Raw genomic sequence first — 71,818 nt, forward strand, 5'->3', positions numbered from 1 at the left:
TACGATTTTTCTGTGTTTCGATAGCAGAAACAACCGTATCAGAAGACCAGCTGACCTTGGCATTTGCTTAGATCCAGATCGTTTTGCATTCCGGGCCGAAGAAGTTGGCGATCAAGTTTGAAATCAAATAAATTTTGGAGACTCTGCCCAAAAATCAAATTTATGTTTTTTTGCAAGCGAAACCCCAAAAATACCCCTCCCGAGGCCGGTGCAGCAGATTTGAGGCAGGCAGATGGCGAATTTACGATGTCATCATCCGTATTAACGACGGTGTGACTGGAGGTGGACACTTTGAAGATCAGAGACCTCAAAAAATGACGTGCACGAGTGGATCGGTTTGATTTGGTGGGTAACCTTTCTTTGTGAATTCACTTCGAGTTGATTGGCACATTATTGATCTGTTATCTTTCATGGGTGCGTTTTAGCAGCATTGGAATCCAGTTGAGAGGATCGTTGGAAAATTTAAGTGCGGATTACAAATTGAGCAAACTCCTAAAAAAAATGAAGTTTTGGGTTCTTACCATTTTGCTACATCTTCTGAAATGAAAACTTCCTGTTCTTACGATATTTGAAATTGTAAATTTTGCAAAATGTCATGAACTTCAAAACCCGACTTGACACACATACAGGTAAGATAGAGCCTTCCTAAATTTTCCGAGGAATCCAACAAAAATAGTTGGTCTCGTATTTTTAGTATTTTTAGTTTTTATTTGAAAAATGTTAGGCAAAATTTTTGAAGCTTCACCCAAACGGCGGTCGCATGATTGTGATTGCATGGCGGCATGAAAGTGTATCAGAATCTGCATGAAATCTGTCCTCATACATTTTTTGCGATGTAGAGGTATGACAGTTCTGCCCGTTACCGACAATTATCGACATTACCGACGGCTGATTGATTTTATTGCAGAAAAAAATCGCAACAGAACGAGGATTGAACCATCAACTTCTTGGTTGTTGATCCGACACGCTACCACCGCGCCATGGACGTTTGATGAATTGTGAGGGACAGAGCACGAACATATTGTACTCCTTGGAGTGTTGCTCGGGGACGTGCCAGCATAGGGGGAAGGCGTCTCTATTTTTAGACCACGTTTTCCACTTTTTCTCCATCGAAACCGACTACTTTATCGACTTCATTTTGCTGGGCGAGATAGGACGCCGTCTATTTTTAGACGATGACTCAGCACTTTTCCACTCTTGCACTTAAAAAAAAACAGGTGGCAGCACGATGTAACGCCACGTCCCTATTATATGTGTTGGTGAGAACGGCAGATCACTGACATGTTTACACGCGGGCAAAATTGAGCTATGAGCTTGCTGCAAAACCTGTTACATTGTTACATGTTGTTACAAATGTTACATTTTCTGTAGCAAATCCACTGTTGCAGATTTAGAGCTATATATTTCCTTTGGGTGTTCAAACTATTGTTATTCAAAAGCCAAACTAATCACCTTTCATTTGTGGCTAAGAGATTCCAAATCAGTTAAAATTGCATGAAGTTATAATTTTTGAAAACAATTTTTTTTTTGCGAAAATCGACGAAAATGGCAATTTTTAGAGCACCCGACAAATAATCATATATTTTAATTTAAAAATGCTAAAGAGCAGTTCACTATTTTGAGAAAAAAAAACTACATCAGAAGTTAATGAAAAAAATACCTAAAAGTTAACAAGATTGTGACAAAATGTTGTTACGGCTCTCATCTCGTTATCTCGTTGTTCGCTCAACTTATTCCTAAATACAGCGTATTTAAAAATTGTCTAAAACATTTTTTTTTCTCGTAAATCCCATTTTGGACCAGCCTTGAGCACGCTGTATATTTTTTTAGAGCAAGTAATACGCACTCTCTTTGGCAAGGTCTTCCGAAATCATGTCTGGACTGACATCAGCTTTTAAACAATAAATGTATTTTTAAAATTTGTTGTGTATCGTTCTAATATCCTCCAATTTATTCAAACCCCAGAAATGCTCATGCCTGGTGGTGTGAACAAGTACGTCACCAAATCACGTCGCTATAAAAATATTTTACGACCATTTTATCATAGCAGCATCGTTCCTCACAAAAGTTCAAGATGACACCCCGGCTGGCGAAAATTCACACGCAAATTAGGTCATTATTCTTTGCAGGTATAACCCTCGTGCGCAGGTCGTGAATCATCTTTGGCACGTCCTATTGAACCGATGCCGCAGCTGTGGCTTGATTTACAGCCGGGGCAGGTTCTAATCCGGTGTGGATGGCGCATAATTAATGGTTGACAAATTTTGAATTTTGGAAAATTGAACGCACGTCCACAGTCGATGCTAACGAGCCAATCAATCTTTTCTGGGGTTTTGATATGGTGATTTCTTTAATGTTACTAAAGTTGCACAGTTTTGTGGTAATTTGAGGGATTTGCATTAAGATCCAATTTGTTGGATGCTACTGCAGTGTGATGAGAGTGTAGCTATTAAATGAAATGAGAAACAATTTCGTTGACAGTGCTAGCGCCAAAATTGCAAAGATGTTTCGCCACACTTCATAAAAACTTGATTAGCCAAACGATTATCCGATGACATCCACCCGGCTCGCGAAGCGTGCCAGCTAAACATAAATTTGACTTTGATAGCGCTTAATCCAATAAACTCGCGAAATATTTCGTGGGATTAGACGCGTGAAGGCCGTGCAGGATTTGGACGGGAAGTTTTCAGAACAATTTGGCCGCACCTAAAAGCGACCTTCGCAAGACCACCCACGGTGATTGAGCATTGAATGAAAATTTGCATCGGAGTGCCTCGATTTTTTACTTGCAGTGTTGAAAACTGTTAGATTTTGGTCACTTTATGGAAAATTTTCACCAATACATATTTCCAATCTTTCAAATTATTTATTTTTGCCTTAATCAGGGGACTTTTGTTTGACAAAAAACTTAACTTCGATAATATTTTGATTTTTTTTACGGCATCGAAACTGCAATGATGTACAGTCCAAACTCGATTATCCGAAGACTTTGGAAACACTTCACTTCGGATAATCGAATCACAAAAAAACATATTTTTCGTTGTTTCATTTATGTTTGTCGAGCCTAAGAAACCTCTGAACTACTTTAAAGTAATTCTGAATCAGTATTTTTGAATCGAAGAAGGCGGCCAAAATGGCGGTGATGAAATATTGAGAAAATGAATTTGGTTATTTAATAGCAAAGCAATCATTCAAATGTCACTAAAATGGGGCCGTAGAACTCGAATTTGATATTGAAAAAAATAAAAATTTCCTAAAAAATTAAGACTGAAATTTGAAAAAAAAAATTGTCCCATGCAAACCATCGGATAGTCAAAACATCGGAAAATCGAGTCTTAACTGTTATTTTTGACTGTGCATTTGTTTTTTTTTTTGCAAATTAGTCCAGAAATTAGTTTTTTTTTCTGAAAAGATAATGATAAGTTGCTCTTGGAAAATGCCACACATTTTTGGTATGGATCAAAATCGTTAAGATTATCGTTTCTCATGGCATCACCAATCGGAAAGCACAATATTATACTGGAATTTTTGAAGATTAATTCAGGTGTGTAGCAAGAATTTTTAGCAAATTTTAAAAATTTAATCAATGGAAACATTTTTGCCTAAAACTTTATCATACATCACCATGTGTGTTCTTAAGATTAGTGTCTTATCTTACTATGATAAAACATTTTTGATTGCACCGTTTTTATAAAGCAGTCATATCAATATCAAAACTTATGCTTTCAAACAATTCGCGTCAACGTGCAAACTTATTTAAATTTTGTTTCACAGTGCTGTCGGTGGCTTTTACACCGCTTCAAGTTAATGTAATAAAATGAACAACTCCAACAAATCGTCACATTTATTCATCTTTGATACCATACGATTTGACTAAAATAAATATTTGCATGCCATTTGTGGCAAACAACTCTACCCCTTACAACGCCTAAAAATGCTTGATTTGAAAATTTTGCATTAAATTCCTATCCTTTCGGCCACTAGGCGAGGCCACGGCTGCTGCTGCTACCAACAAACTCCTAATATCGACGCTCAGAAAAAAATAACACCAGAAACCTCGGCGATGTTACTGACGATCGGCAGCTTCGTAATGGCTTAACTTTTGCCTCAACGACTCCACTTCCAGCTGACATTGATGAAGTTGCTGCTCGATTGATGCGGCTTTCGTTGTTGATAACGAGATCGTCGATCTGGCCGTCGAAGCCGTCGTCGTTGACCGGGGTGTGGTCGATGGTTCCGTGGTTGGTCGCTGGGCCAGCGTGATTCTGGTTTGCTTTTCTGGAATTTTCGTTGCGATTTGCTCGCCACTTCCTGTCGTTACGGAGAACGTTCTGCTCTCGAGGGGAACCACCTTGATTTGTTTGGAGGATTCACTGAGTTGGTGTTTGGCGACTGGCGGCAGGTATTCCTTGGATGGCTTCGGCACCGGCAGGTATCCTAGTCCTGGGAAGTTGGAAGCCCGAGGATCCGTCCCCGTTGCGGATGAGGTTTTCTTGATCTGCTGCGACGACGCTCCGTAGTTTAGCTCCGGGTAGGGCGTTCCGTACTCGGTGTACACCGACGGCTTCCGGATGTCGAACTCGGTCGTCTTGAACGGACCCCTCACCGTGGTATCGCTGCAAGTTTTGGAATACTGTTCTAGCAAGCGCAGGCAAGACTCATTCAATGGTCTTTGCACGTACGCGTACAGTCCAGATGCGTCGGACGGGGGATTACGGAACGGCTCGTGGCCACCCTCGTAATTGCCGAAACCGCCGTCGTACGGGACGTGCACGTGGATGTACCGGCCGCGATCGCCATCGTCGTAGTGGACGTAGCGGTAGCGGTCCACATCATCTACATAATCACCTGCAAGAGGCAAAAACTGTTAAAGCGCATGTTGATCTGAACTTGAAGAGACAAGAAGCCAGTTCCACCCAAAAATATAAAGCACTGTGTTTTTCTCGTGATTAATGGTTTCCTGTTTGAGGTCAAATTTGTGGTTTAGATTCAAGCTAATGATGCGGCAACGGAAATGCTGGAATTTGAATTTTCTGTATTTTGACTCTGTAAGCATTATCACAGACAATATTTATCGTGTTTGATAACCTTCCTTGGGCGTCCTCCCAATCCGATAACGATAAAACAGTAGAGATATTACCAATTATACCTACGACGTGCCAATCAGAGTTGCCAATTTCATGTTTGTTGTGGTGTTGTGCATGTATGTGTGTGTGCGTTCTGCCAATTGAGGGAGTGTGCGCTGCTCCGGTGCGTTGGATTAGTACCGAGTGCGGTTCGTTACCTTACCTGAGGTTGTGTGCGTGTATTTTCCGTGGTTTCCGTATCCGTACTTCTTCTTGTCATATTTGCCATTTTCTGGGGCGGCGCTGGACTGTCGAATGGTGTTCAGAGCCAACATCATGTGGATAACCTAAAAAAAACAAGTTAGTTTTTTATTACTATTATTTTTTTTTTTTTTGAAGGAATTGCATTTATTGTTTGACTCTAAACAAGAAAAAAAAAGCTGAATATGAATTATAGTTAAAGTTGGTCACCTTTAACACGGTAAATTATATCATCATGAGACATTGCTACTGTTCCATGTCATTAATAGACGAAGCAATCAAATGTACTCAAGAATGATCGTATTAGTTCAAATGTCATGCTTGGGCAATTAATTCAATCAAATTACTGCGTGATTGAAACTAAAACGTAAAAATTAATCCGTGAAATTAATTTCTAATTTCAAAAAATAAACCTTGAAAATATTGTTGATTAATTAAATTAAAAGATTAAAGTTTTCAGTCCATGGTTTCAAATGCCAATATTATTTTGTATGTTATCAAAGTCCCTTGGTCGGTCAAATAATCTTCATGGATTTGGCGCAAATATCGACCATCAGCCTATTTTTGCTATTGAAACGACAACGTGTAATAAGATTTTGCAGAACCACAACAATTGAAACAATTAAGCAGGTAAACCAGTCTCACTATATTTCAACAAACTTTCTTCTTTCTACATTGTTGTAGTAATGCCAATTGATGTATGCTTAGGATACTAAAAAAAAGTCTAGTAATCGAGTTTACCGAGAACAATCTTTAACATTAGATGTATTTAGGGATCAACTTGAACAAAAAGGTCTAACTCTGAAGATTGTTACAGATTTTCTCAAAAGTCCAAAATGTCATTAAAAAACTTATGGCCAAATAAGAGCTTGCAGAGTAACTTTTTGTTTGCCCTGGCCATGATACAGACTCCTGTTCGATTTGGCGCTGGTAGCTAAAGAATTTGAACACGATTTTGAAAATTATATTAGTCCTACAAAACGACCAATTCAATAATATCAAATTCTCAATGACGAAACATGTTTGAACTATGTCTCTTCACAGCAATACTTGATTCTTCAAACATTTCCTAAGCATTCGTCATTTGCTCAGCATCCTAACATTTTATGTTCCAACAATCCACACAGATCTTCACAAACGACCAAGACAGCAAATTGCACTGATGCTCAACTGCGATAAGAACCAATATCATAACTAGTCGAAATCACCACATTTCTCACGTTGTCTCAGCTCAGTACTCCCACCTCCTTGACACGATCCACCTAAACAGTCCTAGAATCCAAGGATTCTAGTCGGCACTTGCCATTAGCAACACAACATTTTCACCCAAACTCCCGTTCTCGACACTCTGCTACATGTTGCCGGTACTAATCCTCAGATCGTCAGCAGAGACGCCCACCCCGCATTTGCATTCTAAGCTGTCCATATTTTCACTTGCCTCGTAAAATAAATCTCCTCGCGAGGAATCTTTCACCATTTTAAAGCAGTTTTTGCACTTTTCCTCTCCTTAGACCAGTGTGTGCTCAATCTGGCCACTACTAATCCGTCCGGAATGTCGAACCCCGGGCGTCAACCACTCCCCGGGGGACACCTCTGGCATTCCCGCGAGATCCTGCGGGAGTATAAATCAGCCAAAGTTATTAGGGTTGACTCACCAGCGGTGTCGCTGCCGTTGAGAATTTCATCGTTGCAAGTTCTGAGTACTCTCTGCTACCGGACGACCCTGCCGAGGACGTTTCCGTCTGAATTCTGTAGTAATTTCAATCAAACTAAACTGAGTTTGCTGCAAAAGTCTCATTAAATAGTACCTGCAAGGGGAGGCCCTGCTGCTGTCCCTGGCGCGTGACGTCACAGATTGATCCGACCGTTGGCAACTTGGCGGCGAGGAGTAAAAGTCTCGTCGGTAATTGTAGCTGAAAATATCGGAATGCATTAAATGCTCGTTTTACGATGGGAGATTCACGCATTGTTTGCTCGGGGCGCGGGCGGTTGCGGCAGGGGTTTCGGACACGGATTTCACGAAGTCGTTCACTGCCGTAAAGAACGTAAATTTGGTGCGGGGAACCGTGCGGGGTAGAGGGTTTGGATTTTTGGGAAGGATATTGCGTAACTTATTGAAATCATTTTTAAAGATCATTGTGTTTTCTTTCTATTAGGAGCTGTTTTGCATGTTCTTTTAAAACTTTTAACTGTACTTTTTTAAAACCCCACCGTTATTCTGTGCCTTGACTTATCTGAACTACATTGCTTTTACAGGTTAAGAGTACTTCTTTTTCACACAATTTCATAACACATATTTTTCAAAATATTTGCCCGTTAGCTTTGAGTGTAGTCGATTAGCATTTTAAATAAAAAAAAGAAAATTGAGACAATTTTTTTGCAATAGAATGCTCGAATTATTACAACAGATTATCCTTACCATTAAAACATAAAGCTTTCAGAACTTACAAATATTCAATCATGATTTTTTAATCATTATGCCGGCTCGAAAAAATAGAGGGTAAATTATTTTCAAGAAACTTCAAAATTTCAAAAGATATCAGCAATCATCAGAAATCAATTAAAAATGCATTCCTCTGCGTTTATAATAATTTTTAGCATGATCCGATCTTATTCAAAAATAATTTGTCATCTTTTAGAGGTCAACTTTGGCTGTGTTTTTTAGATAGGAAAAATGTCATGATGATAGAATAGGCCAAATTATACCAAAAACAAACATAAACTATACAAGATAAATGCAAATTAAAATACAAATATTGAAACAAGAAAAACATGAAACAAAAGAAGTAGCGTTTTTCGTGGAACACAAGTTGCTCAAAATGACCTACTGAACACGGGTAAAATAAAAATATTCATAAAAAAATTTGGGCAGTAAAGGGTTAAAAAAAAGTATAAAAAGTTAAAAAATAGGTATAAAAGTTTATTTTAGTCCCATTATTTGGAATTCGAGGTCCAAATGAGTCTTAAGATGATTCAATTGCACTTTGAGTCGAAATTTTGAATTTTATTTTATTGGCAGAAAATTTACTAAGTGGTCACAAAAAGTGTTTTCAGATCTTCAAATTTGATACTTGATATTTCAATGACCTATCCAACGATGTATAAACTAATGGTATTTGATATAATATCCATACATTTATTAGATTCAAGGTGTTAAAATTATATTTTTACGTGAAATTTACCATCGCTATGGTTGCTAATACTGTTTTTAAGAAAAAAAAACATGGTTTATATTAAGTTAACATGGTTTATATGCTTTTGAATAAAACACATATAATTTTTTGGTAAAATTGTAAAAAATCTAAATTTTGCCTGAAATTCGATAAAACTTGATTTGTTTACAAAATTATCAATTCATGTTGCATTTTATGCTGAATTCGAAACACGAATCAAAAGTTTTCACGTTTTATATGAAATTTGTTTTACTGAAAATGCCTATAATTTGAAACTTTTTTTTAAATTATATTTCAAAAACACATAATATTTATTATTTACACCATCCGAAAATGCATTCCATTTTCCGATTCGAAATCACGTTCATTGAGAAAATCATGACACTTTGAGAATATTTAAATAATGCTGTGATCAACATTTTCTTAATTATAGTTAATTAACTTTTTAAACTTTTCAAAATTTTATCAAAACTTCTACTTGAATAACTTTGAACACTTCTCTGTCATGTCAGTATGATTCCGTATAAATTTAATTTGTACTCTTCATGTTGCGGAAAAATCTCAAACCTATCTAAGTCACCCCGGTTTACGATACATATTTTCAAATTACTTATTACATCTTCAAACAGTTTAGCTAAACAAATATCAATCAAATTATTCAAGCTAAATCCCATCCCAACCTACGGTACCCACTAAGAAGGGGCACCAATCGGAGGACCCAAAAAAGAATGCACCACTGCAGTCTGGTCGATCACCAACGCCGGTAGTGCCGGAGTCCTTTTTCGGTCAGATCTTTATTGATTTTGACCATGTCGGTCGGACGGCCGGTCGGTCGATCGACGGTTCATGTAACGCTGGCAAGGCCGCTCCGGCAGTTATCAATTTTTGGCGGCCACTAGAGCCCAGCGTTCGGACGTCGATCAGATCTTTGACTTTTTGGTGGGAGAAAGCTCGCTCGAAATCAATTAAGCAGTAGTCACACGCAAGTAATGATGGCGTCTACAGAATCATTTTCCTCCACCACGCTGTGATGATTTATGACCATCGTGAAGTGACATAAATTTCCCTCCACGATGCACTTAAGCTGCGAGTCGTACAAGAAAGCTCTCGAGCTTTTATTGGTTTCCGATTTGCATCTCATGGTAGTTCGATCCTGACGGTCGTCGGTCCGGTTTAAGTGAGACGTGTGAATGTTTTATAGTTTGGTCGAGGGTTACACCGTGAAGACACCTCACAAATCGAGGATGACTACCCCCTCGGAGAGGCTCACCCCGAAAACAAACCATCGGCGAACTCTGCTGACTGATTTTATGGGCCAAATTATCGTTGAACCGTTGTGGGCGGACTCGACCTTAAGAAAATGGTCTTTTTGATATGAATGGTATGGGGACGGTCCATTGTGGGTAAGATTAAGATCACCACGAAATTTATGCGTTTGAAAATTGTTTTAGATGGTGCTGGAATAAACCAGCCAGAATTGATGAGTAAGTCGATTTCACGGGTTGGGATGCGGCAGTTATTACATCGTAAATTCAAATAAGGTAGTGAAAAGTAACTAAGATATTATTTATTGAAATAATTACAAAGTTCAAGATGATCAACATAAATATCAACGGTCATCTTCATTCCTCAGTAGAAATTTATTACTCTTTTGAGTGCATATATTTTTGGAATATGAATCAGAAAGCTTATTTCAATAAATTTACTTAAATTATACTTATACGACTTTTTATTTCTGTTTTCGAGTTCATGCAGTATGCTGACTCAAGTATGTAAACTCATTCATAATTAACAATTCATCACAATAAATAAACAAAGTTAAGGATTTCTACAAAATCTAGCAATGTTTGAAGACAAAACTCTTACAAAAAAAAAATCTCTTGTTAGCGTGTAAGAAAAAAAGTAATCAAATCTACATAAATTCCACATAAAGACCTAAGTTCAAACATTTTTTTCATTGAACAATATGGCCTTAAAAATGTCTATAAGATAAGATTTCAGATTGTCAAAATCTAAAACTTATAGGATTGGTTTTTAAATACCTTCTCCAAGAATAACAAAAATCATTAAAATTTAGATCATGCTGTCTATCGAATATCTCTATGTTTCACTCAAGTACCTTGCACATCACACTGTGTTGCCAGATCTTTTGAATGCTTATTAATAGTAATTGATGAAATTGGGAATTTTTAGCAAAATCATAAAAAAATCATTCTAACTGCTTTAAGAAACCATTCAAATTTCCCAGTAATTTTGAGTTTTGACCCAGAAGGAGGGTAACCGTATAAATTAGAGCAACACATGTCTCATGGTGAGAAACATTGGAAAGTGATAAACATTGAATAAAGAAGATAATTAGCGAAAAAATTGTGCACTGTATTCCGCCGGGGAATACAGTGCACAATTTTTTCGCTAATTATCTTCTTTATTCAATGTTTATCACTTTCCAATGTTTCTCACCATGAGACATGTGTTGCTTTTTACGAGCGTTTTATTCCAGCTTCACTTAAATTTTGAATATTTTCCTGGTTTGTGGAGTTAAAGGATTCGAATTCCGGATTCTGAGATTTAGTTACTCCAACTGCCTTTCAAAAAGAACTGACTCCGCCGAATCCAACAAAAACTCCGACTATGACAAATGATGTAGAGAAGGAGAACATCTTGAGCCGAGTACATATTTCTAATGAACAAATCTAAATAGCTGCGTGATGCTTAATACATTTGCCTATTTTTCTCATTTCGTCGCAGTCGAGCTAACTTGTCGTACGTCGATTTTGGGCCAAATTGAATTAAGAAAGCCATTTTGTGCAGCTCACAATGCCTCATCTTTTGACCTACCCAAAATTCGATTTCAATTCTGAGATATTCAATAAAAACCGAAAAATGTCGTCTCGTGCTAACTTGACACACTCTGAAAATTGCTGTAAGTGCGACAACAGGCCAAAGAGGTTTCAGATCAGAATGCGTTTGACACACGTACATGCCCGACTACCGTGAACGTTCGTAATTATCACTCGGGATCTCAGCAACCAAATTCAAACAAATTTCAGGAAAATGCACAGAAATAAAACGTGTTTGTTATTGTTTACATAGCGTGCTCTATTTTCGTTTATTCAAGGTCAAACACTAACACGCGTTTTTCTCGGAACGTCAAAAAGCTACAAACGACAATATAGCACGACAGCGTCGATTTGATACATTGATCATTTCGCTTTTTTTGCATTTAGTTGAAAATCAAAATACAGTCCAGACTTGGTTATCCAAAGGTCTTGTCAAAAGTTCACTTCGGGTAATAACCCCTAAACTACTTTAAAGTGATTTAGTAATTTTAAACCCAAAATGGCGGTGATGAAATATTAAAAAAAAATGCATTTTATAATTCAATAGTCAACTATTTAGATTTAACTAAAAAGTTAAACTAAATCTAGAACAAACTGATTCCAGCCTTTCGAGTCGTCGCTTAAAAATATCGTTGCTGTGCAATCCTTACCACGTGGATACCGTTTTGGAAAATTGTGCTTTGTGAAAATTGCCCATACAAAAAAAAAATCTTTTTTATTGAACGAGGATGATCTCAAAACCCCGCATTCTTGAAGTTTCCGCGTTGTTAATGAATAGCCTTCTACGGTTATTTGTTTTTTTTTTCATATTTAAACAAACCTAGGAAAGTTTAATATTACGGTCATACTTTTGTAAAAATATTCCTAAAAACAATTTAGTTTATATCTAAGTTATTATCATTCGGGAAAATGGAACTTTCGGGGAAATATCCATTCGGGTATGTGTAAATTCGGGAAAACGACAGTTTGGTAAAATGGCCATTCAGGTAAATGACATTCGGGGATATGGAATTTTCGGGAAAATGATTTTCGGGGATGTGGAAATTTCGGGAAAATGATTTTCGGGGAAATGGCACTTTCGGGGAAATGATTTTCGGGAATGTGGAATTTTCGGGGAAATGATTTTCGGGGATATGGGATTCGGGAATGTGGGATTCGGGAATAAGGGATAAAACCAATTCTCACAGAGTATGATGATAAGACATCGTTAATTGATTTGACTTTTAAAAAGTAGAGCTATTTTTCATCTCTCACTTTTTGCTTAGAAAAAATCTAGAACCAAAATTAACTTTTTAAATATCTAGCATATTGTATTTAAAGAGTTGATGAAAATATTAAAATATCCATTTAAGAAACACAAAATTTATGCCTAAAATTTTGAAACTTGGAATTTTGGACTCACTACAGTTTATTTTCCTACAACTTAATTTTTCTCACAAACCGTGATTCACACTGACTCTACGCAGAAGTCACTTGACAACTGACAAGAGCGCAAACGCATCCTAGTTCATCACTCAACCATCACCGCCGATTCATTAGAAATTCCAACTTCATTCGATCATCCCTTTTCTAACCCCATATACACAGTTAAAAAAGTACATTTTACATCTTGAAATATGTAGCCCATCAGTATGGGAAACCTACTTGACCGAAATGTCAAGCTCATATATGCGTTTATCCTTACAGCTTTTCATCGGTCTGATGGCCGAGTGGGCTAAGGCGCCAGTCCTTACTGTTGGTGCTGGGTTTGAATCCCGTCGGTTGCAACTTTTTTTTATGTTTGCTAAAAATGTACATGCAGTGTGTAATATTAAGTGTTTATTTTGACGAAGGTGATGTGCATGCTTTCGCATGCGATTTTACCATCGGATTTTTTGCTGTGTAGTGGTACACATCCGCATAGTTTGAAGAACTTTCCCTGAGAAAACGCGATCGTGAGCAGCTGGCTCAGCTTTCAGTCGGTTTGCTGAACTGCTGACACGAAAGTACGCAGGGAGGGTGATATCGAATTGAAAAAAGCTCGCATGCTAAGCTTTCAACTGTTATATTCGGAGGGAGGAAAAGCTCAGACTCTTCGAAAAGAAGGTGTGGTGGATACTGCCGTACAGTTGTTCGAATGGGGGGAGTTTTAAAAGCTCGGTTACGTTCATTTGGGCTGACTTGCCAGATAGGCCAGCAGCTTCTCGATCGCCGGTGGAACCTTGGGGATGTGATCGCCCTGCGGTATGAAACCGTTGGAGTCTGCGACGTAATCCACGCGGTACAGTTGGCCATCGTCCCCGACGTACTCGTAGAACCCGGTCGAACGCAGTCCCTCGGAACCGTTGCCATCGGGTTCGATTCGGCCGGACTCTTCTGCGTTGATACCGTTTTGGGTTTCGAAGCTGTAAATTTTGTGAGGATGAATTGTCGGAGCATAAATAATTTGATTAAGGAATATAACTTACATGTATTGATAGCCATCTTTGCGAACATTGTGCTCCAATCGGATAATTTTCCATCCATCAGCATCATATGGTTTGGGAGGAGCGGTTCTCACCTGAGCCCGCTGGGCAAGAACTGGAATCGGAGTGGTTGGAACAAAAGTCGGAGGAGCTGTTGGTGCGGAAGTAGCCGGTGCTCCGGCGCCAGATCCTTGGTTACTGGCGCCAGATCCTCGGTTACCAGACCCAGATCCAGAGGGTCCTTCCAAATGGCTGTATTTTCCAGGTCCCGCTCCAGATGGACCCTCGATATGCGTATACTTTCCGGCACCAGCTCCCGATGGACCGTCAACGTGCACATATTTTCCGTCGTTCCGTGGGACATAACGTCCATCACTAGCCCCCGAGTATCGCCCATCAGCCCGAGCAACGTATCTTCCCTGGTTGGCGTTCCGATACTGGTTGAACGGATCGTACGGACGATACGGCCTATACCTGGTTGTAAATGGCCTCGCCGTAGTCGTGGTAACCGGAGGTCGATACTTTCCGTCGTTCTGGGCCACCACGCACAGGGCACTAACCAGCACCACTACCACCTGCAATCAAAATCACTGTTTAGTACTCCCACCCTGGCCAATCGATCAACCTGTAAATCCTCACCGTAACCAGATTCATCCTGGTCGCAAGTTCACTGCACTGTACTAACAACAGCCAGCCAAGGGAGTCGCCACAATTAAAGTCACCTCTAATCACTAGTCAAACTGTTAATAATTCCCGCTGGAATTGGCTTTTCTTTTATATACCCGACCCAGCTGGCAATTGCCGGGGGACAACTAGTTACTACAGTTAAAGTACTGTCGTATAGTACTAGAAGTTCTAACCCCTAACGGATGTCTACTTTCCATCGTTTGTCGAGAGAGATGTCACCTCCGTCATTTTTCAACGCAAAATATGATTGAACCGTGGTGATCAAAGTGAGTGGTTTAGTGGAAGCTGGGTGCCCGATTGAAGCTTTCCCATCTTGTACAAAAAAGGATCCCGAGAATAAATTGATAACAGGTAGAATGTAATCATATACTACAAATACCAGTTAAAAGTTTTTTAATTTTCTTTTTTATCTTTTAAAATGTTATGGTTCACATTTTCAACTATATTTGTGCGTAATGCACAACAAAAAATCGCATTCAAAATTTACACTAGAAAAATGTATTCAGCTGTGTTCAGAGGTTGCGAATGCTACCATACATTTTTGTATTTTTTTATCATTAGATCCTTGACATTCTATCTTAAAAGTCATTTGTTTAGCAATTTTAAGAGTTAAATCTTACATAATTTCTAAGATCGAGTTATTTTCACTCGTAGATTTCAGCGAAACCATTCTAAGATTTGCATAGTAATATCTGTTGGCTATTTCAAGCTATGGCAACAAGACTGTAAACAAATATGATTTAAAAGCTAAGACGGCAAGCTGTTCAGATGTCAAGCTGTGGGTGTGCTGCTGGACAAAGTAGCACTTCAGTAGTGTTCCGAATGCTTAGCTTTAACGTAGTCCAAAAATTCTAAGAGTTGAGGAAGTGCTGTGATTTTCTTGTAGTCAAAAAACATTTACGCTAAATCTATCATGCTCGTCAATTTATTCCAAATTTACGTTGTCTAATGCCAGCATTGATTTATTTTATCGGCTACTGGTTGAATTTTGCGACGCAAATTACAATAAACTGCGCTTTTTCACGAAAGCATACTATTATGGTGCGATTTTTGATGCCATAAAATCGCCGGAATATGACCCGTGAAAAATTAAAATACCAGAAAATCAGGTTCGTCGTGACCAATTTCACCCCCGATCCATGCTAGGCGTCAGATAGCAACAGCGGGCTCGAAGTTTAGCTCTGGGATGGCTTTATTAACATAATTCTACCTCTCAACAGAAAATTTGTAGAGACGATGACGAAGAAGCTCAAGAAAGTGGTGGCATGGCAGGCGACGCGCGCCAGCTCTTCAAGGACAATTCTTGCCACCGGGGGCAGGCAAGGCAGATCAGCCCGGTTTGTGTCAGCAGAAGAATATTTTTTATGAATCTTATTAACTCATCGATTGGCAGCAAAATGAAGGCTGTCATCAGTGTTTCGTCATCGCTTAGTTGGATCGATTAAATTATTACCGTCGTAACGATGGCTTAAATGGCAAACTGATTCATGATTTTTTTTAATGTAATAAGACAAATACAAAATTAACTTTAAGTTTTTTCAACAGGCTTCCTCTCCTTTGATATTTTTAACCAATAAGGCCGTTCCAAATATTACCCCCCCCCCCCCCTTTCTTCAAAATCGGTCTGACAGAATTTATCAATTATGAATTCGTTCATAAGGTGTAATTTTTTTTTAAATGCCATTGTTTTTCATTTGAGAATTCGACCGGTTTCATGCATTTTTGTGTATTCATTATTTGTCCAAAGAAAATTGGTACGTAAATGTTCGAAATATGTATCTTTAGGAGGAATTTGTGAATTGATGTCTCGAGAAAAGTTGTAAGTGTTCATGAAAATTATAAGAAAAAGGCACCCAGAATTTTTTATGCCGATTTTTAATTAAGTTATTCTCAAAAATAAGTTTCCTACAATCCATTTTTTTTTAAATTTATTGGGCAAAAACCCTCAACTTTTTAGTCACAGACAGCGATGGAATAATCATCATCAAAAGAAAATCATTGGACGTTCATGAAGAGAAAAAATCTGAAGGGAGCACGGCTCTTCTCTCTCGCGCACGAAAGATCGGTAAAAGGAATCTAAAAAAATCATCATCTTGATTATTCGGTGGAATATCTTTTTCACTACTACACTAGCAAGTGTAACGTCACACGTCGAAATATGACCTGTCACATTTTGTAGATGGGCAATGTGTGTAAACAAAGTGAAATAAATATTTTTATGTGGTGCTGTCAAGGAAATTCACAAAAAATCATCAGCAGATTGATTTTCTTGGAGAAGTTCGGGAACAATTTTCTTTTCCGTGATTTGCCTCCTCTCTCTTTCGCAGGTGAAGAAAGTTCGCAAGCGAAATTGTTTTTTTTGCGATTATTCCATCCCTGGTCACAGATTAGTACGGATCAAAATTTCGCCGCAAAGTTATGATACTCAAAAGTTTAATTTTAACTAAAAATATCATTTTTTTTATTTTAAAAAAACAGTGCCCATGAGTGTCCAGTGGACTCTGTTCACCTAAAAAAAAATATAAGTTCAGAAAATGTTCTTTAATTTTTTCTATGAAACATTGAAGATTGGTGAAACAAAGCATAACAAATAGAGCGTCCAATAATAATTCCCGGGAATTCCTGGGATTTCACTAAAAAAAATATTTTCCGTTTTCCGGAAAATTTCTAAATTTTCTCGGGAATTCCCGAAGTTTAAGCGAAAGTATACATTTTCTTAACTTTTGGTACATTTTTTTAACTTACAAAAAAATAATGAAAAAACTAAATTGTATTTTATTAAATTCAAAAAACTGTTCTTTTTGAATTTCGTCGGAAAATTTCATGCCAAGATTTATTTCAGATGATATTAATTTTTGAAGCATTCACAACTAGGAATAGATCTTGTTTTTTTGTTGGGCAACAAAAATTACGATATCATGAAATGAAAATAAACTGTAAAAATTTTGATAAGCTTTTTAAACGAACATTCCAGTTAAATCATTTGAAAATTAAGCCAAGATCAAAATTATTTTTTTTATGTTTTGTTTACCATGACGAAATTGGAAGAAAATTTAATTGGTATCGTTAAATGTCTCTAAGAGGATTTTTGCTAGAAGAATTAGGTTAATTTGTTTAAAAGTGTTCGAGAAATTGCAGTTGAAAGTAAAAAAATGATAGAGCACTAGAGCTACCAAGGGCATAAGGTTTAAATCTGAAACTACTACTACTACTGAACAACTATTTTCTCGATGAAAATTCTTTAAACCGAAGTTTTTCATTAGGCCGAATCATTAAAAAATCATTAAAAAACAACTTCGTATTATATATCATAAGTGCCCAAAAGATGCAAACATATTTCAAATACTCGCTCCAAACACTTGAAAACTTTGAGTTGTGAATACATAAAAATTGTATTTCAAGTATAGCAGATTTTTAAGTGGCAGTGCGTGGCCGAATGGGTACGCTGTCCGCTTTGTAAGTGGATGATTCTGGGTTCGATTCCCATCTGCTCCAACCTTCCATCGGATGAGGAAGTAAAATGTCGGTCCTGGCCTTGGTTGTTAGGCCGTAAAGTCATTCCAGGTGTAGGAGTCGTCTCCATGCCATAAGTACAAACAACACACCAAACCAACCTACTCCGGTGGAATCGCTGGCGGCGGTTAGACTCGCAATCCAAAGGTCGTCAGTTCAAACACTGGGGTGGACGGTTCCTTGGAGTAGAAAGAGGTTTGGGTGCTTTCCCCATTCAAGCCTTCGGACTCCTAGGTTCGAGCAGAAACTTGTAATAGAGACCACAAAAGACCCGGGGGTCGTTAATGTGGATGGTTTGATTTTTTTTTTTGCTGTAGAACCAATAACATTATTTTTATAAAGTTGCAATCCAGAAATTAATATTCGCCCTCGAAGCCCATTACTATACTTGAACAATTCCGCACCAAAAGCCATGTCTCCAGATTACGTAACTTACAACCATCGACATCATCCCGCAAAACATGCCAACGCTCGAACGATACCACAAACCGGTCCCACAAGCCAGCAAAGCGTCTTTCAAAGTCAAGTTCACAGCCTCCACGCCGGTTTGGCGCTGCTTTTCTTTGACGTAACTTCAACGAAAGTAAAAGTACTTCCAGCGATGGGAAATGTGGACCGCTGGTGGCACGATTTCCGTAGCCAGAGTAGGGCAACCGAAAGTGAGAGTGAATTTCTCTGCTGAAGGGGCTTTGGACGGGTTGAATGGAGGGTAAAATTGTTTGATTAGGTTTTCGTTGGATTTATTACGTATTATGTGTGGGCTCGATACCGACTAGGTGGTTGAAGCTTAATTTAAGACTTAACTAACAAATAGCCTAACCAATTTAATGGCCAATTTACTGCTGCGAAGATTGCGCCGCCAGGATTCGGAGCGCTTTCTCAATCAGCACTGGAATTGGTGGTGGCGTCGGCAGGTGATCACCCTGGGGCTGGAATCCGTTCTCGTCGGCCACGTACTGCAGCGAGATCTTGTTACCCTCGGGATCGGTGTACGAGAAGCGACCTTGGGCAACCTGCGGAACAAAACCGAACGATTAGTCACTTTCTTAAACACTTCCTCCGTAACGATGTTCCTACCTGAGCTTGTTCCTCGCCGAGGTTCTTCAGGGCTCCCTGCTCTTCGTGGGCGATTCCATTGGACGTTTCGTACGCGTACTGGTAAGATCCGTCAACGTTCACCTCGGCATCATGTCGCAGCACGGTGGCATCCTTATCGGCCAACACGGCACCGATCAGTCCCACAACCAGAACACAAACAATCTGCAATCAAAAACACGAACGAAAATTTGAGTCACAATTTCTGCACAAATCGTTCTTAGTCCATTCAGAACACTCTTCACTCTTACTCCCATCATTAATCGCACTCACTTGTTTCATTTTCACCGTGGATGTTTTAGAGATTTGATTCTAGAAACAAACAAAAAATCAAGCAACTAATCGAGAACGAAGAAGCCACACGAATCACACAGTATCCAATGCGTAGAGAGCAGCGTGTCTAACTGTCGATTTCCCCAAGAACAGACTATTTATATCGGAAGAAGCTTCGACACGAAGAAGTGGCTAGACAAAACGACATCTCGACGCCTTTTTGAAAATTTTCGGCTGTTCGGGACTGTTTGTTTGCTCGTTTGGGTGCTGCTGCTGCTGATGCGATATGGTTTTATCGGGAAAGACCTCGACGGGCGACAAGCGACGAAGCACGCGCTCGCTGAGAGAAGTAAGCGGGTTGGTGTTTTGTTAAACCGAGATGATGCTACCACGCGAATTCACCTACTTTGTATTTTCATGTTTTTTTTTCAGATAAAGAATAAATTAATTACTAAAGAAAAATTTATCATAAAGAAAAATTCGGCAAAGGTTTCTTTCGATTTTTAATAATTTTTATTTTATTTTTATCTGCAAAAAAGAAATTTTTGAGACTTTCACAGGAATGTTTTAAGGGACAAAAACCCGTAACTTCTGGCAATAGAGAATAACTAACTTAATCCAACTATGTGGTAGGTACCTTCCTTACTCTTAACTAAAAATGGATGACACAAAATATCTTAAAATTATATTCATCTGAATAATTAAATCAATGGACTCTATCTAGATTGATTGATATGATAACCAACAGGGCCACAAGGATGACCTATGTAGCAGTTGCCTAGAATTACAGTGGCTCAGACTTAAAGGGAGCATCTTCAAATTACTGCCGTATGAAGGGCCAAAAGGGGGTGGTTGGACGCGAACAAGCAAAATCACTCACGGTGTCCTCAGGGGAAGAGAATCTCCTTCCGACAGTCACCTCCAATAACTCCGAAAAAAGTCTGACAAAGCTGAAAAACAGGGCTCGCACCCTGTTGGGGGCCTAAAAGGGCGCGGCAGACAGCTGGAGACTGACAGAGGTCAATAGATGTAGTAATTGGACAATCCTTAAGAATTGTACAATTAATAAACTATTTCCCCCTTGTGACGTACACACTACGAAAAAAACGTGTAATTTTGGGTCAAATTAGATGCACATAACTGGAGCATCAAATTACACGTAAAGCTGGGTCAAATTAAACGTAATGTTACACGACTCAATCAATATCGATGGTCGTGTAAAATTACATTAATCGTAATTTTGGTGGCAAAATATTCTAATTGGGATCATACCATTCTTATTGGACGACATAAAACATGTTTATATATTTGTTTAAAAATCAATACGTTTTTATTGCATCACTTCATAATTAATCACTAAATTTTCACTCATGGTCCAAAATTGTCTTCCTTGTAGCTTTTCTACGATTTTCACCGAAATTGCTCCACTATCCTCACAGCCTTTGTTGTTCCACCAGCAATCTTCCGGCATGCAATTTGTTCCGTGTTTGCCATCCCGCTGAAGATGGCCGGTTCAGTTCACTCCGGGAACATCTCAGCTACATAGAAGCGGCTTGAACCGTATTTTGCCTCACGTTCCATGAAGTCCGCTACCTAAACAAAAACAACACGGAAAATGACAAACAATATCACCTTAAGAAAGATTAAACTTACCTCTATCGGAAATGTGATTGCTTTTATCCAAAACTGTAGCAGATTCCGATCAGTAAGGAGGAAAAATTGAACAAAATCTGGACAAACATTATTTTCTCAGCGACGTTAAACCTGGCTGACGTTTTGACGTTTCCTCATTCTGACAAACGTGTAGCGGCCAAGGTGCGTGAAATCGGGTGTTATTTGATGTAACATTACATTAAATTTGACGCTCCAATTATGTGCATCAGATAAGGCGTAAAATTAGACTACTATTGATGTAATGTTGGGTTTCGCGCGATGAAAAAGAATACCAATGGGAATTTCATTGATTTACGTCAAAATAAACCCAATATTACATTGATAATACGTTTACATGATTTAATAATAGGTTTTATCAAAGATTACGTCAAATGTAATATTCTAAATTTTTTAGTGTGTAGTTCTGGTCTTCCACTATCCACATCCAGTCTCCGCCATTACAGCATACTGTCCACTGCCCTGATGCTCCCTTCCAAATCCCCGGCTTTGATTCTAACTACTGAAGAAAAGAGAAATAGATGAGGAAAGGTCAATGCGGATGGAGAGCAAATCGAGCTCAGTATCCCCTCTCAAAGACTGGTAGTAAGTGTGAAAAAGACAGTGAAAATATGAAGAAGGGCAGAAAAATTAAAAGATAGTATGTCAATGCGGATGGTTCGATGATCCCCTCACAATGACAAAAAAGAGACAGATGATAGGGAGAGGAAAAGAAGAAAAGAAAATCAGGAATAAGAAATAGTCAATGCAGATGAATAGCAAACTAAGCTCAATATTCTTCACAAGTTTAATACTTAAAATACTTAAAATACTTTAAATTTTTTAAATACTTAAAATCCTATAAATACTTAAAATCCTTGAAATACTTTAAATACTTTAAATACTTTAAATACTTTAAATACTTTAAATACTTTAAATACTTTAAATACTTTAAATACTTTAAATACTTTAAATACTTTAAATACTTTAAATACTTTAAATACTTTAAATACATTAAATACTTTAAATACTTTAAATACTTTAAATACTTTAAATACTTTAAATACTTTAAATACTTTAAATACTTTAAATACTTTAAATACTTTAAATACTTTAAATACTTTAAATACTTTAAATACTTTAAATACTTTAAATACTTTAAATACTTTCAATACTTTAAATACTTTAAATACTTTAAATACTTTAAATACTTTAAATACTTTAAATACTTTAAATACTTTAAATACTTTAAATACTTTAAATACTTTAAATACTTTAGATACTTTAAATACTTTAAATACTTTAAATACTTTAAATACTTTAAATACTTAAAATACTTAAAATACTTCAAATACTTTAAATACTTTAAATACTTTAAATACTTTAAATACTTTAAATACTTTAAATACTTTAAATACTTTAAATACTTTAAATACTTTAAATACTTTAAATACTTTAAATACTTTAAATACTTTAAATACTTTAAATACTTTAAATACTTTAAATACTTTAAATACTTTAAATACTTTAAATACTTTAAATACTTTAAATACTTTAAATACTTTAAATACTTCAAATACTTTGAATACTTCAAATACTTTAAACACTTTAAATACTTCAAATATTTTAAATCCTTAAAGACTTTAAATACTCTAAATACTATAAATAGTTTCAAAACTTATAATACTCAAAATACTTCAAATACTTTATATTCTTTGAATACTGTGAATGCATTGAATGCTTTAAATACATTAAAATTTTTGAATATTATAAATATTGTAGGTACTTAACATACTTCTGAAACTTTCAATACTTAAATCAATGGACTCTATCTAGAGCGCAGAAAACATGGTTTCGGTATGAAGCCAATTTAGTCTAACTAATATTGAGCATAAAAAATTAAATCAATATCAGTGGTCATGACTAGAAACAGGATTGCCAGATCTTCAAACTTTTAGACTCATTAGAAAGGAATTTAGATTAACTACACAGAAAAAAATGATAATTATATTTATCAGGAAATGGTAACAGCTCTTGTGTAAAAATAATGATTAATTTTACTTCAGAAAATTATAAATTTTCATCAGTTTTTGATGAATATCATCAGGTTTATATTTTTACATATTTTTTCATGCAATATTACTCAAAAAAAGAGGTAATATTTAACCTACCAAATTTTCAACATTCCAAATTAAACTTTTTTTCTGTGTTTCAAATAGTAGATCCAGACCTTATTTTCATTGCTATACCTAAAATCCGGCATCAAAATTCTAGTATCCGATTCTCAACTTCTTACTTTTTTGGTTAAATTTAATCGGAATTTTTTATTTTAAATTAAATAAATTCAATATTTTCCCATCACCAGGCTTAATTTCAAATTTGAGCTCATTCTGACCACGGGAACCCCTTCTTCTAATCGATTGAAATTCATTTTTGAAATAAAAATCTGTTTGGAAATGGTTCTACTATTATTCATTTCGAACTGAACGATAAAGTAGTAAACCTTACGAAGGGAAAAAAAGTATTTTTCAATCAATAAAATTTCTGCCAAAATTTAACTCGTTTCAACATTTAAGAATTAAAAACAATACTTTTCCCTAAGAAAACTTCTGCAAACAAATCGAACACTGTTTCCAACATCCCGGCTCACATAAATTTCGGCTTCGGGTCAACAAAGAGCAACCGATTGCGCCTAACAACAGCGTTCTGCCTCAGCTCGTGTTAGCATTAATTTCGCATTTCTGAAAATACGTCTTACTATATTTCACCGCGGTACGATTCCTACAACTCCACAAAAGTAGCCAGAACAGGATCGTCTGGTTTTTAAGCACGGAAAAAAAATATTGAAGCTTTTATGAAATTCATGACATTTTATAATGCGAAGCGAGGCATTTTGTTATTTTTAAATTTTAAAATTTAATTTTAAATTTCTAAAAAAAAAATCAGAATTTTCTTTCCGTTCACCAATCGCTAAAGTTATGAATGATGAAACTCATTAGCGATTCAGGGTGTCTTCTCCACACAGTCCATTCATTCTGGCGGAACCGTGTCAACTTCTAAGCTCCGGCTTCGACTGTTTGATGCTGGGTGACAAATCTTTCTGATATTTGGAGAGCAAATGCGTTGGTATGACGTCTAATTTGGACACTTCCGTAAGCGGAGAATTTCAAATATCTCTGTAATGATTGGAGGTGTCGGATGGCGATGCGTGGCGCCAGCAGTTTTGGAATTCTATTGATTTTCTACGTTGGTAGCGCCAGAATCGATCCGGATCTTGACGCGGCCACGGTGTTGGCATATGGTTTTGATGGAGCGACTTACCTTGGTATTAACATTTTTATTGATGTGTTATTTATGGGTAGCCTTTATGGTCGAAATCAATCAGGAGGAGGTTCCTGGGCTGGTTGCTAACGGAAGGCACCTGAGCTTGCTGGTTTCTTTATCATTCGGGTAAGAATGCGTGACCAATGGCCCTTTTTGACATAAACTCATTTAGCACAGAGCATAAACTCTTAAGCCAATTAGTTCATCGATTGCTAACTTGACTTTCAAGAGACTTTTCTGTAAAGTCGCTTGTGACCTTCTCAGGAACTCCCACGAATTGCAAGTTGATGCTCTTCATCCCAAACCAGCCCTGACAGGTCACGATCATCCAATTAGCAACGCCCTGGGCTCACCCTGCTTTTGGCGGGGCCCAACAGGTGCCACCTGCCGCCAGGCCATTGACAGTGGGTTGAGCTTTCACGTTAAACAAGGTGCACGTTTCATCACTTTCCAGTGCGGGTAGAGGCCTGATAATCAACCGTACATGTCGCCAGAGGGAGGATTCGAGCATGAAATTGGCATTTCAAGAAGGTCGCTCTCGGCTGAGATCTTCGAACTGGAGGGGTGTTGGCGCCTCAAGGGATAGCTCAAGCTGCGCTTAAGACAAAGTCATGGAGCTTGTTGGATTTAAACTCAATTTTCGATTTCTTTTTATATATTTGTATCGCAAGTAGAATCTCAATATTCTAAGAGCAATAATAGGGCGTCCAATTTTAACGGGTTTAAAATTTCCCGGGAAACGGGAAAAATATTGTTTGAATTCCGGGAATTCCCGGGATCCAGGGATTTTTTTATTATATCTGGTATGTTTTTCAAGCTTAAAATCATATATTTAGCTCAATACTATTAATTGGTGAAAATCTACACTTCAATATAAACAAGAACAGCCGTTTTTTGATGGCTTAAGGTGAAGCCGTTGATCATTTTCGAAGAAAATTGATCATCACTATAAAATATTCTGTATCAAATTCAAATTAACGAATTTCAGCACCAAAAGGAATCAGCGTGTGCCGGTTGTTGCCTTCTTGAAGCCACTGAAAGAATTTTTGATCTGAACCAATTGTGCTTCAAAATTTATATAATTTTGTGGCACAGTCATTGACGTCCTAGTTGGCAATCATTGATTAATGACGATTTCCATAACTTCACAAGGAATGGGATAATCGTTACCAAAAGGAATCAGCATGTGTAGGGCACTATTCTGAACAACTTGTAGAAGGAATTTTGTCAAAAAATTGAAAGCGACGCAAAATTTATATCTTTGAACGAAAAATCATGACAATGATGGAAGTCTTCACGTTAAGAGAATTAAAAATTGTTTTTGTTTTGATCTTTGTTGTGCGTTGCATTTTAAATGAACCACAATTTTGAATCCAATGTGATTCAAAATAAATAAGTCACTTATACATATTTTTTTTATTTTTATATATGACATGACTAGAAAAGCTTAAAAAATAACTTTGAAGTTAAGAATTTCATGTTTAATTAAAAACAAAATTTATAAATTATCTTTGGGTACAAAAGATTTTAAAGCAATAAATTCGGAAATCGGTGTTCTATTGTTTTTTACCCAGTCTTTTTGAAATATATATATTTAATAAATAGAAAATATTTAAAACTATAAGCATTTTGCGGATCTGTAAACTAATATTTTTTACAATTTTTCCCTAATAAGCCAAATTTATTCTGATATATGCTGAACACAAAATTTAATACTATAGAATTATAATTTATTTCTAAGTATTCAACTGTTAATTTATTTCCACAACCAAATCTGAATTTCCAGACTTAAATTTAATTTTTCTTCAATTTCGGGAATTCCCGGGAAAAATATTAACAATACCGGGATTCGGGAATTCCCGGTTTTGGAAAAATCTCGGGTTTTTTTCCCTGGAATTCCCGGGATGGACGCACTAACCAATAATTTCTTCACAGCGAATTAAAAAAGGTTGAAATGTTAACATTTGTATTATATATTAAATATATGAACACGAAATAAGACACAAATAACAGTATGGCTTCGATCAATTCTAGGAGATCCGTGAAAGACTGGCACCCTGTGTGTAGCTGGCGGGATATTCTAGGGATCGCTTCTTCAGCAATGGTATCGGTGGTGCCGTGGGAATGTGGCTTCCGGAAGGTTGAAAGCCATTCTCGTCCGCAATATATTCCACCGTGTACACCTTCCCTTCTGGCCCAACGTAACTGTACTCACCCTTCACAACCTGTGTTAAAAAATGCGAAAATGAATTAATTAGAAACTATCTGTATTTTTCAGTATTTTTGCCTTGCTTTTAATGTGTCTTTAAGAGCTATTTTTTGTTCCATGATTTTGATATTTAGGTAAAATATTCATAAAATACAAAACAATATAATTTTAACTGACTTTGTATAGTTTGTTTTAAATTGCAAATACTGACCATTTTCTCCTGATCCGTACCGGCATTCTCCATAACACGCTCCTCCTTAACTTTGATCCCGTTGCTGGTTTCGTAACTGTACCGGTACGATCCGTCTGGGTTCTGCTCCTGCTCTTGCTGGATAATTGATGCACCACAGACACCAACTAATAATGCACCCAGAATCAGAATCTGAAAAGTTGTAGAAATTGCTATGTTATTGAAAAATGGTTCAACTTTGATCAATGAAAGGTCCAACACCTACTTTCACGTTCATTGCGCTCTTTTCTACTTAACACTTGCTTCTACTTAAAGTTGCACAATATTCCAGCCGTTAGCTGATAAGACTTGCCCGGTGCTTCCTACGGCAATATGCACCTAACAAATATTTTACTACGACTGTAAGCACTCGTACGTGTACGTGAGATATTTATATGCAAATCCAACCAAATTGTCCAAATGTTCAACCATCGAAGTATGCATGTTTTGGGGTCTTTTAGATAACCTCAAATCTCTTCTCAGGTTACATATTTTTTATACGCCATGTACTGTGAAGCTTGTAAAAAGGAGGTGAAAACAGCCTGGATTCATCCTCTAGTAATAAGCTGATAGATTATCCAAGATTTGCCGGAGTCAAAGTCAATACGCTTAAAGAATTTAAACTCGCTTTTTTTTATTATCGCAGCTTTTTGGAACAAAACTCACAATACTCTGACGCCTACAGAGCAAACAAGATCTGCAGCGTTGATACCTTAAAATTTGCAGTGAAAAGGTTGAAATCTTTAATAGCACAAAACAAGACATAAAATATAGAAAAAAAAAAAAACATCTAAAAACAGCACAAAATATAGGACACAACTCGTGACGGTGGGCTAATGGCTTCGACTCCTCCTTCTAGAACCTCCGCGAGGGGTCGTCGCTGGGTGGGTGCGCGGCCAGATACTCGAGCGCGCGCTGGATTGCCGGCGGGATCGGGGGCGGCGTGGGAAGATGGTCGCCGATGGGCTGGAAGCCGTTCTCGTCGGCGATGTACTGCACCCGGATCAGCTGGCCGTCGGGCGCCGTGTACGAGTACTCGCCCTGGGCGACCTGAGAACGGGAAAAGGAGTTTATTGAAAAGCATATTTTGTAAAATCGAAGCTTCTTGGATTAAAACAAGTTTGTCGCAACTTTTAAGCAGACCGATTTCATCATTTTTGATCCTAAAAAAGTATTCCCGTTTTTTTTTTCAAAAGCAAATTAAGTTGGCTTATACGTTTATCTAGATGAAAATCGATGCTATCGCTATCAAATATTGGCTAAAGGAGGTATTAGACTATGAGAAACACGTAAACTCACACTTTTTCGTGTTTGACAGTTTGTCAAACCAGCAAGCTTTTGTTTTTGTTTGTTTTAACTTCCAAACAATACAAAATTTATGCAGGCTGACGTTTCTGCAAACAAATACAGGCAAACAAACAAAGCAGGCAAACTGTCAAAAAATGCGAGTTTGTTTGTTTGTCATAATCTAATACCTCCTTAAAAAAAACTTTGTTGCAACGTGTTTGTCGCTCGCTAAATATGGACTAATTTATCGCTTTTCTAACCAGTTTAACCTTTACTTTGAGTTCAAGGGTTATACCAAACATGCGGTAATACCTCCTGACTACACTCCAGATGAAATTTAGATGACGTTTTTTCCGCACCTCTTTGCTTTTGCCTAGTCACTGATCAACATTTTACGAGCGTGTACGACATTCCGCAGAAACGCAGAAACGCAGACAAGTCTGCCAAGTCTCTGCTTGACCCATGACGAAGACGGTGCCGTCTTGCTACAAAAGGCCAGAACGCTGCTCGTAAAAACTCGTTTCGCACATGAGTTCACTTGGTCGCCGCCGTGCTGCGGGTTGAACTCTATCAACAATTAATTACACTCACATTTTCAGCTCCGTCAACGACGACGCACTTTAACCCAGAACCTGCTGCTGCTGGTAGCGCTGGACTTGAACACAGCAACTCCTAAAGGCTAAACAGTGAATAAACATTTCTTTTGCAATCGATCCGGTCCAGCCGACCAAGCTCAGTGATTCGATCTTGTACGGTGTGGTACTGATGGCCTTTCTTGGCCCCGGGTTCTTGCGTTTGGGGCCAGACCTGTCCACGGTGAAGGTAAGTTTAATAATTCATCTTGCAGGGTGCATCCTCCGCCTTCTTTTGTGACTGTGCGAGGACGACACGTTGCGAAAGTTGATCGAGTACGCTTCAAAACCTCCGCGACGGCGTTGATTCATTGATCTGCTCCACCTAGGTCGCTCGGGGCTGGCTTGGTTTGGAGGGTCGTGACCTGGAATCTGCCAGCAACCGTGTCACCTTGAGAGCGTCATCGTTTTTTTTTCCTTCTAATGTGCCACGAGCACTGTGACTAGGGGTCACGGGAGAGTTCAAATGACAGCCTCTCGGCGATGTCCCCTGCTTGAAAAATGGTTGTGAACCAAACGTGTGGGAGTTTGGATTTTGGTTGGTTGGAGGTACTTGAGCTATTGAGTGTGATTTACTACAATCAATCATGACAAAAGGTGTTGAAATTCGTTGAGAAGCTTACATCCCTCATTTAATTTTGACAAACCATTTTCAAAGTTCTAATTTGCATATGATTCACAAAAGATAAATGGTAATAAAAAAAAACATAGATTTTTTTATTCGGATGGTGATGGGAATACATTTTTGAATTATGAAGCCATGCAAAATTATAAGAAATCACCAATAATATCACAAAATCCTTCAAAACATCATGAATGTAGCAGCACTAGCAATTTTATTATATAATTTGAAAATTTTGAGTCCCCTGGTTTTTATTATCAAAATATCAGAATCAAATTTCAGAATTCACCATTTTTGGATATGTTACGCAGAACATCCTGAAAAATCATTAAAAAAAATTTTCAGCTGAAATAGTTCGAATAAGACCCTAATCGCCAAACAAAAAATACGTCTAATTATTGTAGCTCCCATGTCAAATTTGAGCCAAATCGGAGCACTTTTGATCTGGATCCTGCTGGTTTGACGTGGAATCGCTGTATTAAAAACAGGTATTTTTGCTCCTCCCTAAACTCTAGAAACCTCTATCAATCGTAAATTTTGACAAACATTTTTTGAAATTTTTTATTATCGCATTATTTTTTTCAAAAAAAATATTTTTCCCGTGTTTAGGAGGTCATTTTAATCAACTTTTGTTCTACAAAAAACATTAATTCTCTTGTTTTATATTTTTTCTTGTTAATTTATAGTATTTATATTTGTATTTATCTTGCTTAGTTTATGTTTGTTTTTGGTAGTTTTAAGCCTATTCAACCACCTCCTATCATTACATTTTGCCTACCTAATTTTTCATGTTTTTACAGTCACTTTTACAATTTTTGGCTTGTTTTTCACATTTTCTGGTATAGAATGGCACCTATATCATTTTTATTGTAAAGAATGCGCGAATACGGAATAATACAAAAATTACTGCATACTTCTTTTTACTTAAAATATAGGAAATGTAAGTAAAAACACAGCGAAAGTTGACCTTAAGGCCAATGACAATGGCATTTTTTAAAATATTGGCAAAGTCACATCAAATAGGTAAACATCCAACCCCAAAATTTTTAAAAAATAAGAGTTCTTTTTCCAATGCTTTTTAACACCTAAACTCCCAAGCTCGAGAAAAAGCAGTAGTTTCTATATAAACTCCCCCTTTTTCTCTAGCTTGGGCGTTTAGGTGTTAAAGATCAAAATCGGTTGAAAAATAGATTTTTGGCGATTTTTTTAAAAAAGAGGCTTGTCTAAAGGCATTTGTTTATTTTAAACTATTTTGTTTATTTTATCAATAAATAATTTTTATTCAGTATTTCAAACATGAAACAATCTTTCTGAAAAAAATTTGAACGAGGTATATTTGTTTGAAGATTTAATGAAATATGAAGGTGTCAGTAAAATGTCGTTTCAGTTCAACATAAAAACAGTGTATTCTTATAAAGGGAAATCATTTAAATCCCATAACCTTAGAAAAGTTTTTTTGTTTTCATTACGTTTTATTCAAATAAAATTATAGGAATATTATAAAACCTGTAAATCTGAGAAACTGTAATTATGAATCCTTATCTACTGAGCTCAAAAATAAAAATTTTGCAATTCCATCGTGAAACTACTTACTTTACCTGTCATTCTTGAACGACGAAATAGCCTACTTTTCTGTATCAAAAATAACAGAATCGAATAGCAACACTTTTCAAAATAAATGCTGAAAAGTTCTACTTTTCAGCACTGAAATTGGTGCTGAAAAGTTGAACTTTTCAGCACTTGTTTCGAAAAGTAACACTTTTCAACATTTTTTTGATTTAAACGATTTATTGACAAAATACAAGAAAATTTGACTTAAAATTTCACTCAATGGGTGTTTTTCGGAATTGCAAAAAAATGTTGTATGGAACTCGTTGCAAAACTTGATTTTTTCAGCACTCTTCGTATTTATCCAACTCGGTGAACCTCGTTGGATAAATGTACGACTCGTGCTGAAAAAATCCTATTTTTGCAACTTGTTGCATAAACTACTATTATATTCATGTCAATTGAGGAAAAAAATAGCTAAATCACAAATTCAATAAAATATATTGAATTTTAAATGCCTTCTCTTTTTTATTTTTTTGACGATAATTTTAATTTTTTATTTATTTATTTTTATTTATTTCACGATTTTGTGGTAAAAATTGTGTACCAAGGCTGTTTTTTTTAAATCAGCAGTTAAAATTAGATAGAATAGAAGGGATTTAAAATTCAATTGAAGAATGATTTCAAAAAGCAGGTAAAACAAAAATAGTTTAGATTTTTTTTAAACATGCAAATATGCAATTAATTGTTTTTGTATGTGTGAATAATATGACAATAAATCAAATTTAGAAGAATATAAAAAAATCTGTATTTGGTTTTGAAATCAATCAAATTGATAACATTGATAATTATTTTGTATTGTTCATTTAGGAGATTGCAATAATATTAAATAGGAACATTTCGCTTATGGGCACACAGCATCTAAAGAAGTTGTTATCTTCTTATTCCAAAATTGTCTAACTTGCGTATTCAATCCTTCAACAATATGATTGTACAAATAAACAAGCTATGTTGTAAATTGTTTTTGAAACGGTACTTTAGAGGAAGAATCAAACATTCTATCGATAGTTCCCTTAGTTTTGAAGATACTAAAATGTTTGTAACAATAATCTTGGAGCAAAAGCTCTGCTTGATGTGTACCGTTAAGAAAAAGATTTTGTTTACAAATCTAGTTTGTATGAGCAGTTTGATCACAGCATATCACAATTTTCTAACCTGTGCTTCCTGCTCCGAACCGGCATTCTTCAGAAAGCCCTGCTCCTCCGCTACGATTCCATTTCCGGTTTCATAGTTCCAGCGGTACGTCCCATCCGGGTTGACCTCCTGCTCCTGCCGAATGATCGGTATCGGTTCCGGATCGAACCCTTGCGGCGCACCATAAACACACACCAGCAACGCACTTATCACAATCTAAGTGAGAAATTTTTAAGGAAATTGCACTCTGTTTAGATGATTTTTCCATTTAATTTGACGCAAAATTCACTTACTATCACTTTCATTGTGCTTTTGTTCTAATTTCCACCTGTTATCACTTTAAGTTTCACAATTATCACACTGTTAGCTGATGAGACGGGTCCGCCTTCGGGTGGTGGACACTCGTATTACACGCTACAACTACCCTCCTACTACTGGAAGTGTCCGCACGTGTATGAGATATTTATATGCAAATCCTGCCCTGCAGCCGGTCCGGACCCAAGTGAAGAGGACCCAGGTCCGGAGGATTCACCGCCACCCGAATTGAGCATGCTGAGCTGGTATAGTATCATCTCTCACTCTCAGGCGAGCACTACTACCCCTACTCCTCCAAGAACTGGTAATCGTACAACGAAATTTATGTGTACACTTACTTGAACTTTCTTGCGGTGCTTCTACTATACTGCGACGCGAAGATGAGTAGACTAAGCCACGCCAAAGCTCGTTGCACACGCGGGAGGAGTGAGGGGTAGACTGGTTCAAAATTAGTCCGAGATAAGACTCGATATTTTTAAGTGGATGTCAGCTTCAATTTCGCCAAGGTACGATAGATTTGAGATTCCTGAAAACGCTTCAATCGACTGAATTGAATTTTAGTAAATCCCCTGCCAATAAATAAAATTGTAGATTACGGTAAAAATCCTATAGAATCATGTTAAGCAACCATGCGCACCCTCTTATTTTTGCTACCCCATAGATAACCGTGGATGCGCCTGGTTGCTTAAGATGATTCCATGATTCCATAGATGATTTTTTTCTGACATCATGACCGATAGATCAACAGACTTCAATTTGTATTCTTAATCACATCCCATCATATCCCATCATATCCTAAAACGTAATTTGACTTAACTCTCAAATCTCTAAACATATCGCATTTAACCTGAAACAGTCTAGCGTGGAAAGATCATCAACATGAACCGGGCTGGCCCCAGAGACTAGGTGAAGCTCATAGCACGTGTACCACGTACCAATACTCGCTCACCCCCCGAAAGCTCACTCACTCACATTTTACGCGAGTTAAAAGCTTCGCTCCGAAGGGGTAGGTGACGTCCGGTCGTAATTGCCGTTTTCCTGAGCAGATTTCGGTTGAGACAACGACGGCACTGTGATAATAAATTTGAAATTTTGAAGCAAATGTATTGAACCCAAAAGTTAAAAAATCTAAAATTGAAAACATGCAAAACAAATTGTACTTTTCGGTAAATAACTAAGCTGCATTTTCACAAAAACATATAATTTCAACTGTGAATTTTATTAGTGGTGTAGCTCATCGCAGCCATCTCAAGACAGAAGATGACATTTTGAAGTGATTCTGTGAGTAAGGCAAAGATGCCGTTAAATGGTGGTGGCTATGTTTATAGTTGCCGTCAGCTTACCTACAGTGGTGGCATGTGTAAAGATGATTGATCGTGAATCGTTTGCTAACCGTCCGTTCTGGACAGTACATGACTTTTGCTAAACAGTTTGATAAGAATGGCGTGGAGCCATGAACTTTTTGACTTTGGATTGGGTGAGTTGTTAGGTTAGCTTGAATTCTTGATACTGTAAAGATTAAGAAGATAAAAGTTTTTCTGAAACTTTACGGAAGCTTCAAAATCGACTAGGAATTCCCTTCTCAAGACAAAGATTTTCCAAAATTCACATGCCCATGTTATTTTGTAAGTACAGTCATCCCGCATATTCGGAACAGTTTGCAGATCGACCAATGTTCAAAAAATCATATCAAATCGATAATTGAACTAAATGATTCGCTTTTATCTTCATTAGAAAGTTTTTCTTGCGATCATTCGAATGCTGCATCGAACAATAGCAAATTTTAACTTTTATATCAAGTTTTTGAAGAAAAACATTGACCTTTCAAATCCACAAATTCAGAACATTTTTTTCTTCCGGATGTAAACAAACTTTGGTTCTCTCCAGAAGCACATAATTTTTACAAAATAATGACTTCACGCACTGCAACCAACGAAATTCGAGCTTAGTTTTGTTTTATGAATGGTCAAATAACTTTTTTTGTGAAAAAAATCAGTTAAATTCAGGTGTTCCACAATTGTGGGAGGCACAATAACATCCCACAATTATGGAACATGCAATTCGAAGGCAGTGCTGCTCTGAATGAAACAGTCTTGAGATGCAGCTTTATGTTTTAAAAGTACTACTTTTACTAGTGAAATAGCAAGAGAATGTCCAAATAAAGATCCTAAAAATAGTAGGGTCGACAGAAAAGATGCATTTGGCATGCTGTTGACAAATTATCACAAAAGTGTTCCGAATATGTGGGATGCCTGTATCATATCTCAGGTTGAATTAAGTCGTAATAAAAGAACCGGATGTCCTTCGTAAAAACACCACACTTTCCAAATGTAACATTCTAAGAGGCTAATTTGTCTCATCCATACAGTTTAGTGTGACACTAGGCCACAACCACACAAACCGTACCTCGTTGCATTTAAGTAGGTTAAACGGATCGACACGACAAAAGCATATCAACATGAATAAATTCCGTGTTCAGCAGATCTTCTTCCAAATGACTCACGATTAGATCGATATCGCGCGACTGCCTGGTGGCACATTCTACTACCCAGCAGCAGCAGAAGCCACCTCAAGTCACAATTGACTTGTACAAATTATGCTAAACGATTCCGCTCGTTACTCAGCATGTGTCGTAAACTGTCCCGCGGGTGAATGAATTAACTTATTCGATGAACATAAATCAATTTGCAAACCCTACCCTCCCGCAACCTCCTCTCCTAGTGTTCTGAAGAACACTTTAAGTTCTACTACAGAAGCTTTGGGTATGCTAATTCCGAACCCGGAGTACGAGCGGTAGCTTCGGTAATGTCTTCTGTCATATCAATTAGCATTTGGCGGTTCGTTTACCATCACGCCAAGCCCGGTGATGTCCATCCGTTTAGAGTTCTGCATCACAGCTCTGCCTCCTAGTTGGATGTACTCAGCAGCATCGCGATATCATTAACCTTTCGCGGAATGGTTTCGTTTGTGTGTGGGGGGGACGGTTAGATGGAAAGATCGAAACAAAAAATGAGCCCCTAGAACGTCATGAATTATTGCCGGCAAGTGAAAGGGTGGCCAACAATTCTAACGTATGGGCACTGCCAAATGTCGCTACCGAATGTGTAAAGAGCGTGCTCAGTTGGTTCATCTTTGGAATAAATAGCATTTTTGATTTAACAGTTTGAAAATTCATAATATTTTAGAATCCGTTTTCCCCAATTAGTATCTCTAAACAGGTCTTGCTAGAGTTTATTTTTATTCTACATTGAAAATCGGATCTTTTTTTCAAGATATCTCCGATTAAAAAATTAGAACTATTGATCAAAAGTTGTTTGAATTAAAAACTAAAACTTTCACAAAATACCTAATTTTCTTGAAAGTACTCAAATTTTTATAATTCGCGATATTGGTATCATACGATTCTAAATTTTGCATGTATTTTAACTGTTTTAGAGTTTTTTGAATGAAATACTAAAATTTTCACAAAATACCGTATTTTATCGAAAATACTCAAATTTTTATAATTCGCTATATGGGTATCAAACGATTCGAAGTTTTGCATGTATTTTAACTGTTTGAGAGTTTTTTTTAATGAAAAATCAGGTAAAATTTTGAATCGTTTGAAACCCATATTGCGAATTATAAAAATTTGAGTATTTTTGAGAACATACAGTATCTTGTGAAAATTTAAATATTTCATTCAAAAAACTCTAAAACAGTAAAAATACATGCAACATTTTGAATCGTTTGATACCCATATTGCGAATTCTATTTTTTTTAGTAATTTTGAGAAAATACAGTATTTTGTAAAAAAATTGAGTATTTCATTCAAAAAACTCTAAAACAGTTAAAATACATGCAAAATTTTGAATCGTTTGATACTCATATTGCAAATTTTTAAATTTTTAGTATTATGAGAAAATATGGTATTTTGTAATAAATTTTGTATTTCATTCAAAAAACTCTAAAACAGTATTTGAGTATTTTTGAGAACCTACAGTATCTTGTGAAAATTTAAGTATTTCATTAAAAAAAAAACCCTAATGCAGTTATAATGCATGCACAATTTCGAATCGGTTGATACCCATATTGCGAATTATAAAAATTTGAGTATTTTCGAGAAAATACGGTATTTTGTGGATGTTTCAGTATGTCATTAAAAAAACTCTAAAAAAGTGGAAATACATGTAAAATTTCGAATCGTTTGATACCCATAATGCAAATTATAAATATTTGAGTACTTTCTAAAAAAATATGGTATTTTGCGATTTTTTTAGTTTTTATACTTTGAAACTTACCATATTATCAAAAAAAAATTACCATGAGAAAGCTTGAACATTCAACATAATTTGGTAGATTTTAGTCAATTTAAGAAATATATTAAACATAAGTTATTGTAGATAAAATTATCGCCGATAGAATTATCGGAATAACGATAACGATAGAGTTCCGCTGGGGTACTTGGAACCGGTTCCAAAGTGGCCAGGTCGGTCCAAAAATGATTTTGGACAATATGAATGATCTCCTTGTTAAAAATGGTGAACTTTGACACCCATATTGCTTGAACAAAAATAATTCTGGAATAACTGCGTGGTTGGCCATATTCCGAGTTCCACTGGGGTACCTGGAACCGGTTCCAAAGTGGCCAGGTCGGTCCAAAAATGATTTTGGACAATATAAATGATATCCTTGTTAAAAATGGTGAACTTTGACACCCATATTGCTTGAACAAAAATAATTCTGGAATAACTGCGTGGTTGGCCATATTCAGAGTTCCGCTGGGGTACTTGGAACCGGTTCCAAAGTGGCCAGGTCGGTCCAAAAATGATTTTGGACAATATGAATGATCTCCTTGTTAAAAATGGTGAACTTTGACACCCATATTGCTTGAACAAAAATAATTCTGGAATAACTGCGTGGTTGGCCATATTCCGAGTTCCGCTGGGGTACCTGGAACCGGTTCCAAAGTGGCCAGGTCGGTCCAATATCGGTTCTGGTGATCATAAATGAAAATGATTTTGGATGCGCTGTAATTTGAATCCTGTTTGGCTGGTTTTTGTTTGATAAAGTATTGACCACTCCGTAGGTTCCCCGGAATTCTCCGGAACCGGTTCCGGGTTGGCCAGTGGCCATTAAAGAATTCCTAAAGACCAGTTTTGAGTTGGTGCTTCAAAATCATGAATTTTGATACCCATATTGTTAGGTTCATAACGGGAAACTTGCGTTACAAAAGCAAAATACTCTATTTTTCAAAACTACGTTGTTTATGGACCACTCAGTTTTCCAAAAAATCATCCAAATTGCATCAAACTTTCACCAAATATTCACAAACATGTATACAACAAGCTTACATTCTTGGATTTTTGATATCCATCGTTGAAAAATTCTGAAAAATCAAAGCGTAAAAAATATTGGCAGGGTGGCAAGTCAAGTTACCCCATTTTTTTTTCCATAAACATAGCCTGAAAATGATAATAACTGGAAACTGATCATCTCATTTAAAAAAGTAGTTTCGATTGCAAATTTTATTTTGCATTTAAAAATCGAGTTTATTTTCAAATTTCTCAAAAGATTGTTAGCCCCCTAGGGATGATTCCTTAAAAATATCATTTTCAAAAACCTTACTGAAAAAAATATAAAAACTCTTGTCTTTGGGAAAGTTGTTTCAAATTTAATGGAGATCCTTAATCCGAGAATAGCTATGAATCGGATAACACTGAGGTATTTGAAAATATTTCAAACGGCCCAAGGTTACGTCCTTTTATAAAGTTACCTGAGAACTATTAGACTCTCTCAATGCGTTTCTTTGATTTCAGGGGGTAGCACTGGTGGGCTGTCCGGATTTGGACCGTCGCAAATGAGAATCTCAATTGTTTTGGAACAATTTTTTTCACGTTTTAAATCTTGTAGAAACTATGGCATATCTGAGCAAAGTATTAACCTCCAATAAACTATACTGTCAACCACTAAAGGCACATCAAGCGCATCATTTCTGCAAACAACGCCGATTATTACCGATATTGAACTTATCAACAAAGTGGCACAAACCTGAACTTCACCCTTTTTCGCTCATCTGGCGCCAGCACAACAATAAAGTTAATCGGCTCGATCGTAAAGACCGATACCTGGCCAAGAACCGGCCACCGCTGCTGCATGTACAATAAAGTTGATTTGTGCTGGCTAGCCGGCCACACCCTTCCTCTAGTTAACCCTGACTTGGACAACCTCCACGCGGGCTCAAGAGGACAACCCTGCTGTTTTCGGTGACGCTCAACCAGGAGACGTCAGCATTGCGAAGAGATGAGTGAATTTATAACAATTGCTGTGTTGACCACACCGCATTCATGAGCCCGGTCAATCATCACATCGCTGGCAGAGGATCTTCATTAGGCTTGTTCAAATTGTAGGATCTTCTCAAGGTACTTAAGATTTAAAATATGACACGAAATTTAAATATAAGAATATACGTGAGTTTGAAGAATTTACAGCATATCCACAAAAAAATTGGACCAGTCTAACCTTCAAGTGTGGCCAAGCCGTCGTCCACCGGTTTTCCCGGGTGCTATAAATATTTGGCAGCTGCGCCGCAGTGCCCTTTCAGGGTGCTGAAAAACTGCGCGTTCAAGTATTTATTTTCAATATTTCGGGTCGAATTGTTCTGGTCACGGAAAGGTTGATCCTCAAAATATTGCTTTGTTGTCGTAGTATTTCACTGATCTTTCATAACCAGCGACCTTTGGACACCTCAAAACGGCCCAGGAAACATTGTCTACACCTTCGAGAGACGTATCTTTTTTTGGGCTCGTCAGGTTTCCTGAAAATTAATGACGGTGGCACTCGTGGATGACACTAAAGAGGCTTCAGCGGATTATCCTACGCGAGTGATGGCGGGGTTAATCTGATTGCTAAGCCATACTTCAGAGATGGCGATCGACGCAATTAATCCTTTTTGAGGGTTACGACGCGACGATCTTTCCAGACTTGATGGCGATGCCTTGTGTTCTTGATGTTGGTAATGTTTGGTAGAAGAACTTCATTTAAAATTTTAGACAGGTTTTTACATCCTTTTAATTTAAGTAAAACTTCTAAAATAAGTTGTTTAATCTGCTCAAATTGGTTGAAAATTTGATTTTTGTCGGATTTTTAGATCGAAGCATTTTATATGATTTAAATTTCTGTAAAATAGTGTTTAATTTTGGGCAACAATGCAAAAAACTAAACGACTATGTCATTCTAATGGGAAACGGCCTACACGGAGAAAAAAGAGCGTTCATGAAAATGGGAACCACGAATAAATTGTTCAAATTCCATGGTACGATTTTGAAAAATGTATCATGGGATTTGAACACTTTGTTCCTGGTTTCTATTTTCATGAACGCTTGTTCACGATTTTGGAAACTCTTTTTTCTCCGTGTAGACGAAGTTTTGGTGACGGAAACTGAAACGCGTTTTTCTCAGTGTGCTTGATTTTTATATAAAATCTAGTCAGATTTTCAACTATGTGCAGTAATCATCTTATCAGGGGTACGCAGCAACCAAGGAAATTGTTGTCTTCTTATTTAAAAAATACTTCTGGACCAAATCTTGCAAAAATCTGATTATAAAAATTATCAAACTATGTTAAAAACTATTAAATGACTGTACTTTAGGGGATGAATCAGGACTTAAACCGATAGCTCCCGTAGTTTTGAAGAAAAAAACAGAAACGAATCGTCATCAAAAGCTCGAGCTTCATCCCCAATCGAACCAAAGCCAAATTATGCAGTGAACCACCCCAACAGGCGCAACCTCCTCAAGAAGCTTTGAAAAGCTTCCCGCTCAAGTTCGTATCCAATGCGTCTCCGCCCCGTTAATGTGAGCTTTTCGGCGAAACAAAGACACCACAAACACAGCAACAATTTTACACTCCATTCATAAAATACACCGCGATCATCAATGAAAGCTCATTTTACGTTAAACGCATACACCCGCACCAAATTGCCGGCCATTCATGCTGCATGCGCCTGGTTCAGCACGGTTCAAGTTCAATGTGATCGTCGTGAGTAACGTATATTTTTCCGCTGGTTTGTTTTTACACACCGTTCGCTTTATTGATTATTTCCGCCAATTTGCTCCACTTGGGTTAAGTATATTTACAGTAAGTAATGCTAGTGCTCTTTTTATTGCGTGGCAAGCGTTTTCTTCGATTTTAGAAAATCATCTTGTGAGTAATGCTAGAGCTTTCTGCGTCTTAATAATTATATCCTGACTGTGGGTTGAACGAACCGCTACCCGTTGGACGTCCACTGCTGGGTCGAGCGTTGGCCAAGGGTCCTCCAGCGGGGAATCCTGCTCCGGTTGGTCCTCCGGAAGGATATCCGGCTCCAGTAGGTCCAGCTCCAGATGGGAATCCGGCTCCGGTAGGTGCTCCCGATGGATAACCAGCTCCGGTTGGTCCTCCTGTGCTAGCTGGTCCCGATCCTGGATATCCCGCGCCGCTGCCAGTTGGTCGACCTCCCGTGCTAGCTGGTCCCGATCCTGGATATCCTACGCCACTACCAGTGGGACGACCTGCCTGACCACCCTGACCTCCCTGAGCACCACCTCCGGCGGCAGCAGCACTAGCGTGGGCGGCGGCATGAGCGGCTTGGGCCTTCAGGATTTCCTCCGGGATTGGTGGTGGAGTCGGCAGATGGTCTCCCTGCGGCTGGAATCCATTCTCGTCGGCGATGTAGGTCAGCGTAATGACTTGTCCTTCGGGCGAAGTGTACGAGTAGGATCCCTGCACCGAAGCGATTTCATTTTCCGAGCCCTTGTTCTTGATCTCGCCCTGCTCCTGAGCCTTGATTCCGTTGGCCGTTTCATAGCTGAACTTGTAGGTACCGTCTCCGTTGTTCTCGTTCTCGTACGAGATGATCTCTATCGGAGGACCAGCTGGGGCAGCAGGACCCGCAGGGGCACCACCACCGAAGGCTGGCCGTCCAGGGGCAGATCCACCAAATCCGGGTCCAGCTGGAGCGGAACCTCCGAAAGCTGGGGCACCACCTCCGAATCCACCTGAAGCTGGGGCACTTCCGCCGAATCCGCCGCTACCGGATGGAGCAGCACCACCACCGCCAAAGCCCGAAGGAGCACCACCTCCGAAGCCACCAGCCGGGGGTCCGTACGACGGGGCTGGACGTCCTGGGGCTGAAAATACATAAAAATGTAATATTTTATATGATATAAAAATCTACACTACCGTCATCTGTGCGAATCGGGACTACAGACTGAATAGGAACAGAAGGACACTTAAAAGTTTGAAATTTGTAAATCCATGCACTATTTTTGTTAATCTGTGTCTGTTCTATCCGAAAACAATCAAAAATATCAAAATATTGTGCAGTAACAAGGCTAAAACAGCTGTTTCAAATCGTTCCATGTGTCCCGATTCGCCCCAGATGACGATACAACCAAATCCCACCTCAAAACGGGTGAGTGATTCCGAAAGTTGGTTAATAAGCTAGGAAAAGTACAGCTCCTTATTTTTTACACTCTTATGAGATTGGTGATTCGTTTAACTTTGCCAATATTTTGAATTGTTTATTTTGTAAGGTCTTCAATATTTTATTCAATATAATTTAACATACAAAAAACAGCAAAATATTGTTATTGAAAGATTTGTCAAGTGTTTGATACTAATTAAAAAGAATATCTAAGCAAAACAAAAGAATACATAAACAACAAAGATAAGTTTTCGATACTTAAAAAGGTCTCCTGAACAAGGAAACAATTCGAAACGTAAACCTGGCCAGAAGGGAAATCACGAAGCACTTTTCAATGATGATGTTTTTGACTCAAGAAAGAAAAATAATTAATTAATTCCAGAAAAGATTTCATAAAATGACCAGTTATTGTCACATTGCAATGTATTGGTATGCATTGATGCCGCAGGTACCTAAATTATTTTAAATTCATTGAGTGCAAATTGTCTGTTTGTCATAGTAAATTATCGAAAGTATAATTTTAAAGACCGTGGTGTAGGGGTAAGCGTGATTGCCTCTCACCCAGTCGGCCTGGGTTCGATCCCAGACGGTCCCGGTGGCATTTTTCGAGACGAGATTTGTCTGATCACGCCTTCCGTCGGACGGGAAGTAAATGTTGGCCCCGGACTAACCTAAAAATAAAGGTTAGGTCGTTAGCTCAGTCCAGGTGTAGGAGTCGTCTCCCTGGGTCCTGTCTCGGTGGATTCGCTGGTAAGCTGTTGGACTAACAATCCAAAGGTCGTCAGTTCGAATCCCGGGGTGGATGGAAGCTAAGGTGTAAAAAGAGGTTTGCAATTGCCTCAACAATCAAGCCTTCGAACACCTAGTTTCGAGTAGGAATCTCGCAATCGAGAACGCCAAGGCAATGCTGTAGAGCGAATAATTTGATTTTTTTGAATTTTAAAGATTTTATATGAAAAAGCCTTTTTATAAAATGAAATATTTTTTGCTATAATAAAAATCTTAATTGGAAATACTAGCCCAAAAAAAAACTCAAATTCTAATGTAAATGAAACGGAATCCACAAATCCATCCATGGTCCAATAACATTTAGGAATTGTTGGCTATCTTAGATCATTCCAAATCACTTTTAATTTGGAAAAGTGAAACTAATGCATACAAGTTTAAAGCATTTGTTTAATTTTATTGATTTTTCTATTATTCTGAATATATATTTATTCAGAAGCTTTTTCTTAAAAACCCATTAGCATCATTTTGCAGAGTTTATTATTCAAATTTCATCGATTTTATTTTTAACATAAAAAGATTTTCCACCGTTGCAATGGGAGCGTTCTTTTATTACGTAACGCAGATGGGGGGGAGTCGATGGCCGTGTTTCGCTCCATACAATTTTTTTTAAATTTGTATGGAAATTTTGTTACTAGGGGGGAGGGGGTCCTAAAATCCGATTTTTTGCGTTACGTAATAAAAGAACGCTTCCAATAACCGCAGAGACAGATGCTAAGATTGAATCAGAGATTCAACAGGGTAGAAAGGATGCGTGGACATACCGTACCAAACGCTCCGAATCAGTTGTGGTGTGGTGTGTAAGTTAAATTTGGCAAATTTTTATATTTTTAGGGAGGGAAGTTGAATTGGGAAATTAGGCAGGTGGTAATGGGTATGAAAGATATTTTATTTGATAAATAATAGAATATAACATAAAGAAGGAAAATCAACTGATGTTTTTGAATTGTAAAAAAACGTTTGTATGAATACAATTGATGAAAAATATATAAGCTATAACACCAACATTCTTTAAATTTCATTTTGCAGGAAATTATTCGAGGAAATCGGTAAAAAATGCTTTTGATTTCAACGTTTTTTCAACTCAAAACTGCGGTTTTTATTGAATATCTCAGGATTGAAATCGAGTTTTGGGGATCTGTGAAGGTCAAAAGGTGAGGCATTTTGAGCTGCACAAAATGGCGTTCTTAACTCAATTTGGCCCAAAATGCACGTACGAAAAGTTAGCACGACGGCGACGATCTTATCATCAACATTTTTATATGAGTTCGACACATTGCAGAGAAATAGCCTTATAATATTTCTAAGATATCTATCGTCTCATAGTTTTCTAAGAATATTAAAATTGAATATTTCTTTAAAGTTTCAGTCTACTCACCAGCACCTCCCGGTCGTCCCCCGAATCCTCCCGGAGCGGTACCACCACCGCCGCCACCACCGGACGGTTTCGCTCCGAAGCCTCCCGCCGTCGGTGCCTGCAGACCTGGTCCACCACCGGACTGGGCTGCCCCCGGTGGAGGCAGATAGTTGTTATCCAGGCGGGCACACGAACACACCGTCACCAGGGTCGTCAGTAAGATCTGCAAGAATCGAAACAAGAAGAAACGCAATCGTTCAAATTACAAAAGGGGGCTATTTTATTTGTATGGGCTTATTGTGTTTGAAACTAGAACAAGCTACTAAGAAGCGCCTAACGGTTAGTCACGATGTTCCGATTGTTGGTCGTATGTGATACCGATCTGCACAGAGTAGACACGGGTACCCAAGTGTTTGTTCCAACGCCGATTGCGCTACTTTGGCGCAGATGTCGTCGTGGTTTTCTCACGGCGGCGTTGGACTTTCTTATCGATCTCCCAGGTGGCATCTGCCCGAAAACAACGCCACTTTGCGCAACAATTCATGAGGGCTCGAAGCGTTCTAGAAAAACAAACCAACGGCAGCAATGGCCATTAGTCATGGCGGATTAAAGGCCCCTTTTAAGATGATGAAGAAGAACCTCCAGAAGGGAGAGTCCATTCACGACGCCTTAAGTAGGATGTTCGTCGTGGGGATAGTTCCGTAGTGTACACACTGTTTAGGGGTTGACCTTTGCTGGGTGAAATTTGTATCGCGATCGTGAAGAATTAGTATTCTTCTTGCGGTTACGGATTTGGGTGCTTAGTCACGGTTGGAAGGTTGGATCAAGCGCTCAGAATGGCGCAGCAAAAACGGTGAGAACGAAACTAATTAGTTCTGCAAAGTGTGCCATTTTGGTGGTGGATCGGTGAACGATCGGGCGGAATGGAGCCATTAAAATCTGGTACATTATTGAAAATGGTTAAAAGCTATAAAATGATGCCATTAAGCTTGAGTTCAAACCAGCGGGCAAAAAGGAGGGGTCAAATCGATTTCAAGTAGAAACGAATCAATTTAACAGTAATTTTGAACATCACTAAAAAATAAATTATAAACTCAAGAGTACATATCAATCGAGAAAGATTTGACGAATTGATCAAAAATAGCAAGAATCATTATTTTTTCAAAAATCCTATTTCGTAAAATGATGATAATTTGTGATGGATGCAAACTAAATCCATGTAAGAAAAGTTCAAATTTGACTTTTTACCGTCCAAAACAGAGCTGATTTGTATGGCTGTACTGAGTTTAAGTCGAGCATCCCAAGCTAAGTACTTTTCCCATATGATTTTGTATGGCTATCTAAAAACATCAATTAACATAAGTGAAGGATAATCCCATTAAGTTAATCGCTCTAAACAGCATTTAAAATCCCCCTACATTGTAGCAAAACGACCTATTACAATTGTACTACTCGCTCAAACTCCAATCGTACTACTACCGTCAGCGTCTCATCAATCAAACAAGACGAGGACGAGACACGGCTCGACGGATCCGACACGTGATGCATGGAATCGTCGTCGGTTGCTTCTGCCAATTCTAACCAAACGGAAAAAAATCGAATCACGATCACACTCGCGTCGAACGCGGCAGGTCGAATTTCCACGCCTTTTCCAACCGGCAACTAACTACCCTCCTTAGCCCGCAAGAACGTGCCAATTCCCGCGCTCTATTGGCTTGAACTGGCACGCCATCCTGGCGGTGGCTTGTGACTTCAGCATGTGGTCGGTTCTACACAGCAGTGCCCAGAAGGGGCCACATGTGCACGCGCGCGCCTCAACCACGTGACTAGACGACACCGAAATTATGCTGGAAAAAAGAACAACATAACCATTCCGCGATTGAAGTTCTGACATTTAGCGAGCACACATTACCAGGGTTGCGCTTCTTGGCAAAACGGATTTTCGTGCAGCCGCTGGCCTTTTCGTTGGCCACGGCCACACCGCGGTCCCTCCTCTCTCCCCCACCAGCGGATAATTGGAACAAGATCTGGGCGCCAGAATCTGCATAACCGTGGTCTCGGGGACGGTTCTCAGACAGCTCGGGTCTGGCGGGTGTTGACGATAGTGATCGCTTCTTCGGTTGAAGTTCCGTCGTCTAGCGATCAAATCTCGAGTCATGCAGCGGAGACTGCCGCGGATCTGTGGGCTTTAAGTGCCATCAAGATTTGCAGCCGCGAGATGGTGATGGTCGTCATTAAAATTAACCCCTCCGTAATTGATACTGCAGCACGTTAGAGTCTCATAATGACCAATTAGCTTGCACTTTTACGAGCTCGAATAAATCGCTCACGCCATCGTGATGCAACCGAATGATCGTTCCGGATTGATTGGTATCAACTCAGAATCAATGAGTCTGCATCGGGAGTCATAAATTTGCAACGGTTTGTTCTGTTCGTTTAAGAACCCAGAATTTATTGCAATCCCAAATAATCTCCATTCACAAAATCAAAACGCCCACGCCCATTGAGAAAAACGCAGAACAGAACCAGCAACGGTTAAGGTTCATTAAGAACGATTTCAGCAATTGTTGCAGGTGTCCGCCGATGGCGGTTTTTTATCAGCCAAGCCCGAATCTTTGCAAGCATAAAACCACGCGGTGATTGGAAGCACGTAGATTGGTTTAGTACTGGCGATGGAGGTGATGAAATTACCACGCGCAGTGAGGGGTCTCCGAGTGGCTTGATAAGTGGGTTGTTGAACTTCTGTGGCTGCTGAAGGGATGGTGCAATAATTTTGATGAATAAAATTTGTGAAATTTATTGGCCGATGGAGTGAAGATCACCAGATATCACGAGAGCTTCTAATTGCAGTGAACACACAATCCGGCTCGATTTTGTCTCTAAGATCAAGGTATGCGTTTTTAGTCACAATTTTAAGCTATGCAATGACTATAATTGTTCACGGATAGAAAACTTTGTGTTTTCAAATTTGTAAACACAAATGTTTTCAATACCGTCAGTGGGGGTGACTATGGGTCAAAAAACGATACATCTCTCGAAATTTCTTAATAACAAAAACAATTTAAATAACATCGAAAATCTTTCAACGTAGATTTGTTCTTAGATAGTTTACTAACATTTTCCCAAAATACGGTAGATTTTGATGAACACTACCTTAAATGCCAATAGTTTGAAAATTGACCCAATCTCACCCCTTAGAGGGGGTGACATTGGGTCAAATGAAACTAAAATGATGCTCAAATACAACGATATGGTAAAAACAAGTCATCCAACAGCGTTTCTTGTTCGAGGGAATCGTATTGACACGCTACAATGTTTGAAGTGGAGATTTTCAAACATTTGGGTAGTTTTCGAGCAATTCTAACAAAAATATTAGAAAAATGATTTTTCGAGAGGTCATTTTTGGCCAAAAACGTACCCCAACTTTAGACATCTGCCAAAATAACAGGATTTGTTCTAGGAACGAGATTTTTTCAGCGAAGTCATCTTAAGATGTCCCCTACACAACCCCTTTAACAGAATTCAGTTTCATTGAGAATAACCTGAAAAATGGTAAAATCCGTAAAAAATCACTTTGACCCAATCTCACCCCCCAGACCCAATGTCACCCCCACTGACGGTATCGAAAATATTTTGATTTTAGAAAACATTTACAGCGCAATCGCAAAAAAAACATCGATTTTGAAAACATTCCAATGTTAATAAATTCAACAACACAGAGTTACCGGATAAGCTTACAAGATTTCTATCCGTGCAACGTTGAGGAATTCTTGACAGCCTGTCACTTTACCACAAATGCTTTAAAATTATCAAAAATGTCTGTGTCTTTTAGGATAATCAATATCCCTTGATATAAATCACCAATTTATTGAAATTTTCTGGAAATAACGCAGAGACACGACTGATATTATTATGTTTAATTTATTTTGCCTGCACATTTTTTATGAGAAAAACAAAAATCACCTGAAATCGCAAAACCGTTTTTAGTAAATCTCTAATTCTTTATGAATCCTTGGTTGTAGAATATAATGTTTTAGACAAAAAAAATAATTCATGAGCTTGTATCATGAAACAATCTATTGTGATTATTGCACCGGAAATATAATCAAAATATAATTAGCTGAAAAAACAACTCTGTAAAGGTAAAACCCTATTTTAAATTGAAAGTGTGAGGGACAGCTGTTGAATTTCACCAAGCTCAAAATTGGGATTCTGATTAAGGTTTAGTACCCCAAGGGAACAAGGATCACCAGAATCCATTGAATTTTTTGGCACTGTTGGTAAAAATTCAAAATCTTCAAATAGCAGATTATGCAAAAAGTTTCAGCCCGAGCCGTTCATTAGCGACATTGCGGAGCTAGATAAATATGAAGAGTGCTGAGAAAAACGAGTTACAATCATTTTTTAATTATTTTAAAACAACCTAAAATCAATTTCGTTTTCATCATAACGTATGACAAAATCTTAGTTAATTATAATAATTATTCAATTAACTCAAATTCAATAAAAAATATTGAAAGCAAATTAATTCAAAATATTTTCATCAAATTTTGAACAACCAAATGTGGCTAATTTCTTTTATGGATAAAACCATTTTTAATATGTTAATAAGTCGCAAAAGTTTAAAGTAAAATTATGATCATGTGAACCATTCATTTTCTGGGTCAAAAATGAAAAAAGAGATTCCTAACCTTGTAATTTTGTAATTTAGTTTCTTTGAATCTGCTGTTAAACTTAATACAATAAGAAAAATATTTGTTTATTTATATTTTTAATGAATTTCATGAAAATTTCGTTATTTCTTTAATTCATATCTAGAAACAACCAAATAATACTCATTTTGTAAAAAAAAACTATTTAAAATTTAACCACTAAGACTAAAATATCAAAACTAAGAGTTTATATTTAAATATTTTTGCAAGATCATTCATGATCTATTTATAAAATTTATTACCATTTTTTTGTGAGAAAAAGACAAATGAGCTAAAATAAAAACAACTCAAGCTTAAACAAAATTGAGAATCAGTTAATCTTCAATCTAAATCAGTCTTGATTTGAATATTCGTAAGTCAAATAGACCATATTTTTACGTTTTCTTAGCTCATACATGTTTAATTTCCAATTATTATCAAATCATAAAAAATTACAAATGCTTACCATTGCCAAACTAATTATGAAACTTATTAGTTTCAGCTTTACATTGTTTCAAAAGCGATGAAAATTTATATAATTTATCTAACTGACAAACGAATAATTATCGATCTGTTTTTGTTTATTTTGAAATCATTTGTGGAAAGGATTGAGAAATCCAATAAATAAAGCTTTTTTTAAAAAAAAAAAGTGTTAGTATCATATGATACTGTTTAAAATATTTGTTTAAATTTTGACGATACTTATTGGTAAAATTCATGTCAACAAATCATTCTTTTTTCAGTCCTTAAGGTTCTAAATTATTCTAGACCAAATTATCATTAAATTATCGAAATTTAAATCAAATTTCTCGTATGAAAGAGACAAACGAGTTGCCTGAAATGATCAAACATATAATTATAGAAAAAAAATCAGTTTATCTTGAGTCTTATTATCTCGATTTGAATATTCCAAAGTCAACTTTTTCACCATGTTCCAAACGTTTTCTTAGCTCAAACATATTTAGTTTTGAGTGAAAATTAAATCATGAAAAACTAGTGCATCCATACTTTAGCTTTAAAGTATTGTTCCAAGAAATATGTTTAATTTTAAATGATTATAAATAATTCGTTAATGGTACACATTAACCAGAGCGTTTGCACCTAGATTTGTGTAACACACATTTAAGTATTTTGAAATCTTCGAGAACTATCGCTATAATTTTAGATTCATCCCTTAAAGTATTATTTTTACAATCTAATGGTTGCAGCATTTAGACAATCTTTAGATACCCAATGATGTTTTTTTTTACTATTTGAAAAAAATTGAATTCAATAATGACGTTATTGATCGGTTAAATAAAAAGGTGCAGGTGGTTATGTTCTACATGACCAAAATGACAAAGAACTTTGTACAAAACTCAAAAAATCATGCTATTTTTATTTATATTTTTTAATTCTTTGTCAATTTATTTAATCCTGAGTAATTAATTCTAATTAAATATTTGCATTCAATGGCACCTCTGTGGATATAAATTGCCCATATTGCCCCAAGTAGAATGGCTCGATAAACGTCCCCTCGGTAGAATCTTCCCTCAGGGCCATGGCTACTCCGGGTGTGGCCAATCCTGTCAAAATGGCCATTTTCGTTACCAGTATCAAAAACCATGAATTTTGATACCCATATTGCCCCAAGTCGTATGGTTCGATAAATGTCCCCCCGGTAGAACCTTCTCCAAGGCACTGGCCACTCCGGGTGTGGCCAATCCTGTCAAAATGGCAATTTTCACTACCACACCCAAAGTTAAAGAACGAGGGGATAGTCCTAACGAAAAGAAGCGTGAGGAAAGTGCTATTTTGCGAGAGTATAGTCCTCTCGCGTGTTCATTCGCTCATTGGAATAGTTCATCCTACTGAATGGCTTATATGGACAAATGACCACCATTCAGTCACCGAACCATGGTGGCCCATACGGCAAAGGCACGGATCAATATGCCGAAGGTCTTGGGTTCACGTCTCGGTACCGGTTCGTTTTTTTATGGATGAACTGTTTTTGAAGATGAACCCATGAGTAAAGTACTCTCGGTAATTTCGGGATGTATCCTCTCGGTCCGCACACAGTAACATTTTACTACCGAATCGTGCTCTTTATACTCTCGAATGCCGATGTCCAGTTCTGGGTGCAGTATCAAAAACCATGAATTTTGATATCCATATTGCCCCAAGTCGTATGGTTCGATAAATGTACCCCCGGTAGAACCTTCTTCAGGACACTGGCCACTCCGGGTGTGGCCAATCCTGTCAAAATGGCCATTTTCACTACCAGTATAAAAAACCATGAATTTTGATACCCATATTGCCCCAAGTCGAAAGGTTTGGCCTCGTGGCGCGGTGGTTAGCGGCTTCGGCTGCCGATTCCTAAGTTGCTATGGGGCTGCGGGTTCGATTCCCGCCTTATCCTTCTGGAGCTTTTCGTTCAATGTTTGTCTCGTTTAATATAAGTGTTCAGTCTGCAAAGACGGTGTGATTGTCTTGTCTTTAAATGTCCCCCCGGTAGAACCTTCCCTCAGGGCCATGGCCACTCCGGGTGTAACCATCCTGTCAAAATGGCCATTTTCATTATCAGTATCAAAAATCATGAATTTTGATATCCATATTGCCCCAAGTCGTATGGTTCGATAAATGTACCCCCGGTAGAACCTTCTTCAGGACACTGGCCCAAGTCGAATGGTTCGATAAATGTCCCCCCGGTAGAACCTTCCCTCAGGGCCATGGCCACTCCGGGTGTGGCCAATCTTGTCAAAATGGCCATTTTCATTATCAGTATCAAAAACCATGAATTTTGATACCCATATTGCCCCAAGTCGAATGGTTCGATAAATGTCCCCCCGGTAGAACCTTCCCTCAGGGCCATGGCCACTCCGGGTGTGGCCAATCCTGTCAAAATGGCCATTTTTACTACCAGTATAAAAAACCATGAATTTTGATACCCATATTGCCCCAAGTCAAAAGGTTTGATAAATGTCCCCCCGGTAGAACCTTCCCTCAGGGCCATGGCCACTCCGGGTGTGGCCAATCTTGTCAAAATGGCCATTTTCATTATCAGTATCAAAAACCATGAATTTTTATACCCATATTGCCCCAAGTCGAATGGTTCGATAAATGTCCCCCCGGTAGAACCTTCCCTCAGGGCCATGGCCACTCCGGGTGTGGCCAATCCTGTCAAAATGGCCATTTTTACTACCAGTATCAAAAACCATGAATTTTGATACCCATATTGCCCCAAGTCAAAAGGTTTGATAAATGTCCCCCCGGTAGAACCTTCCCTCAGGGCCATGGCCACTCCGGGTGTGGCCAATCTTGTCAAAATGGCCATTTTCATTATCAGTATCAAAAACCATGAATTTTTATACCCATATTGCCCCAAGTCGAATGGTTCGATAAATGTCCCCCCGGTAGAACCTTCCCTCAGGGCCATGGCCACTCCGGGTGTGGCCAATCCTGTCAAAATGGCCATTTTTACTACCAGTATCAAAAACCATGAATTTTGATACCCATATTGCCCCAAGTCGAATGGTTCGATAAATGTCCCCCCGGTAGAACCTTCCCTCAGGGCCATGGCCACTCCGGGTGTGGCCAATATCCTACCAGTTGGTCCCAACCCCATTGCCTTAAATCATTCTGGTTTTCGAGTGACCGATCTAACAATCTTCGTTAGAACAGAATTCCTCCCAAGTTGGTGCACAACCTGTGTCTTTCAATGTGTGCATGTGTGTGTGAGCAATAAAATTACCACCGTCGATCCGTCTCTGACGGATTTTCGAATAAAACAAAAATTGTTCAGAGGCTATCTGTTACTTATATAGTTTGCATGAAATGTGGCAACAATGGTGCAGCATTCTCGCGTGACAGTTCCAAGAAAGCAGGAGACGAGGCAAAATTTGCACCATGTTGCCACATTTCATGCTAACTATATAAGCTAACAGATAGCCTCTGAACAATTTTAGTTTTATTCGAAAATCCGTCAGAGACGGATCGACGGTGATAATTTTATTGCTCACACACACATGCACACATTGAAAGACACAGGTTGTGCACCAACTTGGGAGGAATTCTGTTCTAACGAAGATTGTTAGATCGGTCACTCGAAAACCAGAATGATTTAAGGAAACGGGGTTGGGACCAAACTGGTAGGATATTGGCTACACCCGGAGTGGCCATGGCCCTGAGGGAAGGTTCTACCGGGGGGACATTTATCGAACCATTCGACTTGGGGCAATATGGGTATCAAAATTCATGGTTTTTGATACTGGTAGTGAAAATGGCCATTTTGACAGGATTGGCCACACCCGGAGTGGCCATGGCCCTGAGGGAAGGTTCTACCGGGGGGACATTTATCGAACCATTCGACTTGGGGCAATATGGGTATCAAAATTCATGGTTTTTGATACTGGTAGTGAAAATGGCCATTTTGACAGGATTGGCCACACCCGGAGTGGCCATGGCCCTGAGGGAAGGTTCTACCGGGGGGACATTTATCGAACCATTCGACTTGGGGCAATATGGGTATCAAAATTCATGGTTTTTGATACTGGTAGTGAAAATGGCCATTTTGACAGGATTGGCCACACCCGGAGTGGCCATGGCCCTGAGGGAAGGTTCTACCGGGGGGACATTTATCGAACCATTCGACTTGGGGCAATATGGGTATCAAAATTCATGGTTTTTTATACTGGTAATGAAAATGGCCATTTTGACAGGATTGGCCACACCCGGAGTGGCCATGGCCCTGAGGGAAGGTTCTACCGGGGGGACATTTATCGAACCATTCGACTTGGGGCAATATGGGTACCAAAATTCATGATTATTGATACTGGTAGTGAAAGTGGCCATTTTGACAGGATTGATCACAACCGGAGTGGCCATGGCCCTGAAGGAAGGTTCTACCGGGGGGACATTTATCGAACCATTCGACTTGGGGCAATATGGGTATCAAAATTCATGGTTTTCGATACTGGTAATAAAAATTACGGGAACGTTTTCCCGGGAGGGTTCTGTTGGATGACGTTGTAGGGCTTTGGTGTATTGGGCAAAGTTGTAGACGAGAAAATTTGATGAAAGTTTGTCAAAGGTGCCAAATTTGTAGCTCTTAATCTACTCGAGATATACGCCATTTTTGCAAAAATGGTAAAAAAGCACTTTTTTGGTGATAACTTAAAATGTTAGCATTTTAGCGGCCTATTATGTTCTGAAGAGTTGTTTATGACATAAAATTTCCTAGTTTTGCCGAAGACAGCAAAATGTTTTGAGCCTTTATTGAGGAGTTTAAAAAAATTTAAGTGATTTTGAGCCTATTTTCAAGTTGCAATGTTTTCAAATGGCGCATTTTGGCGCATAATCAAACAATGCACCTGAAAGTACACACTTTCAACTACATTTTCTGAAAATATTTTCATGTTTATTTGTGTCTATTTTCAGATATCTCAATTTGAATTCGTCAGATTTTTAATAAATTTATTTTTAAATGTTATTCGAAATCATAATGAATACAAGGTGAAAATCGGTAAATTGAAGGGTAAATTGATCGATTTTTATGGAAATTACATCGTCTATGAAAAATTACGACAACTTTTCCAGAGTGACCTAATATAACAGGAAATACTTAATTCTAAATACGGACAATCATTTAAAATTTTCACTTACATTATTTTTGAGAAAACATGTTTTTATTCATAATTTTAAAATATATATCATAATTTTAAGCATGAACAATGTATTTTCCATAAAAAACGATCAATTTACCGATTATTACCACGTTTCAATAATATTCCGCTTAAAAATTATAATTAAATTGATTAAAAACCGTCAAATTCAAATTGAGATATCTAAAATAGACACCGATAGACACGGAGATATATTCAGAAAATCTAGTTGAAAGTGTGTACTTTCATGTGCATTGATCGGTTTTGAGCCAAAATGCGCCATTTTGAAAACATTGCAACTTGAAAATAGTTTCAAAATCACTTTAAAATGGTTATAAGTAAAAGTAACAGTAAATCTTTCCCAGTTCCTTAGGGGAACACCCTTGAAGAGTATCGGGGACAGCAATTACAAAGCGGATACTGTGGCAGTTTCAAAAATGGTTATAACTCCTCAATAAAGGCTCAACACATTTTGCTGTCTTCGGCAAAACTAGGAAATTTTATGTCATAAACAACTCTTCAGAACATAGTAGGCCGCTAAAATGCCAACATTTTAAGTTATCATCAAAAAAGTGCTTTTTTACCATTGTTGCAAAAATGGCGTATATCTCGAGTAGATTAAGAGCTACAAATTTGGCGCCTTTGACAAACTTTCATGAAATTTTCTCCTCTACAACTTTGCCCAATACACCAAAGCCCTACAACGTCATCCAACAGAACCCTCCCGGGAAAACCTTCCCGTAATTTTTATTACCAGTATCGAAAACCATGAATTTTGATACCCATATTGCCCCAAGTCGTATGGTTCGATAAATGTCCCCCCGGTAGAACCTTCTTCATGGCACTGGCAACTCCGGGTGTGGGCAATCCTGTCAAAATTGCCATTTTCACTACCAGTATCAAAAACCATGAATTTTGATACCCATATTGCCCCAAGTCGAATGGTTCGATAAATGTCCCCCCGGTAGAACCTTCCCTCAGGGCCATGGCCACTCCGGGTGTGGCCAATCCTGTCAAAATGGCAATTTTCACTACCAGTATCAAAAACCATGAATTTTGATACCCATATTGCCCCAAGTCGAATGGTTCGATAAATGTCCCCCCGGTAGAACCTTCCCTCAGGGCCATGGCCACTCCGGGTGTGGCCAATCCTGTCAAAATTGCCATTTTCACTACCAGTATCAAAACCATGAATTTTGATACCCATATTGCCCCAAGTCGAATGGTTTGATAAATGTCCCCCCGGTAGAACCTTCCCTCAGGGCCATGGCCACTCCAGGTGTGGCCAATCCTGTCAAAATGGCCATTTTCACTACCAGTATCAAAAACCATGAATTTTGATACCCATATTGCCCCAAGTCGAATGGTTCGATAAAAGTCCCCCCGGTAGAACCTTCCCTCAGGGCCATGTCCACTCCGGGTGTGGCCAATCCTGTCAAAATGGCCATTTTCACTACCAGTATCAAAAACCATGAATTTTGATACCCATATTGCCCCAAGTCGAATGGTTCGATAAATGTCCCCCCGGTAGAACCTTCCCTCAGGGCCATGGCCACTCCGGGTGTGGCCAATCCTGTCAAAATGGCCATTTTCACTACCAGTATCAAAAACCATGAATTTTGATACCCATATTGCCCCAAGTCGAATGGTTCGATAAATGTCCCCCCGGTAGAACCTTCCCTCAGGGCCATGGCCACTCCGGGTGTGGCCAATCCTGTCAAAATGGCCATTTTCACTACCAGTATAAAAAACCATGAATTTTGATACCCATATTGCCCCAAGTCGAATGGTTCGATAAATGTCCCCCCGGTAGAACCTTCCCTCAGGGCCATGGCCACTCCGGGTGTGGCCAATCCTGTCAAAATGGCCATTTTCACTACCAGTATCAAAAACCATGAATTTTGATACCCATATTGCCCCAAGTCGAATGGTTCGATAAATGTCCCCCCGGTAGAACCTTCCCTCAGGGCCATGTCCACTCCGGGTGTGGCCAATCCTGTCAAAATGGCCATTTTCACTACCAGTATCAAAAACCATGAATTTTGATACCCATATTGCCCCAAGTCGAATGGTTCGATAAATGTCCCCCCGGTAGAACCTTCCCTCAGGGCCATGGCCACTCCGGGTGTGGCCAATCCTGTCAAAATGGCCATTTTCACTACCAGTATCAAAACCATGAATTTTGATACCCATATTGCCCCAAGTCGAATGGTTCGATAAATGTCCCCCCGGTAGAACCTTCCCTCAGGGCCATGGCCACTCCGGGTGTGGCCAATCCTGTCAAAATGGCCATTTTCACTACCAGTATCAAAAACCATGAATTTTGATACCCATATTGCCCCAAGTCGAATGGTTCGATAAAAGTCCCCCCGGTAGAACCTTCCCTCAGGGCCATGGCCACTCCGGGTGTGGCCAATATCCTACCAGTTTGGTCCCAACCCCGTTTCCTTAAATCATTCTGGTTTTCGAGTGACCGATCTAACAATCTTCGTTAGAACAGAATTCCTCCCAAGTTGGTGCACAACCTGTGTCTTTCAATGTGTGCATGTGTGTGTGAACAATAAAATTATCACCGTCGATCCGTCTCTGACGGATTTTCGAATAAAACTAAAATTGTTCAGAGGCTATCTGTTAGCTTATATAGTTAGCATGAAATGTGGCAACATGGTGCAAATTTTGCCTCGTCTCCTGCTTTCTTGGAACTGTCACGCGAGAATGCTGCACCATTGTTGCCACATTTCATTCGTTGCAGACCCCTTCCGCAGTACCAAGCATGCAACATTTTCGTAACGCGCGACATTTTTCGTTTTTCTGGATTGACACCTCACCAGAATAGAGCCCTTAGGACAAAGTTCTTTGTCAAAAAAAAATAATTACAGTTTTTGGTTCAACAAAATTTAAGCATCACGATAGCTTTTTTTTTTAGAAATTTGAAACAATCAAATGGTTTTAAAAATGTAATTTTGAGCATGCCAAGCTTTAAATATTTAAACTATCATGAGCTTTTATACAAATACTGCATCGACTAACAAATCCAAAAATAAATATGGAATCACTAAAATATGATGACTCAATCTCGTCTTATGACAAATCATCACTTCCTTAAAGATTGTCAATAGAACAATCTCCCACATCATCAAATTTAACCCATCACTTTGAACACCCTTTCACTATCAGCGTTCACTTTTCGAGAACATATCCGACCTCTGCACCGAAGAACCCGCTTAAACGACATCCAAATGCTAGCAGCAGCAATTGTATTTTTGATTTGGATCGGCTGCACCATCCAATTGCCCCACTTTATTCATCAGTACACCCTCGTTAGGTGCATCTTCCTCCCGTCTGTGACATTCGATGACGTTCACATTACTATTATGTTTGGGGGGTTGCTCTCAAATGTTTGCTGAATGCAACATGCTGCGGTGCAGTTTCAACATTGTTGCACACCTGGTGCAATAGCTACCACGTTGTTTGCTCGATCACGATTCCATTCAGCTATCAACTTCACTATCAACAGTCCATTTTCTTTGTTTGAGTATGTTTTTTTTTTACTTTTTTGATAAAAAGTAGATGTCACTTACAATTTTCATTTTTGCTGGTTTTTTTTTCGATAACGACGTTATCACTTGATACTGGCACTGATTAACAAAAAAACTACAAACTATTTCGCTCTACTTTAGAGGGCCTGAGATCGCCTGAGCCACCAAACAGTTAAGGACTCTGTCTCGAGAGCACTCGACTGGATGCTGGATGACACTTGGTTGCACAAAAGAAGGCACAATTCGGAATGTACTCCTTCAACAACTAAGATTTGCTTTATATAGCATCACTTGCCGCCGTTCTCGACGATCGAGACTGTTACTCTCAGTTTCGTTTGGTCTGAACACTGTTTTCTGCAGCTTCATTCCTGTTGTACATTCTACCTCTACTCCTTCTACTGCTGCTGCTGTTGCTTCTTCTTCCACTTCCTCTCAAACCCCCCCAAACCTGACTGACTGATTCGAACCTCCACCCCCACCACCCACCAACAATACTTAGTTTAACTTAAATCAAATTGATATCGTTCGCTCACAGCCAAACTTTGAGCGAGACCGCGCCACCACATTCATTGATTCTGGCCGATCAATCCGCGGAGAGGATTCTCCCGAGCCATCCATCCTGGTTGCAGGGGGAAAGGGTCGGTGGCCACGATGAGGACGTGCCGGTTGGTTTCGTTCGGCGGTTGAACCACGAAAATTGAGCGGTAGGTCACTGCTGGTGCTGCTGCTGCTGGCTAGATGGGACAGGGTCGTAGTCACAGGTGATTTTCAAAAACTCAAAAATATCAATTCAAATTTGTTATTTCGGATTTCTTTTTTTTTTCAATTTTCTTATCTCCATGTTTTAATTTTCATAAAAATGTCAAACTGTCAAATTACAGAGTTACAGTATGAACTAGGGTGCCCAGAAAAAAAATTCCAATAAATATCCAATAAATAATCTCACTTTTGGGAATTTTGGATTTGGGTCAGAGTCCTAAAAAAGCTCAAGGAACAATATTCATCTTGTGGAGCGAGGTTTTGAAAAAAAAGTATCATATTCTGGGCACCCTAAGAGCCTTCAAATAATACCCAATGGAAATACCCATAATTTTATTATGGTGATATTTTATCAATAACGCTAAAAGTTGTGCTTTTCCATAGAAATGAGTTTCCAATACGTTTTGCTGATGGCAGATGATGCTTAAAGTTCGAATAATTGTTTTGGACTCATTGGAAAGGTCTTTCAATTACCTATCCAAGGATGGGTCGGATGGTAGATCCGGACATAGTTAACATACAAATAAGTGTGATCCGGCTTCAAAAAAGTACAAAAATATAACTGAAGTGGTCATAACTTGAGACAGGGTTACCGGGGACAGGGATCATCGATGTTTTGGACTCATTGGAAAAGTCTTTTAATTACCTATACAACGATATATAACATGGTGATATTTAGTACGATTTCGATTTTAACGATTTACTAAGCATTTTTTTAAATACGATTTTAATTTAAGCATTTTTTAAATAATTGCAATAAAATATCTATTACATTCAAAACTACAACTACAAAACAATTCAAGAGTTGTTTTTTTTATAGGTCCGATAAGCTATTGTGTTTCATATTCCTATTAAAATAAAAAACTCTAGAATTATTTTTGGTGAAGCGAGTTGATTTTGTTGGCCCCACATTTATCAATAAAATTTCAACAACAACTGAGTTTGACCCATCAATTGCGAGAAATATGCCTTCAAATTATTTTAATTACCTCCAATATTTATTATTTAGCATCCCCATTTTTGCAAGCTATCACCATTTGGCAAGACAAAGACTTATGTATGCCAGAATAAAACCTATTTGGCATGAGACGATTGAAGACGTAGTAAATGATTTTTTTCCATAATTCATGAAAAGGTTTTAACAAAGGTTTATTAAGGCTATGAGGAGGTTGTTAGGATTCAGTGTTGAAGCCTTAAACTATGTATTGTATGTGTAGGTTTTATAAATAGGCCGTGACAACCTTCTGCGGAGGTCAATTTGGGGTTTAAGAGAGGTTTATCGGGATTCTGGGGGGTTTGTTACGACTAAGTGGTTTTAATGTAGGTTTTGGCAGATTGGTTTTATAGCGGTTGTAACAGCCAAGATAAAGCCAAAAATGTAACTTGGGAACTATCGTATACTTTTCAAAAAATCCTATGTACATAGAAACCCTTGGCACATTGGTTGTTTAAAAAAAAAACTCTAGAATTAGTCTCCCTCAAATGATGAAAAAAAAATGCACATTGGTTGCTTAAAAAATACTCAAGTGATGCAATAAAAAAAATAAATCTTAATCGTGATTTCCATTTTTTTTAATTACTTAAAAACGCTTTCAAGTTTTGCATGCATCACTTATTAAAAAAAAAAAAAAAAAACAGATAACAAAATCAAAAGTCTGACAAAAACTGGATTGTCTAGAATTTTTTTTTTTTTTATCAAATAAGAAGGCAAACATTTTTCAAAGTTTATGTAGGCTGATTCAGGTTGAAAAAGTGCATTGCCGTTGAGATATAGCATTTTGAAGTAGGTGGATCCAATTGTTGTCCTGTTTACTTGATATTGAGCATGAGCATGAGCATGGTTGACTGCCAATGAGCTGCTACTCCGTTATTGACAGATCAGCTGAAGTTAAACAATGAATCAAAAATGATCAGTGGGAGCCAACCATCCGTTCACTGTTTAACCTCTGAAGATCCCTACTTTATTAGTCAATACCGGCGCCCTCCCAAGAAGCCTGCAGTTCAACGAAAGGGAGGAATGTTAGTCCGATAGTTGAAGTTGCAGACTCATCAAGCACATAGTTTTTCGCTATATACTTGTTGATACCGCTTGAGACCGTTGAATCCACAGCATCTCCTTCAAGCATCACGTGATTAATATTTTTTTGGGTTAGTAGGATAAGGTATTGGCTTTTCGATGCCTCCCGAGCTACGGTGCTATGGGAAGGTCTTTCTGGTTAGCACACAAAATCACTCACACACACTTATTTTGCTCCACTATTAACTCGACGATCCAAATTGTCAGTGCGTCTTTCGATCATTATATAGAAATGGCTTTTTCACCGCAAAAAAAAAATAAAACCTCGAAAAATTTAAACACAATCCACCCGACGCCGTGCCTCCTGATCAACGATGATATAGGAAGGGCTTTGAAAATCACAAAACAATAAATTAAGACACACACAATTCACGACCAAAGGCACACAAAAAAAAAATCACTTTTCACTCCGAATATTTTTTACACCACCTTTACAAATTATGCACTCACCCCATACGAAAAGCGACACCAGTTGTCCTGTTTACTTGATATTAAAAGTCCGCTTAGAATTTACAATTAAGTTTTGATAGTTTAATGGTTTTAGAAAACTAGGAAAGTGTCAGTAAGTTTGAGTACGAGACTTATTCAGGTGCACTAAAAAAATGGATGTCCAATGGACGTTTCAAGTTACCGTCGCCCTGAGTAAATCGAGACTATAATCTAAATTGGGACAAATATTTTGAAAGTAAAAAAAAGAAAGTTCAAATTTGAAAATCGATGTTCTTATTTTTCACACTGTGTCTGTTCTATCCGGCGCCAATCAAAATATTTCGCAAAACATGGCAAAAACAGCTGTCCCAGTTCACCCCATAAGTCCTGATCACTCCAGATAACGGTACCCGTATCGTCCCTAGAATATTTTTTTTCAGTTTCGTGAACCGGAATCAGTTACTTAATTTCTAAGATTATATTTTTGTTTTTTTTTTTTACTTATGAAAAGCCTGTACAGTAAAACTCATCGAAGTAAGGGTTGATGCATGTTGAAACGTTTTTAAATTTGTAATTTTGGCAACAAAACAATTGATTTTCTTCAGTACAACCCTGGCCATCGAACCTCCCCAAGCAAGCAAATAATTTTCAGCAATTCCATTCCTCATCGTCGTGTTTGCCTATATTAAACCCCCATCATCGACAGCAGCAGCCTCCTCTCAGCACAGCATAAGGCCTCACGGTAGTCCACCAGCATCATCTTCGTGCACCGCGCCAAGACAGGTGAGAGATCAATCGTATGCCTCGCGAGAGAAGGAGTCACTTTTGTTTTGAATCCAAGTTCAACAATCTCCTCGACGCTAGGGAGCTGAAGTTTGTGCCGGTTGCTGATTGCGGCAGTTGTAACGAGCACGTCCAATAAGCCACACAACGAGCAGCAGCCAGCGACGAAAAGTGCATCTGCGATGACAATGCATTCCTCGGTTTTTGCTATGGCGCGTGGAGGTCTTCGCAGCTCGCGGGTTTTGAAGTTCAAGTTTCCCGGTCAGTCTAATCCGGTGGAGATTGCCGTGCGAACGACAATCCTTTTTTTCCATTTTCCACCCTGAATAATGAGCGAATCTGTGACAGCTCATTGTAATATTTGACGTTATCTGATCGAGCTGTACACTTAAAACAAAATTGAGACCGATTGTATCTTCTTTGTTGTGGCTGGTTTGCTGCAATGAGGATATAAATTGATGACACTATTCAGGGAAAGAGTTGTAAATACCGTCTAATGAAGGAAAATGATTTTATCTAAAATTCGATTTATTAGACGAGGACTCTGACATTGGATACTGTTTATGAGTGTCGTAATTGTCGAGGTTGAAAAGACAATTTAACAGATCATGTTGTTTAAAATAATATTTATTCATTGTGCCTAAAAGATTAACACCAGAAAATATTAGCCTCATAACAATAGCTCTAGAGCAGGAAAGCAATCACAAGACAAAATGTACAGATTAGTGGAAATCTTTACGTAAAAGATCTATCATTTTCTCTGAACTAGTCAGGAAATTTTAAATAATTACATCCACCAGGGGTGCTATCAAATTGTGACCAAATGCTGCGAAGGGGGAATGAAGACAAAACCTAGAGCAACATTCGAAAAGAGTGCATAATCATGTTGACCACTTTTTATCAAAACTTGTAGTTATGAAAGGTAGCTAGGAAGGCCAGATTTTTTAAGCAAATGAAAAATACGAAATTATTACGAATGGAATTTAATCATACTGAGCTTGATAGAGAAATTACCTCAAGCAGCAGTTAACAATAAAAATAATAATTTGAATACTCTCAAAGTGTCACGGTTTTTTCAATGTATATAAATTCAAGTAGCAAAAAGGACTGACGTTTCGGAGTCTTAAATAATTTTTCACTAAGCACAGAAAGAATTTGTTTAATAGAACAAAATGTTATTGTATCAAAATTAAAAAAAAATCTTAAAATCTTTAGGACTCTTAATACGTAAAACAAATTCTAAAGTAAATGTGAAATATGTTTGATTTTCGAAACATAGTTATGATGGCAAATAAAAATCATATTTTTCATGAAAAATATTTTAAAATATGTTTTCTGCAAAGAAGTTACTTTTTATTACTAAATTTAAAGTTTATATAAACTTTATTTAAAAAATTTGTTTATTATGATTTTTTTATGAAACATAAAAAAACTTACAATAACCCTTTGGACATAAACTTAATTCAATTTGCACACTTTTCAAATTAATTATGTGGCTTTCAAAGTCCCAGATAATTTTTTTTTTTAAATGGCCGGCATTGAAAAAATATTAAGCAATGAAATTTTATTAATCAACAAGCCTTACCCGACAAACTTTGTCTTGTCTCCTTTTTTGTATTTTGACGTTTTGAGCTGTTTGCTTATTCAGCCTCCTGTGATCAAAATTTGATTTTACGTAACTTTCTCCATACAATTTGCCGATGCTCCGGAATCGGTTCCAGAGTGGCCAAAGTGTCAATTAGTTAGCGTAAGAACCTTCCTTGAGCTTATACGAACCCAACGCAACAAAAAGCACCTCGATCCGACGCTCCGTATTGAACTGATTCGCGTTCGAACAAAACCATCGAAATTTTTTATATATGAGCAATTCTCTACCAAACCCGGAAATGGATTTTATTTGTATTTTTTGATTTGGCTCAAACTTTGTGGGGGCCTTCCCTGTGACCAAATAAGCTATTTTGTGTCATTGGTTCACCCATACAAGTCTCCATACAATTTTGGCTGCTGTCCATACAAAAATGGTATGTAAATATTCAAACAGCTGTAACTTTTGAGTGAATTTTCTGATCAATTTGGTGTCTTCGGCAAAGTTGTAGGTATTGTTGAGGACAATTGAGAAAAAAATATGTACACGGAAAAAAAAATTTGCATATTTTTTTATCAACTTTTTTTTCACTAAAACTCAATTTCCCAAAATACGTATTTTTTGATTTTCGAGATTTTTTGATATGTTTTAGGGGACTAAAATCTGCAACTTTTGAGCTATAGAGAAACATCGTCAAAAAAACTGCCGCCAAGTTATGAATTTTTGAAAAAATAGTGATTTTTGGAAAAAATCCAAATTTCATGTAAAAACAAATTTGAAATCAATTTTTAATGCAAAATTGAATTTGCAATCGAAAACTACGTTACAATTTTTTTGATAAAGGGCTTCGTTTTCAAGATATAGGCACCGAAAGTTTGATTTTAGCAAAATATTTGCAGTTTTTCGGTTTTTAAAAATAGTGACCATGAGCGACCATTTCTAAAAATATTTTTTTTGAAAAGTTCAGAAAATTTGCTAAAAAATTGTCGAAGAGACATTGAAGATTGGACCTCGGGTTGCTGAGATACAGCCGCTTTAAGAAAAAGAAACACGAAAATTGAAGTTTTCTAAGTCTCACCAAAACAACTCACCATTTTCTATTGTCGATATCTCAGCAAATAATGGTTCGATTTTCAATGTTAATGCATGAAACATTCGTGAAATTTTCCGATATTTTCGAAAAAAATATTTTGAAAAAAATTAAATCAAGACAAACATTTTAAAAGGGCCAAACATTGAATATTACGCCTATTTAAAATGTTAGTCTTGATTTAATTTTTTTCAAAATATTTTTTCGAAAAGATCGGAAAATTTCACGAATGTTTCATGTATTAACATTGAAAATCGAACCATTATTTGCTGAGATATCGAAAATAGAAAATGGTGGGTTGTTTTGGTGAGACTTAGAAAACTTCAATTTTCGTGTTTATTTTTCTTAAAGCGGCTGTATCTCAGCAACCCGAGGTCCAATCTTCAATGTCTCTTAGACAATTTTATAGCAAATTTTCTGAACTTTTCAAAAAAAATATTTTTAGAAATGGTCGCTCATGGTCACTATTTTTAAAAACCGAAAAACTGCAAATATTTTGCTAAAATCAAACTTTCGGTGCCTATATCTTGAAAACGAAGCCCTTTATCAAAAAAATTGTAACGTAGTTTTCGATTGCAAATTCAATTTTGCATTAAAAATTGATTTCAAATTTGTTTTTACATGAAATTTGGATTTTTTCCAAAAATCACTATTTTTTCAAAAATTCATAACTTGGCGGCAGATTTTTTGACCATGTTTCTCTATAACTCAAAAGTTGCGGATTTTAGTCCCCTAAAACATATCAAAAAATCTCGAAAATCAAAAAATACGTATTTTGGGAAATTGAGTTTCAGTGAAAAAAAAGTTGATAAAAAAATCTGCAAATTTTTTTTTCCGTGTACATATTTTTTTCTCAATTGTCCTCAACAATACCTACAACTTTGCCGAAGACACCAAATTGATCAGAAAATTCACTCAAAAGTTACAGCTGTTTGAATATTTACATACCATTTTTGTATGGACAGCAGCCAAAATTGTATGGAGACTTGTATGGGTGAACCAATGACACAAAATAGCTTATTTGGTCACAGGGAAGGCCCCCACAAAGTTTGAGCCAAATCAAAAAATACAAAAAAATAAAAATGGTCGAAATCGGCCGATTTCGTAGAGAGTTGCTCATATATATAGATTAAATTTCAAACAATATCACCCCAATTTACAGTTCATTTTATGTAGATAGTGCCTCAGGACTTCTTAGACCAAATTAAAACATTTTTTAATAATAGTATTTAAAAAAAATATCTATGCTAATGCTTACAAAAAAATTGTTCAGTTTTTTTAAACGCATTTTATAATATTTGATTTTTTTATTTGAATTAAACACAAATATGCAATAAAAAAAATAATTCATTGAAAATTCAGTTTCATCAAATTGTAATTATAACAGGATCATGAAAATATTTTTTCAAGTAAATTTTTATAATTTCAAAAGTCGTGATCTTTTTTTTAATGAAGAAATATGAAAAATTTGAATAGTTTGAACAATGACCCAATTGTTGCTTAAAATACAGCCTCTGATCGAAAAGCCCCAAAATGCTGTTAAATTTCCAAAAAATAAATATCGAATAATATCAATTTTTATTAAACAAGCCTTACCCGACAAACTTCGTTCTGCCTTTTTTTTTGTTTGTTGACGTTTTTTGATTTTTTGCTTATTCAGCCTCCTGTGATCAAAATATGATTTTACGTAACTTTTTCCATACAATTTGCCGATGCTCCGAAATCGGTTCCAGAGTAGCCAAATTGTCAATTAGTTAGCGTAAGAACCTTCCTTAGGCTTATACGAACCCAACGCAACAAAGAGCACCTCGATCCGACGCTCCTTATTGAACTGGTTCGCGTTCGAACAAAACCGTCGAAATATTTTATAAATATAGATATGCTAGATCAACGATGCCAGATTATTTTATGGGAGATCTGTATTTTCTTAAAAATAAATCTGTATTTTATCTGTATCATGTCAAATTTGAAGCCATACAAGACATTTGTAAAATTTCAACAGCAGATTTAAGCTTTTTAATCATATTAAAGCATAATTCAATTACTAAATTGTTGAAAAAACCTGTAAATACACATTTTTGTGATTTTTGTAATTGAAAAATCTTTAAAATACAGATTTATCTGTATATCTGGCATGGCTGTGCGAGATTGATATTATTTTTTAAGTGAATTGCTTACTTTTTGGAAAACTTGTTTATGGCAATTTTAAAATCCATGCTGAATTTAAATCCTTTTTGAAATAACATTTTATTTAACAACGTTAACAATTCGTCACAAAATCCCATTATTTTTTCCTCAGAGAAAAACAGTAAATTCATTCATAAATTCAATCTGTAGCACTCAATAGACAATTAGAGAATATGTCACAAAGAGACTCGTAGGCATTTCAAGACTGTCACGCTTGCATAATTATCCTTGACTACCAGATCTGTCGAAGCTCATTATCACAAAAGTGGTGAAGATCACTTTGAAATGTGAGATAAATGTAGACGACAACCACTTCACTTTATTTTGCTCACAATGGCTCTGAATTTCCACAGTACAGTAAATCTTCCAACTTCAACTTTGCAAAATGATTCAACAATTACCATATCCGTAGCATCAACATTCTGCAGCTAATAGCTTCCTCAGGCCCTCCGCAATCACCTAACATTCCACACAGGCTCGATTCGATTACCCTCAAAAGGTAGCAGCAGCAGCATCACTTTGGTGAGACAAAATGCCAACCATTCCGATAATGTGGTGAATCTTCCCTGCACTCTCGTCCTCGTGAACTGCATTCCACCAACCTGATGTTGTTCTATTCACTCGCATATATAATATTGGTCTAAAATGGGAAAATCGATTAAGACAAAAATGCTTGAAGCACTCGGTGCCGACCCTCGGAGTCATAAATCATAATCGCAAATGTGTATCATGATTTGAACTCACGCGCGCGCTCGATCCCCAGCATATTGTCCAAGCCCTGCAAAGTTGGCATTTTTCCCTTCAAATTTTAGTTGTGGGCCTCGTGGGATCCCTTTGGCGCGAGACACATGTTTATCTAGCAACCATCATAACGACGATCTGGCCCAAACTGCCGGCAGATGTGATTTAATTGTGACGTAGGGGAAAGGTGGGTATTTTCAGCGGTGAACAACTTTTGACTCTTTAGGGACTTCGATTGCTTCGTAATTTCATTAGTACAAGATGTGAATTAAAATAAATTAGTATATTTTTAAAAAAAATCCTGATTGAATTAGTTATGCAGCTCAACTTGCCAATATTCCCAACCTCCAATAGTGGCCAGGGTTAGGTCAACATCTGTGAGTCGCCGCAGTCCTGGAGGGCCCCTCCAAGAAGTCGTTAAATATCGAAGCTCATTAAAATTCGTTGCACTCCCCCACGGCGGTTCGCTCTATTTCACACTCTATTTACAGCCAGCCAATCGGCGTTCCATTTGCCAGCAGCCGTGGCACATATTTCGTGGATGAAATCCCCCCTGTTCTAAGCGGGGGCCAAAAAATTGCAACAATTTGGTGCACGAACCACTCTTTTTTGCGCAAAAGAGCATCTTGAGAACGATTTGCATTTTAGTACAAGCTTTGGATTCTACTCTGGATTGGCCAATTTCCCCTTCCGTGCCGTTGGGGGGAGAGCCGCTTAAAGTGTTCACCTATCTCTCAATCCGTGGGTAAAACCTTGTTCAAAGACGTTACGGATGATCGAGCCCGAAAAAGTCCAAGATTGACTCGAGGGCGAAATGAAATGATCCATTGAGAGCAGATGCCTACGGGGGTCTGGGCGTACTGGGTAGGTGGCGTGGATAGTAAAGTGCATCGAAACGAGACCGGGATTTATGCGCCACTCAGCCGGTGAAGATCGGATGGTTTGCTCAATGGTAAGCTAGAACGAGCCTAACGTGAAACCAGTTTGGGGCGGGCTGGTTGATCCAATCTCGACGATCGATGGTTTATGAGTTTTGTGCCACTGATTTTTTAATCAATGCTGAAAGCTTGCTGTTAGAGATCTGGTAAAGATTGATTGACTTGAGAAATAGTTGATTTCGTTAAATCAATAGAAAATACCTAGACAGCTATTCGCCTTTGTTAATCAATTTAATCATGCAGTCGATTAAAAAAATCATTATATAAACTTTTTTTTTATTCTGACCATTTTTGTGACAGTTTGATAATTCATTGTTGACCGATTCTTAGCGGAGCTACACCAAAATGCAACTTTTTTCAATTTTCAATGTGAGTTTTTGAATGAAATATTTTATTTTTATTATGATTCAATAATTGCAATATGCTTAAAATGCGTTTTCTTACCTCAAACGCCAAAAATATTCACCAAATGAGGTCTACAAGCCATTCAATGGGAGAGGAGTTTTTTCATAAATCTGCTCCTTTCGTTGTTTAAGTCAAATTACCTCATTAAAAACACCAATCTTGAAAATGTTTTGAAGAATTCTGTTTAAAGATTTTGAATTTTAGAGTGTTTCTTGACATTTCTGTCATTTAAAAATAAATGAAAAGATCAAATTTTAATCCCGATTTATTTATTTTTCATGTTTTGTTGACAACGTGCAGCAAAACATATTTTTTCGCGCGAGTCGTGTACATTCAAAAAACTAAAAAATAAATAAAAAAAAATGACTTTTTAATACAAGTGCTGCAAAGTTGACATTTTCACACTCAAATCAGTGGCATAAAGAATTTTCAGCATTTCAGGCTATTTTCCGCCGATTTCATGCATTTTTTATTTTTTGTATTTTTTATTCGACTCAAACATTATAGAGGCCTTTCCTCGACTAAGAGTCAATGTTGTGTCATTAGTTCACCCATACAAGCCTCCATACAATTTTGGCAGTTGGAGCTCAAAAATTATCAAAAAACTGTATATTTTGAAAATTGTATCTGATCGATTTGGTGTCTACGGCAAAGGTGTAGGTTTTTATTAAAACAATTAGAAAAGTAGGTGCAGAATAGAGCGGCAAATTTTCCGTCCCGGGAAAAAATTCCCGGGAATTCCCGGGATTTCCAAGAAAAAATATTTCCCGTTTCCACGGAAATTTGTAAATTTTCCGGGAATTCCCTAGATTTAAGCATTTACATTTACCTAACTTCTTGGCACAATGTTTTTAATTTACGAAAAATAATAATGAAAACTCAGTTTTATTTTATTTTATTCAATTTATTTTGTTATTGAACTTATCAGTTCTTCTGAGATTTTCATATAATGGTATATTTAAGGTAATATTAATTTCTGAAGCTTTTACAACTGGGATCTTTTTTACTTGTTAAGCAACAAAAATTTCGAGATTTTGGAATGACAATAAGCTATTATAATTCTGGTTAGTTTTTTAAACGAAATTTGTTCTTAGATCATTTGAAAATAAGGTAACACTTTCCGCCAAGATCAAAATATATGTTTTTATGATTTTTTGATTTTGGCCAAATCGAAATGAATGTAAAAAATATCATTTGATGTTTGAATGAAGAATTTGGTTATTTTTTTTAAGTGTTCGAGAAATTGTTGAGAAAAAGTTGGTCGCCGTTGGTAATGGCCGTTCATGGTAACGGACGACGCAACAAAAAGAAACGCAAAAAGTAACTTTTTCAAAACTTTTTTTTTGTGAAATCGCAATAACTCGTGATGATTACAAGCAAACCCCTTATGTTAATGCATCATTTTTTTTTTCGATAGTTCAATTCAATAGTTTTCAATTGAAAACCCATTTGAAGAATTGTTAGCCAAACATACATTAACATAAAATTGTTACATCTTTTACTAAGAAGTGAATGCTACGAATACTTAAATGATGTTAACATAAATCAGTAAAAAAATAAATATATTTTCTCGGAATCATCAAGTCATCACAAGGATGATGCCATCAATCATTTGATTGCAGTTACCAAAAAGCAAATTTTCGCTTTTATACCAACACTTATTAAAATTGACTAAACAAGAATTTTGTGATAAGATTTTGATAGATTTATTTTTAGAAATCAATTAAAAGTAAACATTTATATTAAAATAACTTGTAATTGTCTGCTCTACAACTTTGTAAATCATTGTTACACTCTTAAAAATAACCCTGCAAAGTTTGAAAAAACACGAAATTTTAAAATGATTTTTTTTCCATATGAAAACATTCTTTGTTTTCCCTTAAAATGACATGTTTCAATTTTTTTTACAGTTGAATAACGGAAAATAGCCGAGTTTTGAAAACTTTGTTAGTGTAAAAAATAGGGATTTTCAGAATTTTGAGTACGCCATCAAATCGGACGTTCAATTTTACATAAAAGTCCCTTTGACACTTAATTTCTATCTCATCACGAAGGTTAGTGAATTTTCACGATTTCACAGACATCGAGAAATTAGTAAAATTTGAATTTCACAGAATTAAATTTAACAATTTTTCAATAGTTCAATTCAATAGTTTTCAATTGAAAACCCATTTGAAGAATTGTTAGCCAAACATACATTAACATAAAATTGTTACATCTTTTACTAAGAAGTGAATGCTACGAATACTTAAATGATGTTAACATAAATCAGTAAAAAAATAAATATATTTTCTCGGAATCATCAAGTCATCACAAGGATGATGCCATCAATCATTTGATTGCAGTTACCAAAAAGCAAATTTTCGTTTTTATACCAACACTTATTAAAATTGACTAAACAAGAATTTTGTGATAAGATTTTGATAGATTTATTTTTAGAAATCAATTAAAAGTAAACATTTATATTAAAATAACTTATTTCAGTGTGGTCCTTATCCATACCATAAGGCACCAAAAAAGTATCAGCCGGATTAAAAAATACAAAAAAAAATCGAATGACCGAAATCTGAGAGAATTGCTTAGGTACAGATTCCAAATTGTATGAAAATTGGTATCGGTGAACCAATTGTACACAGAAAAAAAATAGTGTAAATTTGGAAGCTGTAATTTCTGAAGGTTGAATATTACCTCTTTTATGATGTAATTTTAACTCAATTTAGACTGAAAAAGTGACATTAGAACAGAAAAGTGGTAAAATTACACATTTCCAGAGGTAAAATTACACCTTTTTTCTGACATAAAAGATGTACCCCTTCCCAGATATAATATTACCATGATTTTTTTTTCTGTGTACAAAATGGCATCTTTTGTCACAGTGAAGGCTGTCAAATAGTTTGAGCCAAATAAAAAATATAGATTAAATCCACTTCTGTAACTCGTGGAGAATTGCTCCACAATAGAATGACAGATTTTTTTTTTCATAACAGAATTGCAAAAATGGATA

The 71,818-nt window shown here is 37.3% G+C and overlaps 6 protein-coding genes across 8 annotated transcripts; all 6 read right to left on the bottom strand.

The window, feature by feature from the left end:
• Positions 1-3,826: 3,826 nt before the first annotated feature.
• LOC120419846 (uncharacterized) lies at positions 3,827-7,279 on the bottom strand. Of its 3 annotated transcripts, XM_039582683.2 has the most exons (5): positions 7,136-7,279; positions 6,983-7,076; positions 5,290-5,413; positions 4,683-4,848; positions 3,827-4,616 (listed from the first exon to the last, which is right to left on the bottom strand). In XM_039582683.2, the coding sequence occupies exons 1-5, from the start codon at positions 7,258-7,260 to the stop codon at positions 4,067-4,069; spliced, it is 1,059 nt and encodes a 352-aa protein (XP_039438617.1). In that variant the 5' UTR covers positions 7,261-7,279; the 3' UTR covers positions 3,827-4,066. The 3 variants fall into 3 exon arrangements, with proteins under 3 accessions (XP_039438617.1, XP_039438616.1, XP_039438618.1); XM_039582682.2 differs by having other exon boundaries at positions 3,827-4,848; positions 7,136-7,276; XM_039582684.2 differs by lacking the exon at positions 7,136-7,279 and having other exon boundaries at positions 3,827-4,848; positions 6,983-7,095.
• Positions 7,280-13,368: 6,089 nt separating this feature from the next.
• On the bottom strand, positions 13,369-14,581 carry LOC120419855 (larval cuticle protein LCP-30-like). The gene is made up of 3 exons (XM_039582692.1): positions 14,424-14,581; positions 13,788-14,359; positions 13,369-13,724 (listed from the first exon to the last, which is right to left on the bottom strand). The coding sequence occupies exons 1-3, from the start codon at positions 14,436-14,438 to the stop codon at positions 13,487-13,489; spliced, it is 825 nt and encodes a 274-aa protein (XP_039438626.1). The 5' UTR covers positions 14,439-14,581; the 3' UTR covers positions 13,369-13,486.
• Positions 14,582-18,684: 4,103 nt separating this feature from the next.
• On the bottom strand, positions 18,685-19,560 carry LOC120419838 (endocuticle structural glycoprotein SgAbd-2-like). Its single transcript, XM_039582674.2, has 3 exons — positions 19,353-19,560; positions 19,062-19,244; positions 18,685-18,997 (listed from the first exon to the last, which is right to left on the bottom strand). Exons 1-3 carry the CDS (start codon positions 19,359-19,361, stop codon positions 18,821-18,823), a joined length of 369 nt encoding a protein of 122 aa, XP_039438608.1. The 5' UTR covers positions 19,362-19,560; the 3' UTR covers positions 18,685-18,820.
• Positions 19,561-26,224: 6,664 nt separating this feature from the next.
• Positions 26,225-27,221, bottom strand: LOC120419831 (cuticle protein CP14.6-like). The gene is made up of 2 exons (XM_052707520.1): positions 26,747-27,221; positions 26,225-26,551 (listed from the first exon to the last, which is right to left on the bottom strand). Exons 1-2 carry the CDS (start codon positions 26,777-26,779, stop codon positions 26,357-26,359), a joined length of 228 nt encoding a protein of 75 aa, XP_052563480.1. The 5' UTR covers positions 26,780-27,221; the 3' UTR covers positions 26,225-26,356.
• A 152-nt stretch (positions 27,222-27,373) lies between these two features.
• On the bottom strand, positions 27,374-32,589 carry LOC120419837 (endocuticle structural glycoprotein ABD-4-like). Its single transcript, XM_039582673.2, has 3 exons — positions 32,341-32,589; positions 32,069-32,263; positions 27,374-27,814 (listed from the first exon to the last, which is right to left on the bottom strand). Exons 1-3 carry the CDS (start codon positions 32,350-32,352, stop codon positions 27,620-27,622), a joined length of 402 nt encoding a protein of 133 aa, XP_039438607.1. The 5' UTR covers positions 32,353-32,589; the 3' UTR covers positions 27,374-27,619.
• A 7,819-nt stretch (positions 32,590-40,408) lies between these two features.
• On the bottom strand, positions 40,409-58,083 carry LOC120419836 (pupal cuticle protein 36a-like). Its single transcript, XM_039582672.2, has 3 exons — positions 57,863-58,083; positions 43,973-44,174; positions 40,409-41,512 (listed from the first exon to the last, which is right to left on the bottom strand). The coding sequence occupies exons 1-3, from the start codon at positions 57,869-57,871 to the stop codon at positions 40,575-40,577; spliced, it is 1,149 nt and encodes a 382-aa protein (XP_039438606.1). The 5' UTR covers positions 57,872-58,083; the 3' UTR covers positions 40,409-40,574.
• Positions 58,084-71,818: the final 13,735 nt, after the last annotated feature.

This window comes from Culex pipiens, chromosome 2 (genome assembly GCF_016801865.2).
Source record: "Culex pipiens pallens isolate TS chromosome 2, TS_CPP_V2, whole genome shotgun sequence".
NCBI classification, from domain to species: Eukaryota; Metazoa; Arthropoda; class Insecta; order Diptera; family Culicidae; genus Culex; species Culex pipiens.

Excerpts from the sequence above, each read along its gene's own strand:
- LOC120419846 (XM_039582682.2), bottom strand. The coding sequence starts at position 7,260 with ATGCATTCCGATATTTTCAGCTACAATTACCGACGAGACTTTTACTCC. Across the intron at positions 7,077-7,135 it reads AGCAGGGCCTCCCCTTGCAG|AATTCAGACGGAAACGTCCT; the intron begins GTACTATTTAAT and ends AAATTACTACAG. Across the intron at positions 5,414-6,982 it reads CAACGGCAGCGACACCGCTG|GTTATCCACATGATGTTGGC; the intron begins GTGAGTCAACCC and ends TGTTTTTTTTAG.
- LOC120419855 (XM_039582692.1), bottom strand. Across the intron at positions 13,725-13,787 it reads AAAGATGGCTATCAATACAT|CTTCGAAACCCAAAACGGTA; the intron begins GTAAGTTATATT and ends CAAAATTTACAG.
- LOC120419838 (XM_039582674.2), bottom strand. Across the intron at positions 18,998-19,061 it reads TCGGCGAGGAACAAGCTCAG|GTTGCCCAAGGTCGCTTCTC; the intron begins GTAGGAACATCG and ends TTTGTTCCGCAG.
- LOC120419831 (XM_052707520.1), bottom strand. The coding sequence starts at position 26,779 with ATGGAGAATGCCGGTACGGATCAGGAGAAAATG. Across the intron at positions 26,552-26,746 it reads GTACGGATCAGGAGAAAATG|GTTGTGAAGGGTGAGTACAG; the intron begins GTCAGTATTTGC and ends TTTTTAACACAG.
- LOC120419837 (XM_039582673.2), bottom strand. Across the intron at positions 27,815-32,068 it reads GTTCGGAGCAGGAAGCACAG|GTCGCCCAGGGCGAGTACTC; the intron begins GTTAGAAAATTG and ends TCCCGTTCTCAG.
- LOC120419836 (XM_039582672.2), bottom strand. Across the intron at positions 41,513-43,972 it reads GGGACGACCGGGAGGTGCTG|CCCCAGGACGTCCAGCCCCG; the intron begins GTGAGTAGACTG and ends ATGTATTTTCAG.